General features: G+C 40.9%; 2 protein-coding genes across 2 annotated transcripts; both read right to left on the reverse strand.

Annotated features, from left to right (window-relative positions):
* Positions 1–6,766: 6,766 nt before the first annotated feature.
* On the reverse strand, positions 6,767–46,786 carry STK31 (serine/threonine kinase 31; the record flags this gene model as incomplete). The annotated part of the gene is made up of 24 exons (XM_082044604.1): positions 6,767–6,952; positions 11,502–11,570; positions 12,867–12,992; positions 14,223–14,372; positions 15,224–15,310; positions 15,563–15,688; positions 16,404–16,529; positions 16,885–16,965; positions 17,959–18,060; positions 19,092–19,223; positions 19,669–19,788; positions 20,911–21,027; positions 23,416–23,595; positions 29,093–29,215; positions 34,995–35,154; positions 35,983–36,098; positions 38,074–38,242; positions 39,169–39,284; positions 40,692–40,937; positions 42,582–42,740; positions 43,489–43,563; positions 44,398–44,496; positions 45,908–45,960; positions 46,051–46,786. The coding sequence occupies 24 exons, from the start codon at positions 46,784–46,786 to the stop codon at positions 6,767–6,769; spliced, it is 3,654 nt and encodes a 1,217-aa protein (XP_081900730.1).
* A 5,176-nt stretch (positions 46,787–51,962) lies between these two features.
* Positions 51,963–60,703, reverse strand: FAM221A (family with sequence similarity 221 member A; the record flags this gene model as incomplete). Its single annotated transcript, XM_082044871.1, has 7 exons — positions 51,963–52,025; positions 53,762–53,850; positions 54,486–54,596; positions 55,313–55,519; positions 58,337–58,527; positions 58,973–59,146; positions 60,648–60,703. 7 exons carry the CDS (start codon positions 60,701–60,703, stop codon positions 51,963–51,965), a joined length of 891 nt encoding a protein of 296 aa, XP_081900997.1.
* Positions 60,704–69,173: the final 8,470 nt, after the last annotated feature.

Here is a 69,173-nt window from a genome sequence, read left to right on the forward strand (position 1 = left end):
AATGTATCTAGACACTACAAAATTAAATATGCAAATACAAGAATTGATCATTGCACGAAAAAATTTACACAAAGGTGCAGAGAGAACAGGTAGCCACAGTAGTCCATCCTTGTGCCAATGGAGAAGTTAAAAACAGACAAACAAAAGGTTCTGACAAAGTTTAAGAAAAACATAAAAATAAATAAAACAAACAAACAACTTTACAGAGGAAATGTGACAACTCAAAGAACAAATTAACAACAGCTCCTCCTCTTGCTGGTAAGGACAGAGGATAAAAATGACAGGCAGACTGATGAGCTTATGACAACTGCACACCCCCAACGGAGACAGTAGCAACAACCAGCCTTCAAAATGAGGCTGGCATTGCTTTTGTGGCATCATCATTTTGACAGTGATCCTAAATTAGGAGAAGGAAGAAAAGTTGCTATGGAACAGATCTGCATTTCCCAACAGAAAACTTCAACTTATACAAAGTCCTATGAGGAAAAAAAAAAAAAAGTTTTTCAAATAAAACCAATAAAACCACTTCCAGCAGCCTCCACCTCTACCTCCTGATACAGAGGTCAGCAGGCTTTTGTTTTTGAGTATTCATCCAGCTTTCATCACAGGAGCTGGACCAAAGCATCTTCAATCTATTTGCTCCAAAGGTATTCTCCTGGTTTCTCTCCTGAAGGAGACAGGATAGATTCTGTAAACTGAAAGTGAGATACCTGTACATGAAGAAACCCTCTGCGTTGTGCTGGTTATACACACAGCGTATGTGACTTTCACGCTGCAGAAGGCTTCTTTCATGTTTGTTCAGTGTCTCAGCTGGTAGGGCTTGCACAGCTTGCAATTTACCACAGTTCATGCAAGCACAGCATAAAAATTTGAAGTGTGCTAATTACCGATTAAAATCCTCCTGCTGAACCTCAAGACACTCGAAAGACCATCTACTGGGTACGTAACTCTTACATTCTCATTCGAGGATTGTCCCTATGCCTATTCTACTCCTGCCTTGACAGGTCAAGGTGAGAGAACAGGCAATAACTTAACCCACCACAGGGTACATAAGGCAACAGTATTAGGAATTTGCATTTCACAGATTTTTAGCTCGTGGTAACACCGTAACAGACTGTCTTTGAGAGCTACAGAAAACCCTTATGACCAGAGTGAGGACAGGAACAGAAGTTCTCAAGAAGTTGGTTAGAAAGAGAAGCTGCAGCAATGCATGGAGGACTCAGTAAGTGATAGAGAGGACGTTAATTGTTCCCTCAGCCCTTGGAACTAACCGCATGCAACCACGTACTGCTTGCAAGGCCGTAACACGCACTTTGACAGCACAGGCATCCTAGGCCACATTTGGGAGAGCAGAAAGTCCAAGACACAACTGGTACGGGCAAAACCAGCTGTCGAGTCATTCAGAGGAATAATATCAATATCCTCCACCTCAAAGCCCCAAGGCTCACATGCACCATTTTCCTCCATTTCACATAAAGATTCCTTCTCCAGAGCTATTGAGTCTGCCAGTATCCCGTATACTGAAGCCAGGTGGTACAACTCTTGGTTTGCTGAAACACCAGGCCAGAGATTTGACAAAGATCATAAAGAGGCCAGAGGGCTGCTAAATTGACAGATTAAACTTGTAATACCACATTCAGGATCCCAAAAGCTTCTGGTCCACACTGGGACTGTGTGGCAGTTGCACATCCTCCTGAGATCTGGAGCCTTCAATGGGGCAGTTGATGGCTCCCTGGCACCTTTTGTGCCCCACTGTGCCTGTCCCCATGTACACACCTATGGTGGTGCTGACAGTCATGTCCTCCCCACCTCGGGGCAGGGTGACTCCACCTCCCCCTGGCTGGGGAGCAGGAGGGGTGGGACCCTCAGTGAACTGACAGTGTCATCAACAAAGGAGGTGCCCAGAGAGGCTGAGAAGCTCCCGGACCATGTTGTAATGCCCACAGCCAGATCTGACCAGGCTATCAAACAGGGTCCCTGCCAAAGACCCCCTTTGAGCGGTCTTCTCGGAGCAGCAGGTCTGTGAACTGGAGTGCTCCCCTTAGAGTGCAATGCCATCTAAGGAGACTTACCGAGATTGAGAGCACCTCACTTGTGGTGAGTGGTTAATTACTGGATATATCCTTGAAAGATCCCTCACCTAACACAGGCAAGTGATTATTTCTTCTGGGTACCCTTGAGTGAGGTTTTGTTTCTTGTGAGTGAATGCGTGCACATTGTGGATCCTCATTATTCTTATGTTGTCATCCCCCAATAATCTCAACTGATATCCGAATCTGTATTTTATGTTGTCGGAGTGCTAAATAATTGTATAAACCGTGTTTCTAGTTGGTTCATTGGTTTATTTATACTTTTCCGGCTAGAATAAAGTCTGTTTTAGAACTTGTTGTCCACCTAAAACTGACTTCGGGGTGCCTCCGTGACAGACTGCCGAGACAGAACAGATCCAGTCTGCTTGACCATGCCACCAGGCGCTAAGATTGCAGGAACAGCTGGAAGTTCACAGGTGAAGAACCGCGTGTCAGGGAGTTTTGGCAGCTTTCCCTGCTCTGCCAGACAGCAAGTGGAAGAGGGTCCCAGCCACAGGCCTCAGGCAGCTAAACCAGCTACTGGCAACACAGGGGAGAATAAACACAAACTTACACCCCGTCTTCACACGGCAGGTCGAACCTTGTTTCTGCACACCTATTGGTAACACACCTTCCAGCTGTAGCACACAGATGCCAGGCAAATCAACTGGTTTTAAACTTATGGAGATGCTTCTATATGGTGCCATATTGATGTATGGCAGGCATTGAATCTAAAGCTGCCAAAACCCAATTCCAACACCTGAGCCCATGTGCACTCACCACAGTGCAGGCTGGCACTAACAGAAGAGAAGTCCATGTCGTAACAGCAGATCTGCCCACAACCCTAAAAGACAGGCCAATCTGCCAGTTATTTTCAGTCTATCTAGCCACGGTGTCTGCTGTCAACAAAGTGTGCTTCAAGGCAATCACTGCAGGAGCTGCAGGTGAAGTGTGGCACGGTGTAACATCTCAGTGCCTGTCAGAACACACTCATGTATCTGAGGAAATTTTTCACCAGTGTTTTAAATTACACAAATGAAGATCTGTCTCTCAAACATCGACCATGGTTGAGAAAGCCATCAATGTGCAAGCTATTAGACTCCTGATTTGCTGAATTCATACCAAAATGAAGTGACTGCGGATGAAATAAATCCTTGCCCATTTAGGGGGAGTCCTTGAGGCAGTTGCCTATGAAGGAATATAATTTAACCTTCAGGCTATACAAACCTGCATCCACCATCATGAAAAAAAAAAAAACCTGTTAAAATACTAGTGAGTCCTGTTAAGGAGTACTCTCTATGAGCAAAAACTTATTCCAAAGTACAAAAAACCCTTCTCTAAACTACACAGACAGAGGTGTTAAATATTAATAGAGTGACCAGCAAACTACGTGAAAGAACATAGTAAAGTTATCATGGATGGTAGGGTGGGCACGAAGATTAAGAAGCTATGGACAGAACAGCAAGTCTCCCGAAGTGATGAGAGATGCAACATTGAGAAAGGAGAAGTTTCCATAGCTCCACTCAAACCATGCGGATAAGAAATTATGTTCTCCCAATCTGCTGAAAATACTCCTCTTTCCAAAGGAAATCAGTCCTATCCCAGATCTGCCGGCAAAGTTAGGTAGAGCCAGAGGGAGCAGCTGCTTGCAGGTGCCTGAAGAGCGTTAATTCCTCCTAAGTGACTTTGTTGCCAGATCAACAGCCTAGAAGGCTGCATTAGCAGGAGTGTGGCCAGCAGGACCAGGAAAGGGATCGTCCCCCTGTACTCAGTGCTGGTGAGGCTGCACCTCGAATCCTGAGTTCAGTTTTGGGCCCCTCACTACAGGAAAGACACTGAGGTGCTGGAGAGAGTTCAGAGAAGGGCGATGAAGCTGGTGAGGGGCCTGGAGCACAAGGCTGATGAGAAGCAGCTGAGGGAACTGGGGCTGTTTGGCCTGGAGAAAAGGAGGCTGAGGGAAGACCTTATCGCTGTCTACAACTACCTGAAAGGAGGTTGTAGCAGGAAGGGTGTTGGTTTCTTCTCCCAAGTAGCAAGTGATAGGACAAGAGGAAACGGCTTCAAGTTGCGCCAGGGGAGGTTTAGATTCGTTATCAGGAAAAACTTATTTACTGAAAGGTTGAGTCACCATCCCTGGAGGTGTTTAGAAGATGCATAAGTAAAGTTCTGAGGGTCACAGTTTAGAGGTGGACTTGGCAGTGTTAGGTCAACATTTGGACTCCATGATTTTAAAAGTCTTTTCGAACCAAAACAATTCTATGGCGATTGTAGCAGCTGACTTGAGTATGACATCTTGAGCAAAAGCCGAGACTGATACCGACACACAACTGGTGGACACCAAAGTGAGGAGTGCAGAGAGAACACAAATCTGAGCGTGCTAACAGTCCTCCTGAAAGGGAGTTGTCAGCACCAATACGTGGAACTGCAGGCTGACCATCAGAGGCCATAAGAAGATAAGAATGTGTTGGGCCCATGATGGCAACTGAAATCCTTCCTTCCCAGTGAAGCAATACTCAGCCCTGAAGGTCCCCCACCAAGCCAGTCTGTGCAAGTACACTGCTCAAAACCGCAGAATGCTGATGGCAAGCAAGATTGCACTAAGTTTCATTTGGGCTTCTTAGAAGCAGCAGCGATTAAGGAGACAGACCATTCCTACAGCATCATTTCGGCGTCCCTCCTTTGTCCTCCAAGCACCCATTTCCTAGCCAGAAGAGATGCAGATGAAAAGAGGTGTGTGTCAAACCAAACAGCAGGCAGGCTGCTACTATGGATTAGTATTCAGCTTTGTCAGGGCAGCTGTGCAACACAACCCTCAACCAACCTATTTACTTAAGGCCTCCGGCAAGTAAGAAATGAAAAGAAAGCCAGAGCTACAAAATTACCATAGAAAAGGTCAAAGTGGAAACAAACAGAACCGGTGGTACTAATACTGTAATCAATATTTAACGGAAAGGCTGTCTCGTACCCTGACACTCATATGTACCAAAAGGTTTCAAAACTTTTATTGCATTTTTTTTTAATTAATCTCGTGTGCTAGGTTCCACGTGTAAAATTAGTATTACTTACAGCTGGTGAAGAGATTTTGAAGAGACTGCAGGTTTTTAAATCAAGCATACACAGAGACTTCTGGTTTCAGAAAACTAAGGTGCTCAGCAATTGGGGGATTTAAGAAGTACACTTTAGGTTGCATGGACTCCAGAGCAGAAAAACTTTGCAAAAATTTATTCTAATATACATGACACAGCACAACATAAACCATCAGGTTAGTCTTCTAACCTCAAATCAGTGTTTAACATTAATTCAAGTTAGCCTTTTATTAACAGTGAAAGACTGCAATCAGTATCCGGAAAGCATCCCACAAAACTGCTAAATCGCTTATTTTCATTGACAAAACCCAATATATTATTCTGTGATTTCTGCAACAAAAATATCTATCACACAAAAAATTCTACATAAAAATATTGTTAACAAAGGTTTTGCTATCACTGATTATACACACATTAATCAAAAAAATCATTATTATTTAATGAAAAAAGGATGAAGCATCTTGCATGCTATTCCACATAAAAAACTAATTGGTTTAAGGATGGAAAACCAAGAATAATATCAGAGAAGGTTCTGCCAAGTTGGAATCTTCTGTCCACTGCAGACTGTACCTGAGGGGTCCCCAGTTCCCCTGATGCTGCTTCTTGCCTGTTACATTTTGCATTTTTACACTCTTCATCTGACAACATGCAGCCTCAATAACTCCTCTACAAAACACCAGTCTGCCAACAGCGCTGTCCAAGAGCAACACCCAGAGGCTAAGGATATTGCTACAGCAACCCTGCACATTTTGACCTGTTTCTTTCTGAGAAGAAAGGAGAACTTTCATAAAGTAACATTTTCCTGTAAAAATAAGGAGCTGACAAAATTCTTTCAATGGTAACATTAACAGCGAAGTGTTGCAGGCAAACCTGCTCATGAAAAATCACACCTTTCTAGCTATTGCAAACAACATTTAAGAACAGATGATATATACACAAACTCACATAGAGCAAATAAGCAGTAGTTTTTGCAAATGCCTGTGTACAGTATTTTGGTTACTAGTAGCACTGAAAAGGATCAATTAGGAGGATGCCTGCTCTCTTCTCTAGAAAACCAGTTGCGTTTTTCAAATGCAGAAAGAAAGAAAAGAGGCAGGCTACTCTCCACTTCCTTTACCAGTTGTCCGAGTAGTTTTTTTTTCTTAAATCTTAAAGGCAGTTGCTGCAGGAACAACTTGTCTATGCAATAACAAAAAACCTCCAGCAAAAATGTAATACTCTAGGGCACTTTTAAGAGGAACGTGTTATCTGGAACCACAGCAAGAAGAGGACTAGAAAACTGGATACAAAATTGAAGATCTCTGGCATCTAACCAGCCTATTCGCTGTAAATGTAGAGCCTATGTAACAGGCGAAGAAAAATGCTGATAAACTAAGAACACGATCAGTAAAACCACACTTATACCTCCAAACACTTATTTAAAATAAAATATACTTAAATGAAAACTCAGTGAGGATTGTGTAAGCACAAAACATTAGAGCATCTACCGAACCTTTTATATTTTGAGATTTCAGATCAGAAAAAATATTTGAAAACCAAACAAAACCAGAAGTCTCAATAAAACACTTGATGGAAAAGTTCCTCATCTATCAAGTAGGGTTTGCTCCATTCTCAGTTAATCACATTTTCATCTGTCTTCTCAGAATCGGGTTCTTCACAAGGCTCATGCTCTTCGCCTGGTTGTGGTGAAACTGGAGTCGCACCAACTGTGAGGAAGCAATCATCCCTCAGCACCTGCTCAGCTGTCAGTCTGTTACAGCAGAACAAATTCACGAGAAGAGATTTAACTTTATCATCCTACAAAACAGAGGGAGAAGGATTTCATCGGTAAGCAAAACAAACTCGATTACAAATAACAACCAAGTATCTGAAGAACACATCTTCCAAGTGCTATGGGCCAAAAGCCCTTCACAAAAGGTTGTGCCACAGCATTCCCAATGGTCAGCAACACTTGACAGCAATAACACTCATTAACAACAAAACCAAGCACTCAGCATCCACTCTGTCAACCTGGTGCCAGCAGATTTCACAGAAGAGCATGAGTTATTAGATTTTAAAATATCAATTCACTGAACTACTATAAATTAGAGAAATATTCAAGTTGGTCTTTCTACTGAGAAGGAACAGAACAGGTGCCATAACAGAACAGGTGCCATCTACAACTTCTTTTAGGTTTTGTCACATTGGTTTCTCTCTCTACAAGAGTACAGGACCAAAAAAAAAAGAACAAAGTAATGGGCTCTAAATCACAAGCAGCTATTTTGCTATTAACGCATCACTTACACTTAGGCTCTTTGGGTTTATCAGAAGGGATTACGTGCCTAAATGCTCAGCACGTGAACAGTGCCGGACCCCATATACAAAACATAAAACCACAGCTGCTACACTTGTGCATCAACATCAGCTGTCAAGGAAGAGGATTTGCACAAGAAGACTGCATGACAATCTTAAACACTGATCTAGAGATCTAGATCACCGAAATTCGATGGGAACAGAACCCTTCCATAGGAAGGCTTGCTTATTCAGCCTCCAAGCCAGCAAACCTCTGAGCAGGGTGAAGGGAACAGCAAAGCACAAGGTACCTGCACACTGCTCACCTATCCCCATTTCACCCAGACAGAGAATCACTGTGATGCAAAGGAATGTACGCAAGTAGTCCAAAACTTGAAGACAGAAACAAGCAGACAATTTCCAGCTCTTCTATGCATTATCAGAGTGGCTCTGCAGAACTGGCCACTCCCCAAATAATCTGAAATCTGGGTGAAAATATGAGATCTGAAAAGTGTTGATCTTACAGGTGCAAAGGACTGTTAAACATTTACAAAACATTTCAAATGCTCCAGGGAAAATCTCTAGTTAAGATCCAAACATGTGCAATGAAATATAGGAGTGAACCATGACTACACAACTTCCTCTGCAAAATTAAAACTGAAGAACATCCGAGCATTTAAAGAGCTTGAAAATCTTTATGCCTGTATATTTCCATTTCATGACACTGTCAAATATCTGTCAACAACAAATATCCCCTTCTCACCATCTTCTCGCACCAAGGAAACTGAAAATTGATTCCACAAGGAATATTGCTGTGGGACAATAACACTGCATCATGTTTACTCCATTTCATTGTGTTCGTTCTTTTTTTTTAAATACGCAAAACTGGATGCTAAAACACACTGAACACTGAAGCTTGGCATGGCTAAATGAATGGGTACAAGATCTTAGCTCTGAACTTTGCTTTTCCTCGACAGTTAGCTAGCATTCATATCCCCGTTTTAAAGCTTAACATTATTTTCCTGGGGCAATTTTACATTTGCTGAAAACCACAAAAATTTTACTAGTTACAAGTGCACAATTCCTTTGAGCACGAGACTGAGATGGAAGAGAAATTACCAGCCTGTCAAGAGCCTGCAGATGGGCATGGAGATTAATTCTGAATAAGCTGATTATAGATAAAGCACTTAAAAGCAAAATAGATTTTCCTCAAGAACTGGGACAAGGATTAACAGCCAGAGGTCTAAAAGATTCCCCAAGAAACAGCTGAAAGATATTTATTAACATTACATTTCTCAGTAAAACCCTGTTGTGTGTTCATGTGCACTGCAGGCAGCACAAGTTGCTTTCCAGCAGATTTTGGGGGCTGGGGCACGTGCACACATGCATCCAGGATGAATCCTTAAAAACTGCCACCAATGATAAGAGTCATTAGGACTGTGTACCTGACACAGTCAAAATCAAGCGCTGCTCCTTTTCATCAGGGAAAAAAAGTTAAAGCAACTTGCTCTTAATAAAAGCTATAGAATTCATTAATTCCTGCTAAGAACAATAATGGTTAAATGCATTAATTGTCATTGAGATACAGGCAGCTGTTTGCACTTCAGAAGATACCTGCTGCAGCAGAACACAGAAGTATGAAACTCTGAAACTGGCCATTTAAACTTTGATTTGCATACCTCAGACCTTATTTGTAAAACATTATCACAGCAGAAGTTTTATGGAAAACAGGAGTGAACTAACTCCTATTTTTCATGTCCCAGGAAATCTTTTCTACTTCCTTGAACGAGTTTCCTTTATGCATAAAAGTCCTTTTTTTCAGTATTATGCATAAACCTGAATGACACACCAGGCAGGGGGTTCTGTACAAGTTTTGTGGAAGAAATTTAAAAACCCCTAGTTAGCCCTAACGGTGAATCATGAAGTAGTGAATCTTCTTTCCTATAGTACTGTGTGTTTCATTATATTAATTTAGTTTTTAATAAGAAATGAAGCAACTATAATGAGTGATAAGAGAAACTATTTACAGGATCACCTCCCTGCTCAAATGCTACATGTTTGATTCTTTTATTTTCCATCATAGTGGCACACTGGAAATAATTTTGCAGAGGGATTTGGTAGACAGTCCTGTGCTTTACCAGTGATGCTTTCATCACTGGAGAACATAGTTGAAATGAAGTTATTAAAAGACATACTGTTGAGGATAAGAGTCATGTAATAAAACAAGATCATTTACAGTACTGTGTTTATACAGTGATACACAAGATACCCTGCCTAGATGCTGGATCCACTATGGCTGTGTTAGTCTGCTACTGTACCGTGCCAGTTTCTTAAGCTAAACACAGTAAACAGGCTACTCTAAGCTCATAATGAACACAGCTCTAGTAATGTAGCCCTATGCTTTAATAGTTATCTCCACAAAGCAGGCAATACACTAGTGTAACCAACAAAAAGGGATTTTTTTTTTAATCTGGGTTTCTTCTTCCCTTGACAAAACAAACCAAATTTATCTGATCAACAGCAACTCCACTGCTTTGTTTTCTACCTTTCCATCTACTTTTCCATTTACTTTTTTGGAAAACAGGAGGATTAACTTCTTCCCTATAATCCTTAGAAAATTCTATCCACAATCCAAGACTTCACTTAAAAGCTAAACAAAGTCACCTGCTTGCAGGTATTTTAATAATAGTATAAGGCTTGATTTAAGGAGTTCCATGGCCTCCTCAAATTTAGGTAAAACAGTAAGCTCTCACTTAAAGTAAAATCAACAGAATAAGTATGGTATGAGAAGTAGTCCATACAGATTTAAAAAGAAAACACAACACAATGGCAATCCCTTGAGTGGGATCCCTTGATGGGAAAGACACAGGACAAGAACAAAGCCATCAGTAGCTACACAGGCAGAAGCACAGCAAAAAGTATGAAGCAGAAACTAGTCTGGGAAGGCTAATTATTTGAAAAAGGTCCATAACCCTCCCAGTGAATTTCATTAAACTATATGGTGGCATGTCTTTCATTATACCAACTTTTACAAGGAGGAAAAGGAACTGCCTGTAGCAAGGGCAGAAGAGGTTGACAGCAGGCAATAAAAATGGTCTTAACTCTTGGCCAGAAGGCCAAAAGCTTATGGGAAAGAGAGTTTCAGAAGAAAATAAACCCAAGGAAAGACAAGTTTTCAAGTAACTAAGGCACACAGAAAGAAGGCCAAAAAATTATCTGTTTATGATCAACATCCAAGAGATGTGTAAGTTAGCAAAGGATTGACTTCAAAGTTGGAGACCTACATTGAATAAAATGAAGGCACACAGGTCTACTTCTTATTCTCAAAGAGATACTGAGACACTGAGCAAGGATACGCTTCAAAAAAGGGACTGAAAATAGAGTTCAGGGTGACAACAGTTGGTAGCATACAGTACATGGAGAAGAACAGTTGAAAGTAGAAAGAATGAAAGCAGCAACACAAGTTCATATCATGCAGGGTCCACTTTCATCTGTGCATTTGTTTCAGAGGCATAGGAAAGTTTGTTCCACACACAAAAACAAAATGAACAAAAAAACACCACCTCCACAAAGAATAAAAGGCGCGATGCACTTATACAACTGCATTTAGGTGATTAAAATGGAATTTGGCTGTTTTATTAATGCTCAAGCACTGCGCAATCATTACGTAGGAAAACAGATGTACAAAGTCAACTCCTCTGACTACAGTAAAGGTAGGTTCCTAATTCAAATATTTCCTTTGAGGCTGAATCTCACTGACTTATTCCCCAAGTCTGTAACTTGGTGTCATTCCATGAATAGTTAACTGTGAAGGAGCTGCTCCTCCTGAGGTTGGAGTTAAATATTAAGAAACTCTGGGGTTTTCTACCTTCTCAAACATCATTCAATTTGTACATACTATTTAGAATTATTGAAACAGTCAATTAAGAGCATTTTCTCAACCCAGCACTTACAATGAAGGGAGGAAGGGGAGGAAGGAAGGGGAGGAAGGAAGGGGAGGAAGGAAGGGGAGGAAATCAATTCAATACCCCTAAACAAGAGCAGTCTAATCTTCCTCATCTGACAACTGACGTACCATGACAACCACATCCACCTCAGGTGTTCCATCTTCTTTTAAGCCAAACTCCTGGTTTTGAACGCAAAGCTGTAAATGAAAAGATACATAATGTGTAACACTGGTGGGTTTTTCCCTTTAGTTTAACAAAACCAAATATCAGTCAAGGAGATTCCAGGTTTCAAGTGATAATGGATTGTTATGGGAAAATGGGAGGGAAAGGCTTTTTTCCTAATTTCACAGTAGGGTGAAACATGCACGGGGCTAAGTTCCCCTTACACAAAAACAAGTGGAAAAATAGTATCAAAAGAAACTTTTAAAGGTGAAAAGAAAGAGACTTTTAAAAATACAACTCAAAGTCCATGCCCAAGCTGTACATTTCATTATATAATTCTCTTTAAGAAATGCTGAGGGATAAGTGCATTCTAACAGACAAATGTGAACCCTGTACCCATAAACAAAGTAAAATTTCCGCAGCCTTTACTATTGCCTAGAACTGTGCCCAAGTACAGCATTTTTCAAAACCCTGCCTGCAGGTTAAGCTGAAAATGCCTCTATTCTGAACAATTACACAGACAGCAAAAGGAAGCGTCTGTTGAGTCAGCGCTGGGCTCTTGTGCCACAGATCAGCAGAGAACTCTCCAAACCACTGCCTCAATTTTGAAGGTGGCACTGCTGCTTAATAAGGGAGAACACAATTTCAGTTGCCCAACATGAAACTGGCAACTGTTGAACCTAACAGTAACACTTGAGCCAGAATTTTCCATCAAATGATCAATACACCACCAAGTCTGAGCTGAAGATCAGGTACATGTGGGTTAATCTGAAATTCAGCTGGTACACTTGGATGAGGTTTCAGAAGAATGCCCATCTTGCTGCATCTCAGATGTTCTTTTCAAGCCATTTGTAAAACTGTCTTTTTTTTCCTTTTTTTTAAATTTTTACTGTTTGTGGGGTTTTTGGTGGGATTTTGGGGTTTGTTTCTTTTTGTTGGGGTTTTTTTGTTTGTTTACTCACTTCTACTTGCAAAGACCTTTTTTCTAGAACAGATTAAGATAAGAATAGTGGTACTAAAAGTGTACTAGCTAAACCGTACCACATTAATAAATAGTAAGAACTGAAAATCCACAGCATGAGGAAAAAAAGCATAATTTTTCTTCATATTACTATACAAATTACATTGTATATATGTTACAGAAAAATGCGCTGTCTTCTGCCCATGATCATAACTTTCATTTGTTCCACACTTACTACTCAGTTAAAATATTAACACTTATTTTGCCAAAATAGTTCAAAGCAGAAGCTGGAGACAACATTTTTTGCTCTTTATAGGCCTGCTACAGTTCCATTATGTTACTAGAAGCTCTTCCATGAGTCATAACATACCCAGAAGAGGAGGCAGCCATAAGCATACATGTCAGAGGCTGGAGAAGCTGGCTGTCCCATCTTCAGTTCAGGAGAAACTAAGCTCAGGGTACTGACCACCATGGTGTTTGCAGCAGCACGTTCCTCCTACGGGGAAAAATACTGCAGTTGTAATTTCAAGCAAGACCAACAGCACATTGAAGCAGATGTATCTCCTTCTGGTTTTTAATGTGTCACACAACTTCACTATAGAGTTCTGTGCTGACCCAGACTGAAATGTAAAAACCTCCTTTAATGATAAAAAGGGGTGTGCAAAATGAGATACAGATGACAGATGTATCAAACTAACTGTAATAGAAGAACAGGAATGGCAGATTTTACTCCATACTAGAACTATTACAGCTGATAAGGTGGTAAAGAACACAAATTGCAAAACTTCTCAAATTAGAAAAAAAAATCACAAATATTAAAAGACATTTGGCAATATTTTGGAAAACTTTAGTTCTGAAGTTCAGTTCTGTCAGCTTTCCTATTTTTATTTCTCTGACTTTCTGGTGTTTACCTGAAACTAGCTGCTTCCTCCCTCCTGCTTTCCAGCATATTTTTAGGACTGCCTACTCTCAAAATAAAAGCTAGACTCTGAGCTTCTATCCCCCTCCATAACAGCAGCCAGCACCAGCTATAGCCAGACTGGAGAAGACTTGTCTCCAGGTTGCCAAGAGTACTCGGAGACACATTAGTTACCAGCTCCACTCAAGCATGAGGGTGCCAGAGCACTGGAACAAGCTGCCCGGAGAGGTTGTGGAGCCTCCTTCTCTGGAGACATTCAAACCCACCTGGACACATTCCTGTGCCATCTCCTCAAGACGAACCTGCTTTAGCAGGTGGGTTGGACTAGGTGATCTCCAGAGGTCATATAAATGCAAGTAAATATAGGCAACATGTAAAACCCTGTTAATTTACCAAACAATGCCACAGATTAAAACATATACTAGAACCCCATAACCTATCAAACACAAAGGCAAAGACTTCCCATGAGCTTGGCCAGCCCTTCATCAAACATGAGTTCCTACTCCCACCTCTGATGATGCTGATTACCACTAACTACACAAGACAGAGAGCCAACAAAAAGTACTGCAACTTCTTTTTTTGTTCCTCTGTTTTGCTTAACCAGAGCCCATGCTCAGTAATTGTTTCCCCCCCTGCCAAGATCAGATTGTGTTTACAAAAACTTCGATAAAACTCAAACTGTTCAACCCTATTCACAATGTAAGAGCCCCACCACTGAGCAAATGTTTATCAATAAGTATTTCAAACTGCAAACACAGTTGTGTTTTGATATATAATTCTGACTAAAAGTCACTAAGGATTTTTTACCTCTGATTTCGTGAAATCGAAGTCTCCAACAATTCCCTGTTTTCGATTCACAACAAACACGTTATTTCCATGCAGAGATCCGTGGACTATATTAGCTCCATGCAACGTTTGCAGACCTTGGGCCACTCCTTTCATCACTTTTAATGTCTCCTGATGATTCAAGTGTTTATTGCAAAGATTGATATGGAAAAAACAAAGCACAGTATCAAGTAAATTTCTATTCAGAACCAAGACTTCTTTTTTTTTTTAAGGTTTGTACAAACTGAAACCTCATGCTAATTCCATATTATGAACTATGGGTTAATTCCCAGTAAGATTATTATGACTTCCACAGCCAGGTAGGAAAAAAAATGCAGTCACTGATTAACAAATCACTAACACAAAAAATATGGAGAGAAAAAAAAAAAAAACACAAAAAACCCATGCAACTTGGACCTTTACAAGTAGCTCCAAGTCAGCAAAAAGAAGCTTCAAGTCAGCAAAAAGAAGCTTCAAGTCATCAAACAGAATTAGAGAAAAGACTGTATTAGCTTCCAACTACTGCTTCTTTGAGAAGGGATGATGATCCAAACTGCCCATACGCTGTGTGGGCAGGAGGGAGACGAAAGGCGGGGGGTGAAGTGAGGGAGGAGAGGAAAAAAATATAAAATTACACACACAAGAGTCCTCTGAAACTTCAATACAGAAATGTGTGTCCCTGAATATTTAACATGTTCACCTCCAGTACTTTTAAAACGTACCGGTAATACAGCTGAGGCATTAATTTCAATAGAAAAGTGTATCCAAGTAAAATCTCTTTGAGAAAGTTATAAACTACTGCCTGACCAAATGCTAAGAATGCCAGTCAAGCTATTCTGCGCAACTCTGTACAGGCACTGTCAGCCTCCAAAGGAAGTACACTGGTGAAACACCATCAGCACCGCAAGATATAGCAAAGCAATAAGAGTTCAGTTCAAAAACATGCAAAATAAAATGCTGATAGTCTAAGTAGTTATACTTACTTCCAAAGTTAAAGGTGTATCAGCCTGTAAAGCTCCTAGACTTGCTCCTGGGTAGTACGGGACCATTAAATATATCAAAGGATCAGACTTCAACAACAATTACAAAAAAAAAAAAAAAAGAAAAAGAAAAGAAACATTGTTTCAAATATCAGGAATATTGGGAAGTGTAACATGCACCAGATGTGTGATAAACAAATTCACTATGTTTACTAAGTAGACAGTTTAGACAAAACTCAGAAAATATTTTTCTGATTCCAGCTTAAAATGTTAGAGCTTTAAGGTCCAACTGCAAGTCTTTCAGCTTAAACCAGAAATTAAGATCATCAATTTGAATCTTGCCTTGCAGAAAAGAAGGAACAACAGTTGTAATAATCCAGATTTCTCCTTCTGATGATCCCAAGCTCTGTGATACTTGGCAACTCTTTCTACGACCTTGGCTTCTGAGCTTACATCTACAGAGTATCCCTTAAAAACAAAACAGATACCCAAGCTATTACTTTTAATGTCTGTAATATTATTGCATTAAACTTTTTTTTTTTAATTGAAGAAATGCATATTATTAGATGCCATGAGATAAACTTCTCTCCTACTTAACACAAAACTCAAATTCCAACTGCGTAGACTATATTTTTTATTCAATCTTAGAAAGACTATAGCAACAAAAGAGGGAACTTGTCTCTAATTTGAGATTTCAATAAGCCCAATCAAAAGCAAGAAGAATATTTATAACTGTGCCTCTCAGACTACTACATCCCTGGTTCCCCAATTACTGGCACACTGGTAAAGAAAAAGAGTAAGGGAAAAGGAGCAGTTCCTGAAATTTCTCAGTGAAATAATCAGGAAGACAAACCAGCATCTGCAAAAAGAAACAGAAGTAATGAACAAAATAAAAGGTCTATCAGATACCAGAAAGAACAGACAGTAGAGAGGAAGGACTGTGCACAACAGCAGTCCTCAGAAGTTGTGGGGAAAAAAAAAAAAAATCAGTAAGCAACACAGAAGCAATCCAGAAGGAAAACAGTGCTTCATGTTCTACAGACCCCGACAAAAAAATCTGCCACCAGAAAAGGGCTGTTAAACACAGAGATATGAAAGGAACACTGGAGCTCATTCAGAATCAGCAGGTTAATAAGTTAAGGCCTCACCTGCAGCACTAACTGAAAGCCAGTGCCAACATTACCTTTAAAAGAACCTTCTGGCCCTGAATTTCTGAACACACTAAAGGGCGCTTCGTGCTCAGTTCCTTCATGGGCTCAGCATCCAAAAGATCTCGCTCCAGGCTGCAGGCCAGAAGTCCTCCAGAGTTCTGAAGCACATGTACAGGCAGATACCCAGGGTAAGCACAGGGCATTTCACAGCTGGCAGGATTCAGAGGCTTCAACTACCTCTCCTCTCCCTCAGTCAACTTAGCAAAGCACAAAACCAGATGGGACAACTTAAAAAGTTACAGCATTTCTTCCCAAGAGATTTATCATGATGATTCAGCTAATGAAATGCACTCCTTGAACACCTTCCAGAAGAGGAGGACAAGGAGGAAGACCACAACAAACAATGCTCAGGGTATATGTCACCTCAATGGACAGAGGTGCATTGTCGGTGCAGAGCCTTGATAGTGCGTGAAACAATAACTGGCAGTGCAAGCAAACACAGTCTCTGCTTACCATATAGTTTAGAATTCCTGCTTCTGGATAAAGAAGTGGTAACTCAGGGAACCATTTCTGTACCAAATATGTAAGCTTCTCCTAAAGGAAGGAAACAAGGCCCACAGCTTCAGGTCACTAGTTTCTGACACGTATGTACACACACACTGATATTCGCTATGTATATCCAGGACATTCAAATGTACACTGACCATGACTGCACCTTCTTCAACAACACTACTCAGAACAACACTGTCATTTGCTTTTAGAGACACACACAAAAACACACCCATCAGCACCACACACTCACACAAAAAATGAAACAACCAATGGCACACAACACTAATACAGCCAACTTGATATGCACAGATTTTTGAAAGCACAGAGGGTGGGTAACGTGAAGAACCCAAACAGCTCATGCGCTATCATGGAAAACATCTCGTCTTTTCTACAGGTGGGTCTAAAGAAAGGAAAACAACTTCACTAGGAGTAAGTGGAGGAAGACTGAAATTAAGAAGTACCACAGACTGGGACAGCATCTCAAGTGACCCCAGATCCTGCACAGCTGTAATGCTGCACGGTAACTATCACACACAAAACTGCTGGAGGGGTAGGAACATCAGCATCACAAATCCTGGTGCCCTTCTACTCACTCACAAGGCAATGATTTCCAATTCTTCCCTCCATATAGAGGACTTAGAAAAATGGTGATCTCCTTCGCGACAGTATAAAAGGCTGTTTAACCTAGTCATAAGGAAACAGTTCCCCTTCTTGCAAGAAATGCAGTTTTTCTTCAGCGACTGAGCTTACATTTTCACCTGCAGCTCTTCTGGATTGGGAACTACAGCTCACTTTTTTTTTCTCCCCTCACCCCCTTATAGAGGGAGGAAGGAGAGGAAGGTCTGAAGAATCAGTGTTCAAATAGATATAAAACTGATGAGCTTCCATGCCTTCTCCCGTCAGTCTCACTGGGCCATCTTAACATTCAACATTACAAAAATCACTTTTTTTAATTACCCAGAAAAGACATTAAAGCAACAGAAACACAGATGTGCCTCATACAGGTTTTAGTTCCCTAAGTAGTTTAATATTTACATATTCTTCTTGCTCCTTGGATATTTCCTGAAGAACCCTGTTTCGCAGATCGGCAATTTCCTCTTTTATTCTCGTCATTTCACACTCACTGTAATCATCAGACTGCATCAGGAATAACAAAGTTAGTGTATAATTCTCATTCTGCTATTATACCAAACAATGGTAATCTACTATATCGAGATTAAAAAACAGCTTCCACATCACCATTCTAGAGTTGAATATATTCTCAAATGTGTATTTTAGTCAGTTTCCTTCCTGGAAACCCAAGAGAATCTCTTAAAACCTGATCACTGAGAAAGGCGTTCCAATTATTTATGTGACAGACCAAGTGTTCTAGCCCTTTGTGTACTTGGTTCCTAAGTCAAAGAGCATTTTTCTTTTAATTAGCTGATCACATATATTCATAACAGCAACATCATTCATCTACAAGCAATGTCTGGTTGTATAAATCATTCACTTTTTTCTCTCACAAGCAGGTTTTTCCCTCGTGTCACCTCATTATTCAGGAACCCTTTTCCCAATGGATTTCATTAGCGTGTCTCATTTTAAATCCCTCTTGGAAGCTTACTGCCCCTTTACAATGCTTACAGAGAGGCACATGCAGGTTCTTTTTTTCCTTAAGCATCATCAGAATAATTAACGTGCGATCAAGCAAACAGCACTGAAACTGGGGTAATATTTACATTCTTTTTATTTCTCTGAGGGGTAGTGGGGAACCCTGAAAACTAGAACAAACATTGACCTCTGTCACTGAAGCGGAGATGCAGTTACTATTAATGAAGTCGAAACTTGCAGTAATCACACAGCCAGCACAGTAAAAAGAGCTGGACAAAACTGTGCGTGCTGTGAGCAGCAACCACCACCAGAGGGACCTGGTTAAAAGCACAGTGGCATTGATGGGGACTGAAACAGAAAGATGGCTATGGACCCATTTTTTTGGTTGTTTTTTTTTTAAAGCCATTCAGACTTGGTCTCAGGGGACTGTAAAACTTCCACAATTAAAGGCAAAATTCAAGTCAGAAAACGAACTGTTCTATATAGCTACCACTTACTTGGAACGGACAAAATTCATGTTTCTAAACCAATTTTAAAAACAATAGACAAAGCCACCAACACTGTAAATATTTTCATACCTCCTCCAAATTGTTCTTCTCAACCAGCTTCCACCTTAACTGGGCCTTTAAGCTTTTCACAGTTTTCTTAACTGATGATAAGTTGTTAATATCAGGTCTTCTATTCAGCCATTCCTCAACCTGTTTTTTGAACTAGGAGGAAAAGAAGGAAAAAAAAAAATCTGAAAGTATCCAAGCATTCTATTTTTACATGTTTTAGTCCAACACATTAGAGGAACTGCCTGAAGCCTATTTGACTTCAGCTTTTCCAGGTTTTTCCCCACAGAAGAAGGTTTTATTGTGTTTCACTTTAATTACATCAACCACCTTCTGGAAAACCAACATTCCACTTAAAGCTCAATCCCTCTAAGTTATATACTACTGATTTGTAATGAATTCAGAGACTCGAGCTTCCACTGCTCTGTTTTTTAAAAAAGTATCTTTGTATTTAACCGAAATGAAGCATTGGTTGAGGTAATGCACAACTGCAATTCTCAAGCTATAAATACATAAGACAACAACTTTCAAAAAGAAATTATGTCACAAAGGGCTACTCATATAGATTAGTGTGACAGAAATCAATAAGGCACAAACTCACCTCAACACTGGCCAAGTATCTGTTCTGTATGGCAGCAATCAGACTTTGCTCCTCACGAATGTTATGTACAACTTTATTGTAAGCGCTCATAATTATTCTCTTCTCTGCTTCATCATGTTCCTGGATTGAATTACACAGAGGGAGACTAAAGACTTGAGAGTTGCTCTTAATTTATACACATCAGTGTTTAACATGTAAAACCTTTACTGAGAAATTCCATCGTTAATGGAAAAAATTGTTTATCAGATTTTTCTCTCTCTTCTTAAGGAGATTCTATAAAAGGGAGTTAGCAAGTCTAAGAGTTCATTGAATAGTTTCAATAGAATAAAACTCATTGGCACTTCTATGCAAAAGTCCAATTTAATATTCCATATGGTGTGCAAGAATTGTTTTTTAAGGACAGCATGGTTAAATAGATAGGAAGCATTAAAGCATGCAACCACTCTTCTAAAATAGTCACCGGTTCTATCAGAGAGCAGTCACAAGCAGACTAAACTACTGGTTTGTTGTTAGTATGATGCTACACTAGAGGACAGGTTCAGCTTTTGCTGATGCAACCATTCCCTGGCACAGCAGGGACTCTCATTGCAAAGGCGATGCAAGTATTGTAACTCAAAGAGTCAGCAAAAGAGAATGGAGGAAATGCTCATCAGAAAAGGTAAATAACTGGGAAAAAAGGTTAACACAAGCACAGAAAAAGATTACCAATAAGGCAAGAACATTTGACCCACGCAAAATGAGAATGATGAAAACCTATTCATGTCTTAAAACTGGAAAAAGTAAATTTATCCATACTCATTCACCCAGAGAGGCAATTCTGTTATTTTATACAGAAACTTTTCATCACCTGTATTCTCAACACAAGCAGTGAAACTCAGCAGACCTCAAAGAAAGCTTATCTGCTCATAGAGAGGGAAGAACCAGTTTTTCTAGTATTTCTTAGTTAAGCTAATACACAGCTAAGCCTGAGCTTAGTTAAGCTTACATACAGCTAAGTTCCTGTAATACAAAGCTATACTCTCCCTGTTGCCTGGAAAACACACTCTCTTCTCTCCAGGGAGCAACTTGAGTGATTTTATCACATTTCTTAAAAAAAAAAAAAAAAAAAAAAAAAAAAAAGGGAAAAAAAGCTGCCTTGTAGTTAATAAACTCACCAGATGCATTAAGAAAAGCATTACACTGAAATCAAAGGTGTATCAAATATATAGAAGTCATGACACAATAGGCATGATTAGAACGCACATTTAAGTCAGTATCCAGTTCTTCACAAATGGCCAACTCAACCTTTTTGAGAATTTCATCCGCAGTGCTGACCGCTTCCTCTAAATCTGAAGATGCTTCTGCCATCAGGTCAAAACACTTCAAAGAGAAAAGAAACAAAATCAGCCTTGGAATTGAGAGAAAGAATTCAGCAAGCAGACCGCAAAAACATGCAAGAAGTTCTGCAAATACTGTAAATCTAATCATGATTTGCATCAGATCTCATCTTTAACTGCCTCACCACTTGAGTGATAAAACTAACAGAGTTAAGATTCACCAGGCAAGAAGGAAGTTGATTCCCTAATCACATTTTGATTTTTATCAAAAATGAAACAATAGAATAATCTAAATCCTTCTCCTCCTGCGTTTCATGTCAAAAATCCATGTGTGCTGCCCACTCAGTCATACAAAAGATGCTCAGTATGTCAGTTTCACTACGGAGTGAAATAAAAGTTAAAGATTTCACCAGGAAACCCGAAGAGTTTTCACATAAGTCAGAAATAATTTACCTTCGAGATATAAAGATACAGAAGATGCCAGAGGGGGAAAAAAAAAAAATCAGTAAGATCAACTTGTAATTACATTGAATGTTGTTTTCAGCAAAATTTTTTAGTCATATCTGCAGAAGAAGAGATATTACACTGGCAACAAGAACTAAAATGAAAATATGGACCTGTATTTAACATGCAAGATACACAGTCATAATAGTAACCTGCAAACCTCACCTTGTTCATTTACCTATCAAGCATGTGTACTTCCCTAAAGGTTGTGAAAATATTTTATTGCCTTAACGTAACTAAAACCAAAAAACTTCAACAGATCCAAATTCAAACAACCTGTTGCTCCTCAAAGCCTGGAGTTGCGCACTGGAAAGGAGCTGCCAAGTCTCTGAAAATTTCCTTGTCTGCAACTGACCTGTTTCCTATTGCAGCTTCTGACTGATGCTACATGACATTAACTTGGATTCAGAAAGGGAGGAAGACAAGTATCTATTTAAAATATGGGGAGGGGAAACACTTCAAAGAAACATTTGCTGTAAGTGAGTGCTCACACTTTTTTTTAACAGAGGAGCTAGAACTTAAGTTGCAACAGAATAATCGCATATCAAAAGCTGAAATTATTAAGAAGGATAAATGAAAAGTTCTTCCTTGGTCTACCTAGCAGTGCTTTACCAAACCATGCCAAAAGTCTGTATTTCCTGTGTTTCTGAAATGTTTGTGGAAAAGTTCAGATTTGAAACAGCTGAATTAAAGTCAGCACTACACTAATGAACTTCAGTCACTTTCACACATGCACAACAGCACCCTGAGTTGCATCCAGCAACCACAGGAACCCAACTGCAGGTTTGTTTGCCCCTTTAGTAACTGATATGATTATAAATATCTGCAGGTAATTATATTCATTAACATTATACTGCACATGACATGTATCAAGTCTACACTGCTGCTGTACAGCATTTACTGTCAAGTCAAGGAACATGGTTATTTGTAACAGCGTCTCTGGGTACAATGAAATGCAAAGGCAGAAAACCTGTTCACCATGAAAAGGCACGAGCCTGGTGGACTCTGTATAATTCACATGGGCAGGAAGGTTACGCTGACACGAACTGAGAACTTGTACACACAAGTGCAACAAGACACAGAGCAAGGAAGCTGGGGCTGCAGGAATGGAGGGAGAGCAGCTTTACAGTCTTCCCAGGAAGATTAGGAGTCCATAACTGAGCAAGAACATAGATATTAAGCACGGAGAAGGGAAAGCCACAAAGTTACCTCCCTACTTTGCATTCTCTTTACAAGCAGAACCAAGTCGATGGCAACCTACTTCCACCATCCATCTGCTTTTAAGACAAGTAACACACACTCAACTTCAATGCTCCAAACCTCCCACAACTCAGAGACACAGGATCACAATGGTATTCCAGAAAATACTGCAGGACATGGAAACAGAAATGGACAATTTATTCGCATAAATTCTTCACACTCAGCATTTCAATTAGGAAAAAAATTCTATTATATATTTGTCTGCATCCTGTACATAGCTCATGTCAAGTCAGCCTGGCTTGTTCTTTGCAGTGATTTTTCATCACCTCTTTCAGCAGCATTTATGAACCAGAACCTTTTAAAATCTGAAGTCTTTCTATCCAAAGGCCACTTGAAATGACCACTTGAAGAACTTCCGTCACAAAACTAAAAAATAGAGAACATCCATATAAAAGTTATACTTGCATAAAAGTACTGATCTTTATACAAAAGATGACCTTTCATAAAAAAGCATAAACTCTGGCTCACTGCAAAGGTCCACTAAGAATAAATTTACACTCCATTCTTCAATGTGTTACCTTTCCCTCTGTATTGGGGTGCTGCTCATATGCACAATCTCCCTGCCGTAGGTAGTTGTCCCTACTAAAGCCTGCTCCTCACAAGCTCAGTTAGACAGCATCATTCTTCATCTTTTTCACCAACAAGAAATATTTAGGGTTAGCCTTACCTTTAAGATGCCACCGAACCAGTCAGCAAGAATTTGCAGAGCTGTGTCTGTATCATTTCTGACGCAAACTAATTTCTTCATTTTACCACTCTTCCACTCTAAGAACTGTTGAAATACCTCCTCAGAGTCATCTGCTTCAGAACCCTGGCCATACACCATCTCCAGAGAAGCAGACAGTTCCTGTGCATCAAGTGAATCGAATGAAAACAGGTTTGCAAACCAGAACAATTTTGTGACAGTACACTATCTATAAAAATCAAGACATTTAATGCAGAAGAAGTTAGCACTACTTTCTGGTATAGAATTATTTCTACTTTAAAGGCCACTTTCTATATCCAGGGAAGTATATTTTATATTCTACTTTCCTCTCAGATCTAGTGGCAGTATGTCTACTCGAAAATACAATGCAGAAAAGGATCTCGTACAGAGATCATAGTCTGATTTTTCCCTTCAAAACATGGAAGGAAAAGACGCCACAAAAAGCTTAACAGCTCATAAGAAGTCATTTTTAGTCTAGTTTCTTCTTCCTTATGGATTGGACTTCAAAGTCTTGTCCATTAGGAGAAAGATCAAAATGGGGTTCAATTTATAATGCTCCTCATAGAACTACTCAAATTCAGAAAACCAAGTGAACTTGTACTAAGAAATAAGGTGAGCAGCCAGATACCCAAGGAATGCTTCTGGGCTGGTCCCTCCCTTCAAAAGTCACTCTTCTGATGCACCTTCACTGTCACACTGATTCCCAGATGGAACAGGCATTACCTACGTGCCTGACACTTGAAAGCACTCTGAAACGAGTTTCACAGTCTGGAAACTTCTATTTCCATCTAAAAGCCAGGTATTCTGCAAGTATATGAAGCACGGGGTCCACCTTCTTTTCACTTGTATTGGAAAACAAGCCGAGTGCTACACATAAGGGAAAGGCATCCAGGCTAAAGCTCAGGGCAAACAGAAACCACTTTTAAACAAAGGGCAGTCTGTCAAATGACCTGGGTCAGAGAGGAATTTATCAGTCAATTATCAGTGGAGACAATGTCCTGACGGAAAGCAGTCTTCCTTGCACCTGAGTGAAAAGTCCCATGCTGGAAAATACTTGAGACCTACATTGGTGTTTGCAGGCAATTTTCTGTATTTCACAAGAGAAAATCCTCCCTGAACAGTGGGATCTGACTGAATGAACCTGTGCTTTTGTAACAAATAGCCTCCTTCAGATTTCAGAATACACCATTTTACTAATCCACTTCATTCCAGACAAGACGACTAAAGAAACCCTGAGAAAGGCTGCTGACAGGTTGCTTATATATGGTGTTTCACTATTTTTTCTTTTCTCAGATCCTAGTACATCTGAATTAAATATCACAGACCTTCCCAAACAACATCTAGGTCACGCAGATGGAAAAAAAAAATAAAAACAAAACCAACAACAACAAACCATACCACACCAACTCTGTCTCTCCTTCTCTTGAGAGAGGTTTTCATCTTTGCATCCCTTGAGACTCAACAGCCAATACTATAAAAAAAGCAAGATGACAGAACTTGATGCCACTTGTCAGGAGCCCTTCAAACTCTTAAAACACAGAAGTTATATGAGAAACCGAGCGTAACTCAAAGGCAAACACACCACCCGACAGTACCACCACACGCCAGAACGCAGCCGCAATGAACTCCCCTGGCTGGGGCCTGCAGGTGCTGTGGGGTAAGGATGGGAGCTTGTCCAATTTTACAGAACTACACGATGACACCACAACCAGGCCCACCTCCACAGACACACTGTGGCAGAAGCTGCAAAAGTTCCAATTGAGGCCAGTGGCCACAAAAAAAAAAATCAAAACTGTTTTATAAAATTCTAAAACTAGTTTAATAGCAATAGTTACTGTAATGAACAGCATTCATTTAGTACAACAGATCATTTGAAACAGCGATTTTCAACTGAGCCAGGTGACATGAGCTTTGTAAAAATACACTTGTCTATAAGCAACTACAAAAAGTAGGTATGTGCTAAATTCATGGAGGCTACCTAAATGACTCAAGCGCACAACAGATTTTTCTCACATTGTTTTTTGAACAGCTGGATTTTAATACACCAGAGTACACATGGGTAGAAAATGGCATGGCAAGGGAGAAGCCAGATTCAAATGGACCAATCTAAAGGAGGGAGAAAAAAAAAACTGGCCCATTTAGCAGCAGCCAAAGGTGAGTGACAGAACTGAGAAAAGTGTCCAGTAACAGCTCCACATCCAGGATCACATCCTGCTTATAAAAACAGCAGCACTACCTATACCAGAAGAGCATCTGCATGCATTCCAACAGACTGCCCTCATGGAAAGAATCCAGTAAGTTACACCCTATTTCTACCTGTTTATTTTTCATACTATAAACACTCTTACCTAAAACACAAGCAACTTCACCAGCAAATGGATGCAGAAACAGGCTCCAGAAGAATAGCAAGCTGCCATATGAAGGTGGCTCAGCAGCCTACATGCACTTGTCCTGGGCACTTTCTCCAAGTGTGGTAAGTCAAAACACAGAATGTCCTGAGTCAGAAGGGACCCACAAGGATCATTGAGTGAAACTCCTGTACCTGCACATGACAGCCCCACAGTTCACACCATGTGTCTGAGGGTGTTGTCCAGTCTCTTCTTGAACACTGCCAGGCTTGGGGCTGTGACACCTCCCTGGGGAGCCTGTTTCAATGCTCCACCACCCTCTGGGAGAAGAACCTTTTCCTAATGTCCAACCTAAACCTCCCCTGGCACATCTACCTGACGTTCCTTCAGGTTCTGTCATTGGTCACCAGACAGAAGAGTTCGACTCCTACCCCTCCTCCCCTCCCCTCATGAGGAAGCTGTAGCCACCATGAGGTCTCCCCTCAGTCTCCTCCAGGCTGAACAAACCAAGTGACTTTAGCAGTTTCTCATACAGCTTCCCCTCCAAACCCTTCACCAACTTCTTGGCCCTCTTCTGGACACTCTCCAGTAGCTTTATATCCTCTTTATCCCATGGCACCCAGAACTGCACACAGTGCTCTGGGTGAGGCCGCACCAGTGCAGAGCAGAGCGAGACAATCCCCTCCCTCACCTGGCTGGCAATGCTGTGCTGGATGCACCCAGGACACCGTTGACCTCTTGGCTGCCAGGACACACTGTTGCCTCATGTTCAACTTGCCATTGACAGGAACCCCCAGAACCATCTCCGTGGAGCTGCTTTCCAGTCTGTCGTTCCCCAGTCTGTATGTACAGCCAGGGTTGCCGTGTCCCAGGTGCAAAATCCGGCACTTGCCCTTGTTGAACTTCACGTGGTTGGTGATTGTCCAGTTCTCCAATTTGTCCAGATCCCTCTCCAGGGCCTCTCTGCCCTCAAGACTGTCAGCAGCTCCTCTAATTGTGTGTCATCAGCAAACTTACTAAGCAATCCCTCACATCCTGATTCTAAGTCATTTATGAAGATACTAAAGAGTGCTGGCCTTAAGATGGATCCTTGCAGAATCCTGCTAGTGACTGGTTGCCAGACCAACATAGCCCCATTTACTAGAACCCTTTAAGCCCGGCCCGCCAGCCAATTGCTCACCCACTGTACTGTGTGTTTATCCAGCTGTATGCTGGACCTCTTGTCCAGGAGGATTCTGTGAGAGACAGTATCGAAGACCTCACTGAAATCCAAAAAGATTCCCTTGGTCAACTAGGTGGGTAACCTTGTCATAGAAAGAAATTGGGTTTGTTAAGCAGGACTTTCCGCTCATGAACCCATGCTGGCTGGGACCAATGACTGTGCTGTCGTTCAGGTGGTTTTCACCTGAAAAGTAAGCACAGAACAAGCTGCTACAGGCTGTGCCTGGGGCAGAAGAAACATGCTTACAGACACTTAACACAGAGCAGTTGGCAGCTGTCCAGATCACACCCTCGCTTGCTTTAGAGTAATTTAGGTGCATGCCCACACTCTTCGCCTTCCTCTTCACCAACGCAGTATTATTGCTTGGAAAATATGGAGCCCAGCAATTGTTTATTCCAATTCTAGTGAGTCAGACCCAGCTGTGGCTGAAGGTGTTTGAATTTGTCTGTGGCTCATGCCAACAGCAGTTCTCACTGGAAGGTATAAAACAGAAGTCAGAAGAGATGTGTGATGTAATAGAGTTTTGCAGTACACAACTCAGGGAGAGGGGCGTTAGTTCCCACACTCCTGTTCTTCTGAGAGACACGGGAAAAATACTTGTTTATCTAGGACGGCATAGCACAACCTCTTCAGCTCTATAAAATTGCAATCAAGGTTCTCACTGATATTTGGTAAAAATTTCTGTTTTGCTGCTTGGGAAAACTACTTTTATCTTCTAGCTCCTAAGGCAAGAGAGGATGACCAACACAATCAAGCTAGAGCCCAAAATACTTAACACACCTAGCAGCATTTCAGTTCCCCCTCAAGTATTTTCAAAAAACTATTAAAATGTCACTTCAGTACAATTACCCAGAAGATGCTTAATGCCTACCACCTAGTGGATTAGCACAGCACAACCTTTGAACACACACCAAAAAAAAAAAAAAAAAAAAAAAACACAAAACACAACAAAACAAAACACCACAAAACAAAACAACACTACAACTTTCCTCTGTCTGAAGAAGGAGGATCCACGCAGGGCCTCAAGTGCTAGAAAGCCATGAAATCCTACCCATCCAATATATCTTCTAATTAGACACTAATCTACATATCAGACTATAACCAAAAAATAAGTGTATCAAAACATTTTTTGAATGACATTGAAAAATAATTCCATTAGAAACTAAGTAATTCCACGAAAATCTGAATGCTTCCATTTATTAGTGCAGTTCCAACCTTATACAAACCTATGTGCAGCCTGTAATCTCTTTCATTTTTCATAAGAACCCAATCTCATACAAGTGTGAATGAATACATCTCTGGAATTTGTACAGGCAAATGTCAAACTATTGCCAACCTTTTTCCCCTCTCCACACACTTGCACAATCAAAATAAAAGCAAGTAACATATCTGAAGTTATAAAGAAGAAAAGAACCTATTTCTAATAGCAAAGGCCAGAAACACCAGCATGGTAATATTTCTACTAATAAAGTCCTCTTCAAAAGTTCTTACTGCCTCTACAGAGCCTATTTCCCTGCCTACTTCCCCACTTCCTGTTGTTGGCTTGGCTGGGTGCGAAAGAGAGCTTGATATAAACATGTGTTTCTACACTGTTTATTTCTCACCCTTCCAGAAAACAAAACAAAACAAAAACAGCTTTAAACATTTTACACTTTGCTACACTAGTCCACAGTGTACCTTAACAAGGAAAGTCTATAATTCAACCATAAAACCCACTGCCACAATCTGCAGGACAACTGCACAGACTTTTTAATTGTAGGTTCTTTTGTTAACACCTGCCTTCTACTAAATATTGTGTGCTTTGTGAAGCCTTGGCAGTCACCAAACACAGAACCATAAGAGAAAAGCTGCTTTCAAATCCATGAGCTAGATAATAATTTGCCTCTAGTAACAAAACATACAGGAGACAGGATCACAAGTAACATGGAGAACTACAGATGCACAATTTAACTCAGAGGCGTTACCTAAAGCTTCATCTACTGCTCTCGAGATCTCAAACTATAAAACATTTAAGAAACACCCTCCACAGGTGTCTCAGAATCAATACTGATAAAAGCAACCTCCTCACCTGTAATGTTCTTGAGCGCTCAGTGAGGGGCAGTTGATCTACTTCCAAAATTAGTTCTTCCACTGCTGAATACAAGCTCCGCTGCACTTCATCTCTCTTGGTAATCAGTTCATCTCTTTCATCCTATGCACAAGGAAAAGCAAATCAGCAGCCCACACCCAAATGCCACATACACAATGTGTAAGTGATACAAAAAAGCATTAATCCCTGAAAAGTAGGAATAGTACAATACATCCCTGACTAGGAACGAGTGAAAAAGCAGATTTTGTTTTTAACCTCTGCCCCTATGACATGACCACCTTGCACAAATGCAGCATCCTTCACAGTGTAAAAACTATGACGTTATCAGACAACTAAAGAAACAGTTTCTGCATGACTGTTAATAACACTGGGAGTCCTAACTGCCACTGTAAACTTAAAATGTCCTAGTTGTCTTGCAGTTTTTTATACTATTACAAAAATTAGAATTTGGATTATCCACACTTGAGTACAAGCCAAATTACAATCATCAAGTCAGACTGCAAGAGATTTATTGCTTGAGAAGGATACTCTAGAATAAAAAAAAAAAAAAAAAAACAAACCACAACCTTTTTCCATTTTTTTTCCTTGTCTTCTAGCAGGAAAGACACGTGATCTGTAAACTCCCTATTGATTATCTGCATTAAGTTCATTAAACTAAAGATAATTTTCTAGAAAATAAAATGGTTTCCTTTGGATGACTGGCAGGACTAGTCCTGCTAATTGGAGAGGAACCCTGCATTCATATCAGATGATGTACTTAACAGACTCACCAAAACCAAACCTTTCAAAATGGATGAAGCAAGTTATTCAGAAGCATGTTTGCAGTGTTCTTTTCACAGTGATTTAACCCAATATGCTCACAGAAATATGAAAGTATATATGAACATAGAAGACCAAACTACAGTTTTACAGATCTGCTGTAAAATTTGCTATTCCATTCTACATCCATCTCCAAAAATATAAGAAGCAATATGACTCAAGTAGCTAAGACATCCTGTCCTGACACTCATTCACTTCCCCACCTCCCCCCCCCAAAAAAAAAATTAGAAAGTCTAGTGTGGAAGGCAGTCAAGAAACAGAAAACAACAGAAGAGTTAACCATGGCACTAATACCAGTTTTATATGGAGCCAAACAGTGCAATGCTTCTTACTAACAAGCAATATTTAATATAAATATATCTGTAATATAAATATGTATACACAAATACAGGTTCTCAGAGTCTTTAAATTTAGTTTATCCAGTGAATGCTTAGAAGCTGACTTAATCAGGAGTTGATCAGTATCCATGGAAGACAGACTAGAAACCTTCTGCCTGTAACAGACAGAATGAGATCCAATGGTTGGAAACTGAAAGATGGACAAACTCTAACTAAAACCCCAAACTCCGCTATACACTGCTTTCAAACTTGGATTATCAATTGGACTGATGTTGTAATTCAGCCAGACAATGGTGGGTTGGATAATAAAAATCAGTGGATTGAGCTCTACTACAGAAGGTGGGCACAACGTATCACTTCAGCACTTAAAAATACGGAACAACAACAAAAAAATTAATAGGCACTTTTGCACCTTTTGGGCATCTCTGGTGACCAAAAGCACACACAATTTTTACAGACTTCCTGCTGGTTTTCCTGCATAAGACAGGAGCTAGTTTGCAAAAGAATACTGTATCACACTACACAAAAAGTACTATTTATGACACAGGGTCCTCTTTCCTTTATAAGACAAGATTTCTGCAGAATATTACTTCAAAACCTAGAGCAATAAGACTTGATGTAGCAGAAGATTTAGCCAGGCAACCAAACTCCAATTAATAACAGTTCAAACACTAGAGTACATTTAACATTCTACACCTGACTAAACGACAATCCAGGAACTCCAGACAGCTCAGGAGCCACAGGACAAGTCTCCTTCCAACATCACAGCTCAGCTAATGCCTGTTAAATAACAATAACTTCGGAGAGCATTTAGTACACAGGCAGTATTTTAAGTCTGCTTTACAAAGGTATAAGCTCATCACAACAGCAAACAGTAAACTTAAACTCCTTTAGAACAGGCTAAAGGCTTCTCAAACTACAAAATTCAGTTTATTTTGTGTCTGGTCCATCTTATACCTCTCTCTCAAAAACAAACAAACAAACAAACAACTCCAAGAACAACCACAGACTCTGTCGTACCAAATGCTACACTAGCTTACTATCTTGTTTCCGGTAACTATGGCAAAGCTTACGAAAGTCCACAAGAGCAGGTTATGTACAATGCAGTCACCTCATAAACACATTCTTGCTTTAGTGTGATTTAGTGACCTCATAAGCAAGACAAAAAACATTAATCCCCTCCATGGACAAGTTCTAATCAATTTTTAGAGTCTATTTCTACTTCTGGCCCCAGGTTTTGGCTCCTTTCAGTCCAAATTACTACTTTGCAGTATATGGAATAGCTAAAACTAGCTCGGGTATCAGCATCCTCATTAAACAGCTCTATTTATCCCACCCTCGCTCACCTTTTTAAAATAAGAAACTGAATAGTTCCCCTTTTTTAAATACCGGCGTGATTATTTTTTCATTCTTCCCACAAAAAATGCTGAATATATACCCTACAGTCTCCAATAAGTTTCTAAATCAAAACCACAAATTATGCAACACATCCATGAAACACTGTCTATAATGTCTGAAAAGTGAGAATTTGTATTACACCCTACTACTATGGGTATCTGCCTACACTGCAATCAGGGGAAATCCTAATTATTCCTGTTTTTTCATCTGTAAAGCTGCCATCCTCTCCATAACATTTCAGAGGAGAGCTGGTTAAGTTATCAGGACCACTACCTTCCTATTTGGACACACAATTTACATCAAATTCTATAATTAGTTTTGAATATATTTTTAAGCATTTCCACTCCAGAATAACCATCTTTGTTATTTTCATACACACCATGCCCCAGTACTACCTCAGTTCACTGATGATTTTCCTATGTTTCCAAGACATATTTACATAAATACCTTACTTACAACAAATGCTCTAGTTGCTCATCTTCATTTTCGGGACAGTATGCAGGAGAGACCCAGTTAAACCAGTATAAACCAACTACAAAAGCATAAACAATGAAAACTGAAATAATGTGATTTCCTCTGCACTCGAACTTCGTTTGGTTTACTCATATCTGTGGTATTTGTTTAAGATGGATTCGGTTCTCCAAAAGCAAGACAAGACGTTCACACCCAAGAGTTTACAAACAGATGAGGCTTGTGACAGTGAGAGAGGGCATCAGCGCTCCAGGGAGGTTAATGAAAGAGCACCTTGCTTAGGCAATGTTCTGAATAGCAAGATTTAACTTAGTGAAACCCCTTTTGACAGCCAGGTTGAGAGACTAAGCAGCGTTCAACAGACTGCTATAGCTTAACAGCCAGCTACCTCATTCACCTGTTTGGGTTCACTGGGCTTCCTGTGCACTGGATTTACATGTACCTAGTTTTAACTCAGCAAGAAACAAAGTTAGTGACAGCAACATAGTCAGTTGCACTATCAAAAATATTTGCCAGCCTACCTACAGTCAGTATAACTTAAGTACGGATGACAGACAGAATAACAAGCGCACCCTTCTACTGTGTGCCTCCTGGACATTTTTGTATTTGAAAATAGAAGAGCCAAGATTCTGTGGCATGTTACAGCACATAAAATAGATCTTTAAAAATCAAAATTATTCTCAGGGAAAAATGTTAGGTCACTACACTGCACGTTGAAACAGGACAACCTTTACAGCAGTGTAGCTCTAGCACAATGCAACCAAAACTCTTGTTCTGTACCCTTCACCTACTGAAGTCTTCAAAATGCTTGAGACAAATTCCACAAAAGCCTTGAGATGCCCTGCTTCCAGCTGCTACCAATTCATTTTGAAAATGAAATTAATTCTTCCTACCTGCATACCCTTTGCAGCTCTCAGGCACTCTGGAAGATGCCTGACATCCAGCACAACTCATGTCTTCTTCATTTTTCCCCCTTTAAAATACTGGTGACACTATGACACAACTTCCCCTCTTCAGATAGCAAGATTTCTCTTTCTTCTATTTTTTTTTTTTTAAAACAACAGCATGCTCTTGAAAAGTGGTAAGATTTCATGCCACCATTCACATACACCTTAGCTTAGGCAACCAAGAGCAAAGTCAGAATGTGCAGGGAGGCAACCAGGGGTGTGTTGTGGATTTCTGAACAAAACTAGTTTTCAAGCCATGCGTGAGGACACACCTTGTAAACACAAAAGAGAGCTACACCAGCACATGGGGAGCTACCAGAAGCAGCACAGCACTGTGAGCTCATTTCAGCAGTATTTCAAATATTTTGGCAGTGTAACACACTACAAGACAACATGCAGATGTGACATCATTAGTGATTCACAACTGAAACAGGGGACAATGCCCAGACTGTCTTAACATATTCCAACAACTCAGTCCATCAGAAAAATCTCTAGCGCTCTCCAAGAATGAAACCTCTTTTCATGATGCTTCTCATGAAAGAATGCTGCCTGCTCAGGTTGGCAACTCAAAAAAAAAAAAAAGCCAAAAACAAAACAACCCATAAACACTGTCACCTGAATGACATCAAAGCAACCATCTCCTCTACTGAATGAATATTTTGAAACTCCCCAGCCACACCACTGTATCTGTATCTGTCCTGATTCATGCCCACATTAAGAGGTTTTTTTCCCCCTCTATCCCCAGCCCTAACTGAGTCAAAGCAAAACTGGATGAGGGGGGTAAAAACAAATTCTAAGACAGCTTTGCTTTACTGTTGTTCAACAAGGCTTACGGACCCGCTTGAGCTCAGCCAGCCCACGTAATCTCCAGAAAATTGCAACTGCTGCTATTCCACGTGGGATGAGGAATTCACCCAAGAAATGCTCGTGCCAGTGAATCCCTGGCTCCCGGGCACCTCGCAGTTTAGCTGTTCTTCTACACATTGCTCCCCCATACAAGCTGCAACACTAAAATGTCACCTGCTTATTAATGCTTATCCTATCATTGTCAAGTTTAAACATTTGAGTTTCCTTTCACCTACCGCAATCAAATGCATGCCATGCCATACATGTTTTAATACATTCCCCCACAAAAGCAACACCAGAACTGACTTGGGTTCTCCTCATGGTTCATTATTTTCTAGTCCATTTCACGAGCTGTTAAATTCCATGTAATACGGCAATACTTCTTAAGTAAACACGTTCAAAAAGTTTTATGTTATATTTGAAAACAGTCACAACACATTTGCTGGCATCCTCCCTGTGGCACAGCTGCCATCCCTTCCCTGCCTCACACAGGAGAACCTGCCCGTTCCCAAAAGCAGCATCACCCCACACAAGAGACACAGTACGTAATCATCTTTATCGACACAGCCTTGCCCACCCAGCCAGGCAGGCTTTTCCAGATCTGTGGTTGCTGAGAAGTTGCACTAGATGGCAGCTTTCCCCTATACAAGTCCATCCTCCTATACAACTGTATTTGCGTACAACTCTCCTTATGCCACCACTATAAGGGATCCACCCACTAAGTAGTGACAGACTGCTTTAACAAAAGGATTTAAAGACAGATATTGCAGCTGCACAGATAAAGTAGTTTCTAATTATTACAGAACAGAAACCTATTAGCTACCATGTTCTGATTTCCACATACTTCTTTACAAAATGATGGCATCAAAAGTCTGGGTTTAACACAAAAAATAACGCTCCACAAACGCATCAGTTGTAGTAAAGGCAGCAAAGCCTCTGACATTATCAAGCACAGGGCAGACATTTCCAGGCTGTGCTCATGCTGTCCAGCTACAAAGGCTAAAACACTCTGTAAACAGCTGTTAAATTATAGCTCTTGAGAAAAAAATAATTCCATCGTACCACGTTTCTGCATAACTGAATCCTGTCCTGGGCCAAGTCATACTCTGTCCAAATCTTCTGCAGTTTTTCCAAGGAACACGGAGCAGTGAGACATCCTTCTGTAACTGCTTTTATGGCTTTTGAGAGCTGCTCTCCAGAATGAGTGTTCTTATTCATGTGCCTGAGTTGTAAGGAGGAAACAACATTTTACCAGATTTTTTCCAAACTTCAAACAGTTTAAAAATGCTATTCAAGCCCCTTGAACATATTAATTGAGACAGCACCTGCCATGTTAATAGCCTGGTTTCTTTCAAAAGGTAGCAGCAGCAGCAATTTGTCTCATTCAGCTGTTAAACCTTTTTTGAGGAAGAAGGACCAAGAATACATTCATTGTACCTCAGTATTGACAAGCCTGTACATGGAAAAATCTCCCCTGATTTTAATTTCTCTTTTTTTCCTATTTCCTCTCTTGGTATTGTTTTTTTAAACTCATCTCCCACAAATACATACAGCAATTTATATATTCCTTCTTAAAGGAGCTGATGGTCATTTCTGTTTCAAGTCTTCCCACTACAGTTTTGTCTCTTCTTTTAAAACTAGAAGAGTCATTCGAACTACCCAAAGATATACAGGTCTCACAGCAATACAGATACCCAAGGAACTCTGACTACACTGCAACTTTGAACAACTAGCTGCATTTACTAATTGGCATCATCCTTGAAGATGGAGTTGAAAGCTCTTCTTGCAACAGCTGCAGTGAAGAAGAAGTGAACCGAAGCCATCTGATAAATACTGTGAAACAGGCAATGCAAATTCCAATGTGAGCTTCCAAAAACCTTAGGTTTCAGCCTTGCTTTTGGAGAATACTCCTCTCTGTATAGAACACTACATTTTTCTTCGAAAATAAACAAAACTAAACTTTTGGGAAACAAACACGCACTCGTGAATTCAAGAGATAAACAGGGCAATGATAAATAGTACTATTTTAGAAAAAAAAAACAACACATACCTAACTTCTTTCAATGACTTCACCTTAGCAGCCAAACTTCTCATTTTTGTTCCAATGTAAGTACGTAGGGTTTCCTCAAAACTTTCAGCAGTTTTCCTGGATGCTTCCTTCTCTTTCTGAATTATTAATCATTTTTGGACCAGTGATTCAACAGAGAAAGGTAAAGACAGATCAACAGTCACAACGCTCATCCAGGGTTACTAACATGCAGACCATAATTTAGACTTTTGAAAATTAGAGAGAAACATAAATACGTGCATACATGCACGGAGCTGACCCTCTTTAAAACACTAACAAAATGTCTAGAAAGATATACAAACCAATGAGAACAATTTTATTTTCTCTAATAGTTTCTTAAAGATTAATGTTTCTTCTTTTTTTCCTCTCATTCCAGTAGTGATGTGTTCAAGTATATTTCTTCAATCACTCCCCCGTTGCTAGCAAGTCTTCAGACAACATGGAAATTTTTCTTTCCTTGCTGGAAACTTCCAGCCCCTTAGTTCAGGGAAATCAAGTCCATGACCTCATTAAACTCTTTATTCTCATCACTATCACACCACAAAATGGTGCAGCAAAACAACAACTCTCACTGTATGGACAACCATCCTGACCTTCCTACAAGGAATATTCTTGACCCAAAAAAAGCCCACACATCAGGCTACACTCAAGGGGCAACCTAAATTTAAAAGCTCTTGCTCTCATACCACAGAGATGCTTTTATAAACTTCACTTTAGGTAATGAAACACAGTCTTTAAAAGTTGTTAGCCTTTCAGACTTGCTACATATTAAAAAAAATACACCCACAAATTAAAACCACAAACATAGAAGGATTTAAATAGTTTTCTATTTACAAATGACCACCCAAAGTCTCACAACTGCAAGGTGTTTTTTTAAGTACCCCTCAAAGTCACCACCACACATCACCCTTCTAGAATAAAACACTGACTCCTATAGTGTTTTTTGCAAAGAGCAATTATTTTCTTGCATAAAAGAACATACACAACCTTGTCTTTTAAAGCAGTTTACTTGCATTCAACGTTTTTGAAAAGTAACTAACATTTCCAGAAAACAGCTTTTAAAAAAAACACCAGACTATAGACAAGGAACGCTTCTAATAACCCCTTGCATTGAAGTACTTTTTCTTAGCTGCAGACATGTATTCTGTTGCTTATTAATTTACTTTGCATAGAAGAGCACAAACATCACACCCTCAGCTAATGGAGAATCTGTGCAATGACAGGTTAGTATATGTTCCAGCAGAGGTGTTCTAGGTAGAGGTAACTGAAGAGGAAAGCTGGTTATGAAGAGTTGTATTCCGCAAGAAAGAAAAAGGAAATCGCTGTGAGCAAGTTCAGGTTTGGGGGTGTCAAAGGGATTTACACGATGGCAGATTTTCCTTTGGTATCTATAGAGATAAGAGTTTGCCCAACATTTTTCTGAATTTGTGCAAACACAACATCCTTTCACACAAGCTCTACTTACTACTGCTGTTTATCACACTTCAAACTATTCACAGCATTTTTAAGCCTATCAGTAACTAAGTACTGTGCGTCACAGTATAAGCTTCTCCTGGAAAGAAACATAAGCATTTTTTCTATGAAGCAGCAATTAAGGAAATAAGCATTTTTATCCAGTTCTAAAATTCCGCAGCTGCTATGATTCTGTGATGCTTACGAGTTTTCAGCCCAGCACACAGAAAGCTGTTTTTTTTCCTCTAAGCGAGTGAAAAAAAGGCAAGGATAACAGCCTTATACACAAAGCGTGTTTTTAATCCCAAAGTGCAAAACTCCACCTTCAAACTGAACGCCTACACCCAAAGCAGCAGTTGCACCAAGCGTGGCAGAAGCCAGCACACACACCAAAGGGAGCCCGGGTCCAACCTGGGCTGCAGAACCTGTGAGGACACACACTGACACCATCTCCCCACACCAGGGCAGGACAAGTCTCCACTCCACCAGTTTAATCATTCTGTACTCCAAACAACAGGACACAGATGAACTGCAGTATGATGAAACCATGAAGACAGGAACACTGACAGAAACACAACAAGGAGAGAAGCATCTAAGCATCTGCTTTGCTTTTCCACATACCTGAAGTTCACATTTCAGCTCTTGAACCTTCAGTTCAAGTTCCTTCTGCCTCTGCATGAGATTAAGATTCTCCTTTCTGAGAATTTCTTTCTCGTCAGACAGCTTCTGACCTGATCTTGTTTGGGCCAAGCTGGTATCTGGCACCGAGGTACAAGCAAGTGTTTTTTCCCTTTTAAAAATGAATGAAGAGGAATTAATTACAAAATAAAAACAAACGCACCAAACTACAATATGCATTCTTTCATGTTACTGTAATTTCAGTAATGACTACAGAACACCACATCAAAAATACTATAGAAGTACCTACAAAATCACACTTCACTTCTTCAGAATTTGTCTTCCTCTCCACACCAGTCTTTACAAAGACTGTTACACAAAACCGAGGAAAAAAAAAATACACCATGTGAAGACAACCCTTTATATGTTTACATAGTCACTAGCTCAAAAGTCTTTCCTGAAACTGAGAAATAAGCTTAACAGCAGAGTCAATTATACTGTTAAGCGGCATTCTTTATTTTATCAGCACTGGGGAACACTGGGGATCATCCTCCGTTAGTGTTCCAAAGACTGGATGCTTTTGTTTGCTTATATTCACATAATTATTACATATGCATTACAATTTTTGAAAATTCTGACATACATCTATACTAAGAAATAATTGATGATGTTAGTTTTAATTGTCTGGTTTCTTACTTACACCTCTTAATTATTAGTTAAATATAAACTAAGCGCTCTACTTCTAAACAATGTATTACTTTATCTTCTGTCTCCCTCCTGTCATGCAGAAGGATCTGAAACTTGAAAAATATCCCCTCGTTTTGCAGGTGGTCAGAAAGCATTTATCATGTCAATTGGTTAATGATGGGTACATATTTTGTAACTTAATCACAGTATACATTAATTTAGCAGCTTCTCTTAATTCCCATCCAAAAAACACCTTAGAATGACCCAGAAAAGTCAGGGTGCATTGTAATTCACATCTTCTATCTCCTAAACAAGCCAAAGTTGATGTTTTGGATCTATACCCTAAAAATTATTTTTATAAAGAAAAAGAGTGATGTGAAGCCATCTCAGTGTAGCACGACAGTACCGTACGGTATCAAAGCTCCACTGGACCCCACATCACCTTCATCTGCACCCGCATGGTTTTGGTTACCTCCCAACTTCTTTCCTTCTGTTTCCTTCGCGGGCATACTATATCCCAGAAATGCCTGCGACATGCAAAAAGTTAAAGGACACCAGAACATACAGAAATGGCAGAGAGAATCTGCTGGCTGCTCAGGCCAGTCAGGATAGCTTGGTATACAAAAGTATGTCAACACTGAGCACAAGGAAAAAAAAAAGCAGCTTGCTTTTTAAAAATCAGATTCAGAGCATATCTATAACTCAGAAAACAAAGCATATCAGAATATCAAAATAATTCCGGATGAGGCACTTTGCTATAGACTTTTTGAAGAACACTTCGTTTTATATTCTAATAGTATTTGTTAACAGCATAGACTTGCCTAAATGATTTAACTGTAAAACAGATTTGGCATCTTTCTGGTATGTGGAAAGGGGTGCCTTCAGGTAATTCATTAAAATGTTTTGAGAAAGTTCAAATTATGGAACATTAGCAAATTCTAAACCTGAGAACATTACTTCTTACACCATCTCAACTTTCTGATCGCAAAGTACCATCTTTCCCGCCCACAAACATTTCTCTCAGCAGCCCGTTGCCATGGCAACCCCAGCAACTGTAGGACAAGTCTCTTTAAAAAGATTTCTGACAACAACTGTTGTAACTGCCAACTTACCACCACCTCTTGTCAATGTAATTACAAGCTGCAAAGACATCGTTATCCCTCCTAAAGCTTACTTCAAACTGTGATTGCTGGCTTTATTTCTTATAAGCATACATGGTTACATTCCAACACAAATAAATCACCAAAATACGTGTGTCCTGCTAGGCAAGTGTACTTTTACATTTCACATTTGTGTCCAGTGAGTTGTTAATAGAGGTAAATAGACAATAGCTACAAAAAGTCTCAAGGGCCAGTCTCTGGAAATATCACAGGTACTAAAACAAACATCATTGCATCATCTATCACTGCCAAATCTTCTAGAGGCCTGATGTCCTGCAGCCTTCACTCTCAACTAAGCTTCCTGGTACCTTCTCCTCTGCTGACTACATGCTACCCTCCCCTCTTTTTCAAAATCTTGTAATTGAGGTACCTAAAACCAGTCTGTATCTGGAAATCAGATGAGAAACAACAAGCAATCCAACCAGCAACAATACTAATGAACAGTTTTCTACAGATTAGTGTCTGAAGTCATGCACACACACATGGACTCACATGTACTTCCCTTCCATTGAGTACTAGCATGACTTGATGCTGGAATGACAGGAACTGAACTTTGTAGTTTAGATACTCCCTTCCCTTTCCACCTTCTCATGTACCCACATCCCAGCAACCAAGCTACTCAGATCACTCTGACAAAGTTTCCTATGACATCCCACTGCCTTACTTCGGGCCAAACATAAGGTTTCCGGTAATATTGTGATTCCTTGCGCTGGCAGCTACTTGGTCAAGGCGTCCTCTGGGGATGCTGTACAGTGCATGATCAGACCTGTTTACCCACAGGGGAACTGGAACTTTTATCTTCCGATGTTGGTTTTGCACAACATCTACGTTTCTGTCTTGCGCATCTTTTGTGTTTCCTGGAGATGTGCATTTTTCAGCAAACCCTGCCTTGGCCACCTCTTCTCCAATATCTGTTTTTTCAAATTCTGCCTGGGCTATAATGGTACCATCTTCATGCTTGGCTTTGTGGCGTACTCTTATTTCTTTTTCAAAAACCAGGCTGCTCAAGAACTTCTTCCCCTATAAAATAAAAATACAATGAAGTTGTGTACTGGACACTCTGAATGCTTTTAGTTGCAATCAGTCATCTTTCTTCTAAGAGGACATGTTTAAGATCAAAACCCAAAGAACTGCACAGGTAAAGTTTACATTTAACGTATTTATTCTGAAACAGTGCTGTATCTGTACAACTATACCCGATCTAATCACTGTCAATGCCAGACTGGACCTCAGCACCAAGAGTTTTCCCCCAGTGTTCAGTTTTGAATAATTCGGTGTTACTGGTAAGTGACAGAAGTCCAAAGTCCCATCAACTCTCAACAGAAGCTGGCAAACAGGTTATGCAAGCCCTCTAAAGAATACTAGACCAACAACTTAACATTATTATACAAAATAAAATGAAAAACATATTTTAATTATTACATTGTTTAACAGTCTTTGAATAAGTGGTCCAGAAGTTGAAACAGATCAGTGACAAATGAATCATTATGTGTATTCACCCTGCGGAAATCTGCCTTACTGAAACTACTCATTTAGAAATCAGGAAATGCCAGAATTGGCAGCTATCCGTTTTATCAGTAATATCAAAGAATAACAGCTTTGGAAGACTGGGGAATGCACTCAAGACCTTCACAAGACATCTGGGAGAAAGATATCTTTTACTAGCAGGGTTTTTTTTTCTTTTTGCCCCACCACTTCTAAAAACAAGCTGGTTTTGCTGAAAATTAAGAAAGGAAGGGTTGGGGGCAGGAAAGCTACACCGAGCAAGCAAATAAAGCTTTACCTCAAGCAACAAGAACTGTTTAAAACAACACCCACACCACTACACAAAATCAAACCCCAGGGAACTGAGAACAGAGATTTTCCCCTGTCTGAAGTAATGACATTAAGAAATGTCAACAGGACCACAGGGACGAGACCAAACACCAGGGGTGTGCAGATCTCTGGATGACAGAGGGACAGGACAGCAGCGTCCTGCGTCCTCCTTGGCAACTACTGCTCCCGAGCCACCGGCAGGTGAAGCAGGGGCAGTGCCAGCGACAAGCCTTGAAGCAGCATTCCATTAACACCGTGGTGTCTCAGAAACGCAGACTGCCACGAGTAAAACTTGACCAACAGCCACCAGTGCCACTCAAGAGGGCTTAAAGCTTTTACCAGCACTGTTGGCTTCAGATGCTGAGCCTGTCACGTTCATTGCTGGCGAGGGATGACAGGGTTCCTGCTGCCACTCACATTCACCCACTCTTCTCTGTCCTGAACAGAGACAAAGGGCATTCAAGCATGTCACAGACGTCAGTCAATTTATCACAGGTCCTGTGACCAAGTAGAGGTATTTTTCCCTCTGAAGGGAAAGAAACAGAGGTATTTTTTTTCCCCAGTGCCAGAAAGAATTCAGGAAAGTCAGAAATAGACCTGAAGCTCTGAAGATGGTAGAAGTACATTCCAAAAATCACATCCCAGCACAACCTGAATGTTTTTTGACAAAACCATTTTAGTTTCTAGAATATGTTCAGGACAACAGACCAGACAGTCGTTCCCAGCATGCCCTGCCTTCACAGTTAAACATCCAGCTCTTCAAAGACTCCTCTTGGTGACACTGTGCTGATACATGACAGTATCTGTTACAGATTGCAGCATCTAAATGCTTCAAAATGTGTTACTCACCTGATCAAACATATTTAAGTTCTGATCAGTTGGTATCTGCAGTCCCCAAAGTCTGTACTTCTTGGCAACACTTGGAGATTGCAAGTTTGGTGGAATTTCAACTATGTCTGATCTATTCAGAACCTCAGAATTTCCATAGTCAATGTACAAGACCTGACACTGCAACAATAATATAAAATCTAATCAGTAGAGGCTACACAAACCTCCTACAGAAATATGCACTGACAACTACTAGAATATAAGCATTTTAACACACGTGCATGTTGCAGAGATCAGGATCTTCTGGACAAAACATACACATCCTTCAGAGCAAGGAACCAGGTCAGTGAAATCTCTTCTATTGGCACCTGCCTAAAAGCTTAGCAACAAAACTTTAAATAACAAAATAGATCTTTGCAGATTTTTTTTCATCTAAGGGCTACAATTGAGAAGCACTATAGAAGACTTATTTCAATTGACAGATATGCAATCTAATGTTTCCATGCCAACCAGCCTGTCTAGAAATTATCACTTTAAATAGGAACTACTAGCCTTCTGTATCAGTCACTACATGCTGATTAACAGCTGTCTCAGGTCATTTGCATCAGTGCTAACAAGTCACACGAACGCTGCCATTTTCCCCACTCAGATGTTTTGAAATTAAATTACATTGCTTAACAGCAACTACCACTTGTGAGTCTCTTTATCAAGAGATACAAACCACACTTCCCAAGTATGCCACGTATGCCAGTCTTTTTATCAGCATTTTTCAAAATTACAGGCCACCTGAATTCGCATCCCACATGTATATTCACTGTTCTTAAATGCATTTACACAGCAAGCTTCAAAAAGAGGAGTTGCATTTATTCCTATCATCCTGCACATAGAACTGATATACAATCAAAGACTTTAAAAAAATGGTTCCTGCCTTTTCATTGTTGATCACTTGCTGTACCATACATCTGTACCAACATCTATCTTCTGAAAAACAGCCACCATAAATCTGGAAATTGGGGAAAAATATCAATAATAGCATTCTGAAAATATAAGTATACCTCAAAATATTTGTAATACATTACAAACCCTATTTTCACATTCTTCTACAATTATCCCAACATCAGTATGAAAAAAAAGTAATGCATTTTATATTTTATCTCTCAAAATAATATATGCTAATGCTTAAAAAACATAATCCTTTACTCCAAAAACAACAGCTCAAAGAAGATTTTGCAACTAGAAAAACACCAGCATTTTACACAGCAGGCTCCTGTGGCTTTTCTGTTAATGTGCTGCTACATTTTATTGACACTGACAGCTTAGTAAGCCCGACAAAGGAACAGGCCAGTCACACCACAAACATGCTGGGTTTGCTGTTGGTGCTTTTTCTTCCTTTTCAACAGGAGCGTAGAAGGTCATTTACCTGTATACACAAATAGTTCAGATAAGTCATTTTATTTAAGCCTTACTTTGCCATCAGCAGTTCACACACAAACACCAAAGCTGCCATTGCTCTTTGTATGCTTGTCACAGAACTGCTATTAAATACACCCTTGTTATCTTCTTAAGAACATTCTAATGTTACCCTCTTGTAGTATTTCCTGAGTGTTAAAAAAACTATGGTTGCATAATTTAAATTAAGTCTGAAGAAAGATTTAAACTTGCTCACAAAATGTAAGTGTTATATTTAGGAAAGCCAGCAGTTCTTAAACAGATCTTAAGAGACTACAACCAACAGCATCATCAAATACCAAGAAAATACCTAAGAAAATGGTTGCATAGAATTAAGGCTTTTACATCCGGGTGAAAAACAAACTCCACATATACACAATCTACTTACCTTACTAAAATCAGGTTTGCCAAAAACTGCATTAGCCCGAGGGCAAGCTTCTGCCAGCGCACAACTTAATTTCACGAGGTCACTACATCTATCAACATTCTGAGAAGTGTGGAGAGAGGGTGCAAGTTATTAATTGTCACTTTTAATAGATGATGGCTTACAACAGCCCCAAATTAAATCAAAACTGTTGCACTGCTGTTGAGACAAGCGATGCCCCACCTTAAGCTTTCAATCTTCATTATTTTAGTTGTATTTGTAAGCCTGCTCTCATTTTCTTCCCCAAATTAATGAAACAGATCAGGGGCAGGTAATATATCCCAGATAAATCATTAGCAATGAATTTTTTAACAGTTTCATTACCAGCTTCTGCTAGTAGTATGCAGATCTTACTTATCAATCTATCCTCACAAATTTTAGTATGTATTTGGTGGTGTTCTTCTTTCTCTCCTTAATACAAGAAAGGAACAGCTCTGGCACGCCCCTCGTTCTCTTTATATGCAAGACTTGGGTTTGGGTTTAGCTGAGAAGCAGTCTTTCCAGTTATAACTTGGTATCTGAACCACTGTAAAACTGTGTAAATTCCAGTAACATGACATTTGTTAGATAACATTCTACTCGTAATTCAAAGGAAAGGATCCGGAGCTCAGAGTAGGAAAGAAAACACTAATGCAACTAAACTTTGTGTTAACCTTAGAAGTACACTCCTAACCTTACAATATTAAAACCACTGTGACTGACACTCAGAATGTCAGGGCAAGAACCTAAAGGAGAACTACCTATGACTATTACATCTAAAAATCCCTTTTAGAAGAAGCTGCTCCATACACAGAATGAGTGAAGTTTGGTCCCCCTCCCCAAATTCCCTATTGGGACATGACAAGCAGCATTACCTTCTCTAATTGTCTCAAAGCTACACAGGTGCTGATTAACATGCACACACCAACTAGCCAGCAGACCAAATAGAAAAGACAAGTTTTGGTACTTCTTCTGGATTTTCCCCTCTCCCTGCTGCACCCCTCCCACATTAATGTAAACCACTCATTGTTTGGGGTTTTTTACTTTTCCTCACTCCCCTCTTCCAACATCCTCCTGCAGATCTACACAAAAAAGGACCAAGCATCTCTGAACCACCTCCATGTCAAGCTTCATGGACACTGCTCCACATGCTCAACTGATTGAGGACAGGGGATCCACCCCTGGCAGGGCTCCGACTGCCTCCTACGGCATTTTTCACTCAGCAAGTATTTTAACCCTCAATTTATTTTCTTTTTTTTTCAAGAAAACCCAGCTACAATTCAAATGGATGGAAGAACAGTTCTTTCTGACGCTTCAGAAAAGAATAACAGATTTCAGTCTAAAACGACACAATAAACTTACCATTCTGAAATGAAAAGTAACTTTTCCCCCCCCAACATCATATGCTGTAATTTATTCTGACTTTTACAGAAACTCGGCAGGGGGGAAATAAGATGAAACACCTCAGTTACAATCAAATATTCTCTTAATTCACCTGTGCCCAAAATGTCACAGCATCTTCAACGTGGCAGCCCACGACATCTTCAACTTGAGTGAGGGGAAAGGAAAAAAAAAAATTATTCTCAAGTGTAAGACTATGTGTGTGTTTTATTTGGTTTGAAAACCACCTCGAATTACCTTTGTCATACTCTGTGTCTCCATCCATGACAACTGGCTCTGAAACATCACAAGATAAAAGAGAAATTAGGGCGTTTTTCCCCAGGCCCGTGGCGTGGGGAGGCACCGGCAGGGCCCACACCGCCCGGCCCCGAAGGCCCCGGGGTGCGCTGCTCAGCGGGTTCCGCTCTCCTACCGCCGCCCCCGCGCTGCTCCTCGGTCCTTCCCCTGACAACCCAGAGCCACCCGCTTCTTTACTGAAATACACTTCTTCACGCCAGGAAGCAACCGGACCGGATCGGACCGACCGCCCCTTCCCGCCAGCAGCACAGAGCCCACTCCTCACCGTGCCCCCCCGGGGAGCCCGGGAGCGAGGTCCGGTGAGGCTTCCCGCCCACCGAGCGGCCCCGCCGCTGTCTCCGGCGGCCGGGCCGGCTCGGGGCGATGGGCTCCGCCGCGCCCGCACGTGCTCCCGCTGCCGCCCGCAACTCCCGCCACCCGCCCTGCGCATGCGGCCCCGGGCGGGGCCCGGCGGTGCCTCCGCTCCCCTGAAGCCGCAGCAGCGGGGAGGTGCCTGCGCCGTGCCCCGGCCGCCGCTCCCGCCTGCGGGCAGCCCCTGACCTCGGCCCGAGCGACCCCGCTCGGGACAGCTCGCAGGCACCAGGCTGTTGCTACAACCCCGTGATCCTGTGCCGTTCAGTGGCGGTCGGTGCGTGCTCGTCCTGGGTGTGAAGCACAAACCCGGGGACTCTGACATCCTCTCCACCAGCCTCGACACACCCTTTGAAGGTTCTGATCCGATTCCGCCTGTGCCATGTGCCAGTGCTCGCCTCTTGGTTTCACGTGCTGTGATTTGCAATTTTCTTGCCTTACTTGGTACGAGAACAAAAACTGACAGAGCCGTGCCAGTGTTCCACAAGTGAGGTGTTATGGTTGAGTCTGGGACTTCCCCAAGGAGGTGACTGCAGGAGCACATGGGCTTAGTGCCCAGCCAGGGGCTGACCTGCACAGGGATGGTGAATGTAAATTTAGAGCTAAATCAGTGTAAAGCAAATAACAATTTACGAGAAGGCAAATGGTAAGGGATCCAAAGCAAGTGTAGGCTTCTAGACAAAAGCACGGTCTTTTGTGATTAAAAAAAAAAAAAAACACAAACAGGTACACCTGTGTAAGGCCTTTTAGACTGGAAAGCCTTTGTTGGTTTTTAAAATTATATTTGTACTAAGAAAAAATACTATCACTAACTGCAAAGTTCTCTCTTTCCTTAGGCTACATGGCTACAACTAAACTACCACTAAAGACTTTTTTTACTTTGAGGGTGCCAGAGCACTGGAACAGGCTGCCCAGGGAGCTTGTGGAGTCTCCTTCTCTGGAGACCTTTGAAACCCACCTGGACGCATTCCTGTGTGATCTGCTCTGGGAGAACCTGATTTAGCAGGTGGGTTGGACTAGATGATCTCCAGAGGTCCCTTCCAACCCCAACCATTCTGTGATTCTGTGACTCCAGGGACATACAGACACCACACCTACAAACCATTGAATACACACAACCCGCTGCAAAGACACTGACAACTTGACAAAGTTGCACAAATCCCACACTGGCAGTGTATTCACACATTACATTCCCCTTCCTCCCAAACCTCAGACAGACACATCTCATATTTAGTATCAGAGACACACAGAAGGGGAAGGAGCCCTTTGCCCTCCACTTGGGATCACTGACCACTCTCTCCTATCATAAATAAGCAAAGTACATGTAAACCTTTTCATAGGGTGATTAAAAGTAGTGAAAAAATGCTGTTCTACACTCTAAGAGTGTTATAGTAATGGGAAAAAAAATATTTGAAAGCCAGATATTTTTAGAAAATGGGAAGTACTGAAGTTTCACCTAAGACCTACGCATCAGCCCAGAGTCCTCAGTGTGTGACAACAAACCATTTCCCCCGTGCCAGACTCCTTGGATTAGAGTCAGAAACAGATCATGCATCCAGCTGAATGGCAGATGTATGCCCAGAAATAAATCATACAGATGAACTGATAACTTATCTGTTCCATGATATCATGGCCAAAGTTCTCGACTGCTCTCAGGAAAACAAACCATCAACGAGTACATGTTAAACCAACCTCCTTATTTAATGACCACTGGTAATGGCAAACTTACTAGCATTTGGTCTCTGCTTCTACCTTTACAAAAATTTTCTTAATAGAATTATGAAGAGATTTTTCTATAGCATTGGAGGCTGCAATTTTGATCATACAAAATGATGATTTTTTTTTTTAAACTATAAAAATGAGTCATTTCAGTTAGGTGAAAATTTCACTTAAGACATGACATCTGTGTCCAGTTTTCACAGCCAGCAGTATTATGAGATAAATCATACCTCTTTTTTTCATGTATAGATATGAATAAAAAATCTGCAAAGTACTACATGAGTACCAAGAAGTGAAAAGTAAGCCTCCTAGTAAGAAACACTAGTTTGTTTTACTTTGATGTTATCAAAAAGGGCCAAAAATGATCAGAATTCCTAAGTAATACTTAATACAGCTGATATTTTAATGATCCCACCTGTTTTCCAGCTAAAAAGAAATAACCATGAAATAAATGTAATAACTTTGGTATAATTTAAGTGGAAATTTTAGGTAACCTTAAGCATAGAATACAATTTTTTTTAAATCGACTTTGATAAAACCAGTTCATGATGATCAAAGTAAAGTTTAATAAGACTGAATTTGTCTAACTTTTAAAACCGACAAATATTTTTAACTCAAAATGTCAATAAAAGCACAATACACTGTTTCCTAAAAGTAAAAAAGGAACGTTATCATTATAAAACAAACACTAACTACAAGTTTTCTGTAACTATTAAAACCTCTATCTGTAACATTATTTTTCTGTGAGAAACCTCATCTTTGAAATACACACATGCATTTCTGGAACTGCATCCCCTAATGGATAGAGCTATGGGGATAAATAGGAGAGTAGAATAAACTTCAACTATTAAGCTTGTAATGATCTCTCTGAAGACTGATTTTTTAATATATATTTTTATTTACCATTTTTTCGCTAATGGAATTTACATTTGTTTGTTTCTTGTAATTCTGTTGTGAAATCCCCATTTACTTATGAGGTCAAGTATCTGTAGAAACTATTACGTATTAGGACCAGGAGAGGGAGCTCAAATTAATGTTTTTATTTAAGTTAAAGCAGTATGTCACAGTGTAGAATTTAAAGGTGAGGTACTTTTAAAGCATTGATTACACATTTTGATATTTTCTGCATTTTAATTAAAGTAATAGATTAATCTCTCTGACTGGCATCTGTAGTGATGGCAGCATAGCTCAGAGTTAAGGTAAATGGCCTTTTTTAATCCCTGCTCTTGATATAAAGTCTCAGTCCATATATACCACCTGAAAAGTCTTCAGGACATGAGCCATCTTCAAGTATGTTTAAGGACAAACTGACTTACACCTCCCTGCTTTCCAGAGAGACTAAAAAAGTTAGGCCTTAACCATAGAATCATGGAATTGTTTTCACTGGAAGAGACCCTCAGGATCATTGAGTCCAACCATAACCTAACCTAACTCTAGCATTAAACCATGTCCCTAAGAACCTTATCTCTATAGCTTTGAAACACCTCCAGGGATGGTGACTCCACCACTTCCTGGGCAGCCTGTTCCAATGCCTGACAACCCTTTATCTGAAGAAATGTTACCTAATATCCAATCTAAAGCTCCCCTGGTGCAACTTGAGGCCATTTCTTCTCATCCTATCACTTGCTACTTAGGAGAAGAGACCAACACCCTCCATGCTACAACCTCCTTTCAGGTGGTTATAGACAGCGATAAGGTCTCCCCTCAGCCTCCTTTTCTCCAGGCTGAACAGCCCCAGTTCCCTCAGCCGCTCCTCATCAGACTTATGCTCCAGACCCCTCATCAGCCTGGGCACCCTCCTCTGAACTCTTTCTAGTACTTAAATGTCTTTCTTGTAGTGAGGGGCCAAAAACTGAACACAGGATTCAAGGTGCAGCCTCACCAGCACCGAGTACAGTGGCACAATCACTTGTCTAGTCCTCCTGGCCACACTGTTTCTGATACAAGCCAGGATGCTGTTGGCCTTTTTGGCCACCTGGTCACCCTGCTGGCTTATGTTCAGCCGGCTGTTGACCAAAATCCCCACATCCCTCTCTGCCAGGCACTTTACAGCCACTCTTCCCTGAGCCTGTAGCACTGCCTGGGGCTGTTGTGACCCAAGTGCAGGACCCAGCACTTCTTGGCCTTGTTGAAACCTCATACAATTGGCCTCAGCCCAATGATGCAGCTGGTCTGGATCCCTCTGTATGGCCTTCCTACCCTCCAGCAGATCAACACTCCCACCCAACTGGGTGTTGTCTGCAAACTTGCTAAGGGTCACCCAATATCCTCATCCAGATAAAGAGATTAAACTGAACTGGCCCCAATACTGAGCCCTGGGGAACACCACTCATGACTGGCCACCAACTGGATTTGGCTGCGTTCACCACAACACTTGGGGCCTGGCCATCCAGCCAGTTCTTTATCCATCACAGAGTACACCCATCCAGGCCATGAGCTGCCAGCTTCTCCAGGAGAATGCTGTGGGATACGGTGCCAAAGGCTTCAAATTAAAGGAGGGCAGATTCAGGCTGGACACGAGGAAGAAATTTTTTACAATGAGAGTTATAGAATACTGGAACAGGTTGCCCAGAAAGGTGGTAGATGCCTCATCCCTGGAAATATTCAAGGCTGGACAGGGTTCTGAGCAACCTGGTCTAGTTGAAGATATCCCTGCTCAGTGCATGGGGGTTGGACTAGATGACCTTTGAAGATCCCTTCTCACACAAACTGTTCTGTGATTCTAAGTTAGGTCAGGCTCTGCTTTCGCTTCCTAAACTGCTGCCTCTGCCAGTTATTCTGTACCGAGTTCCTGCTGTGCTGCTTTGCAGATTTAAACCACCACACAAAGTTACCAAATTTTAAATTTTCCTGACCCCTGCTTTTAACACAACATATACTGCCACAGCTGTGAATATGGCCAAAGAATACAAAAGCACATCTCCCTTCTTGAGGGGCTCAGTCTGTGTTGGATTAAACGTGATGAAAGAGTATAATGTGTTGGTTAAATAAGTTTATACCAAACACTATATTATTATTTGTTTGCATGTAATAAATAGCATATCCATTTCCACTCAATGTTTTCAGAGGTTTAGTGTATTAGAATAATTGTTATGGACAGTATCAGACAAACAGAACTGGTAGAACAGTACTGCTAGAGAAATTTGGGAGAAGGTATACCAGCAGGATCCTTTCAAGTAGCTAAGAATTATGTATGGAAGTGGGTTTACCTGTGTACAGAATTTGACATGTAAAAAATATTTATACATTGGCAAGAACAGAGCCCAGAGAAGGGTGAGAGAAGAAGGCTGTGTTTGAATTTTACGTAAAGGCAATGAAACCAAGAGAAAGAAAAAATACATTTAAAAGAAAATATTAAAATGTCAATATTAACAGAACAAATCCCACTAAGTAAAAATCTATGAACAAGATGAGTTCTAAGGACTCTACAAATAAAGTGTGTCATAGAAGTCTAAGAACAGGACATATATTTTCTTTGCCCTACTACAATGTAATATTTAAATACATGGTTATTCTCTCAGACCTTAAATAGTAGCTCTGTCGATCTCTACGTATGATTTCCCATTCTTAAAGGAATATCTATGTGACAATTCTGGAGATTAGAAACAAATTGATTAAAGCACCAATTTTATTACAAGAAGATAATTAAAAATTAATTTCAGCAATAGACTGAAACAGTAGAATAAATAAATTAAGAAATACAAGTATGCAGGTAGGCACAGCAAAAAATACTCTTCAATACAACACTTAACGTTGTGCCATGGAATAAATATTTATTAATCTCATGGCTTCTTTGACGGCACTGGACTTTTCTCTTTCCGTTTAGCAGCCTTCTCCTTTTGCAGCTGTAACAAAGACACCAACAGTGGCTCAAGCATACATTTGCAAGTCAGCTAGTAATGCAATATTAAAGCTCTACATCCAGTCATCAATTTATGAGAGTGATATATGCAATGGAGAGAGCTACAGATCATTATTAGTCCAACCTAGCATTGCCGTGTTTTGCATCATAGGACAAAGGAGTTCCCGAGCTCTGCAGCTCCTCCCCTATTCAAACCAGGGCTGCCTCTATCTCTGATAATGGCCATCTAGGTATTTACCTATCCCTCAAGGCCGAAGTGCCTCACGTGTTCACAGTTTTATCTTTATGGCAACGAAAGGTAAAGAAGTTTTATTACAGACGTGGAACAGACACAGACTAACCAGCATGCACAAAATCACATAGGAGGTTTGTTGCTGAGGTACATGCTAAACCACCACAGTGTCTCCTCACTGACCCACAAGGTCAAGTCTTCCTCTCATAAGACTATTCTGCACAGTAGGCTCTTACAGCGTGGTATGATTTACCAACACACGTACATTTAACTCTCCTATTTTGCAGTAAGACTGTTAATCCAAACAAATATATCTGTTGTTTTTAGAAGCAACAGTCAGTTGTACATGAGTATTGTTACATTAGTGAATGAAATTCTGTTTAGAGCTATTCTATGAAAGGGATGCATGTACTTTTGCATCTCATCTAATATATCACATTGCTTTCAAAAACACAAGAAAAAATAAAATAATATTTTTAAAACTTTTTCCCCCATAAAATAGTGTCATAGGAAGCAAGGTCCCAGTCCTTATTTGGATGTCTACAAATGAACTCACTGCAAGCAATCCTGTTGATCTACACAGGAACCAATTTTAAAACATTTTTCAATATTTGGAGGCTTGAGGTTTGTTATCTGAAATTCCTACTACCTTTTGCAAAGAAAATAAAATCTTGGGGGGGGGAAGAAATGTAGCAATTTGGATTTGATAGAAAAAAGGTTTTCTTCTATAAACTGATACTGTATTTGTAATATATTACCATATTTTGTGATCATTTCCAAAATAAATACAATTATTTAAATTTCCACAAAGCTCAAAGAGCTACCTCATTAACAAACACCTTGTTGCAAGCAGCGGGCATAACAGCAGTTAAGATATTAAAAGTTAATTACGCAACATTGCCTTGGAAAAGCATTCAAAAACAGTCAAGACATTCCTCCAGTGGAGCTAAGGAGCGAATGTGGGGAAAGAACAGGTATTTAAGCATCTAAGTAACCTATATTCCAGGGCATTTAAATTTAAGATAGTCAGTGGGGTGGAGGAGGCACCACTAGGGGAGTGATTCAGGTCATCTAAGAAAGACAAACCAGATTTAGCTTAACTACACAGACATTGGTAAGAAAAAGAACATCATAAATTTTTATAAATGAGGTAGCAAACACACATTCCTAAATGTTACTGGGGACTTTCTGTGAGTCTGCTTTGTTGTGGTTTTTTTGTCAGATAGGAAAATATTTTGATTTTCTCTAATGGAGTTACTTCAGTGAAAATCTGCCAAGTAAAGGTCAATATAATCCCAGACATGAGTGACCTCTGAAATCCTGCAATAGCTCATAATTGTATTTAAAACTTTAAGAAGCTAGTGTTTTCTTGGGAAGAGAACAAATGATATAATGCATTTATATGCCACTTAAATCATACATTCATCTTTTTGAGACATCCTCTTCTGAAAATCTATTTGAATTAAGCAATAAATGTAGTAACTTGCCCGTTCTTGATAACGTTTTTCAAAGTAAGCCATGTCATCATCTTCTGAATGCTTTCCATGAGAAACTTGTCCCGTGGCACTAGAGCTCCCTGAAAAACAACCAACCAACCACACCACCTTTTTCATTAATGATACTTGCTATTCCATTTGTTATGTTTTACATCTGGCAAAACACATTTAACATGAGAACTCATCTTTACAGGCAAGTAACAAACTCCAGCAACTGAGACCAAAGAGTAACCTCTTCAGTCTAGGCTAGCACCTGTATAAATAGTCTGGGAGGAGTTCAACAGTTACACTAATTGCTAAATTCACATATGAAATAAGGGACCTAAAATAAGCATAACCAATCCATAATTCCATAAAAGACTTTCTGGCAGAAGGCAGTTTCACAGGACTGTGCTGAATACATAGGATCCATTCAGATATGATGAGCTTACCAATGCATAGATTACACCATTAATGGAGAAGATACCAAATCCTAGAAAAAGATCATTAAAGTTAAAAAAGCATATCATGAGCAAAAATAACAAGCAGTAACGAAACAGTCTAAGCACTTCAAGTACCTGAGTGTTGTACTAACTTTTCACATAACAAGGCTTCAATACTAATTTTAATTTTTAACTTTGATTTTAGCACTAAGCATCCTTAAAGTCACAAATAAAACCAATTAATTTGATATTAAATACTTATTGTAAACAGCATTACCCTACTAATATAGTACCTGCTATCTGTGAGACAGTTTGAGCAGAACTAGAAGGTCCCTGAAATGCTTTTAGAAATGGATGATCCATGCTGGTAATAGGGAATTCTAAAAGTTCAGCAGAAGGAGCCCCTGTTAGAAAATAAGTTGAATTAATACAAAAATTAACTTCACAAGATATATTAAGAACATACATAATGGGGTCAAAACAAGGCTACAAATTAATATCTACAACACTCAGTGCTTTATTTTCTAAAGTTCAGACAAACTCGGGAAACCGGATCAGAATTTAATAAAGAAATAATGAGTACATGGCAACAATTAAAAAAACAGTATCTCAGGACAAAATGTGTCAATTACTAAATGACACAAAATCACAGAGCAGCAGAGGTATCAAGGCCAACTAACATGCCTGTCAAAATAAAGTTCTACAAGTGACCTCTTTTTTTTTTTTTTTATACTGAGGAGCTATTAAACTTTAAGTTTGAAAAAGAAAATGCTGTAACTGTATAACCATGAGATACCTGGGCAGTATTAGGGTAAAGGATTAATATAAATATAATATGAAAGTATTAAGAGAAAAACAGAAATTACAGAGTTCTTTCTAAAAGATATGCTCCACTTCAGTCAGAAGCTACTGGGCTGAACACGAGAATTATTGATAAAGTGGTTTTTTATCAATTCACTACAGGAATTTGGACAAGATGGTCATAGTTTTTTTTTCACGCCTAAAGACTGCTTGGAAAAACAAACAAACAAACAACTGTCTTAAGTCTATGTTGAATTACCACTTTTCAAAACTACTTAGTTGGAGAATTAAAATTTAATCTCAGGTCAGCCACACTTACCTATTCCACTGTCATCGAGCCTCATGTAGCCTTCTGCCAGTGAACTGAACCCCGTCAGCCCCCCCATGGCAGCGTAAGGAACGTCCTGCCCCACCGGCTTCCCCTGGGCCAAGCGCTCTTGTTTGGTTTCCACCACTGTTTCGTGAGCGTACGTTGGCTGACCACAGGCACAGGTAAAGCAACTATGAAAGCCCGAACACTTGGAACCTAATAAACAAATAAATAAGTGTAATGAGTGAGGCCATAATGGAATTTCTACTTTGTTGCAGACAAAGTGGTGTTTCCCTAAATCGATCCTGTCAATAACTGGTATTCCTTCACTGCAAAAGCATCCAGCTCTGCTTTCTATTTGGAAGCACATACATGATTTGGGGCGAAACAATCAGCTGTCTTTGCTGCAACCATTTACAGCCTCTTTTCATCATGGTATGAAAATGCTGTATAAAACGGGAGAAAGGACAAATGTGGGGATTAGATCACAGAGGTTATCCCAGTCTCAGGGTCTCATTCAGTTAAGTTTTGAGTACCTCTGAGGATGGAGATTCCACCTCTCTGAAGAGACTGGACCAATGCTGGTCTTCCCTTGGAGCAGACGTTTCTTTCGTAATATCTAATTGGAATTCCTATGTTGCAATTTGTGCCCACTGGCATTAGTAACACCCTTATCTGTCCCTCCCCTGACAAAAAATAAAAGAGAAAAAATTCTGTCACTGGGTAAAGAAGACAACGTGCCAGCATTTTGGTAGTATTATCTCCAAAGGTGTACAGCACGTGTCAATGTTGCATGGCCAGAAAACTTCAAATCGCATTTATGAGACAAATCACAATTTAAATGTATTTTAAAAATAGCAAAATTAGTAGTAAACAGAGGCTGTAGCAACAGCAAAGTAGGTTCTACGTAAGAGTACCATTAGATGGACTTTCAGGGGTTTTTTTTTTAAGGTTACATAGCCACAGGATGTAACTGACATAGTTATACAAATGACATGTGACATTCAGAAACAGAGTGAAGTGATCTGTCTGCCCTTGGTACAGCTAAGACGGCCATCAAAGCCCTGCTGGAGCAATGATGTGAGCAAGAAACTGAGGAACTGATTTTGCAAATGTTTCATTATACAAATTACTCTGCTTCCAACTGCCAGTTACAATTCATCTTGCAGAGCACCGAGAAAGATGTTTTTTAAGTCTTGTGTAATAAGTTCAAGGGTCACATTCTTGGAAACGTTAAAGGTTTTTTCATATAATTTTGGGCACTCTTCAGTAAGAAAGCTCTTACTCTGTGTTTGGATACAAAATAAAGCATATATATAATACATAAAGTGCAACAGCAATATTTTTTCAAATAGAATTTATCTGTCACATTAGATTTATACAACACCAGGCCAGACTAATACCAGCACGTTCAAACACCAGAAGTCCAAAACAGAAGCAAGTCTTGGCACCTTTCTGTGTAATCTTTGAAGCCCTACCAAGTGTTAGATATGTTTGAGAAACACTAGAAAAAGTGTGTAATGTAAATGATTATTAGAAACCCTGTGTTCTAAGGATTCAGTCTGAATCATCCAATTGCACATTTAATACTTTCACATTACTTAAAGCAAGTTCTTGAAAAGATGTCATATAAATATTTTCTGTTTTGTTCTGTGGGACATGATTCTCATCCAGCAAAAACTGTTCGTGATTTTTCCTGTACAAATTAGACAGACTTCATGACAGAAATTTACGGAACAAAAATATCTTTAGCTTATGTAATTTGAGGTTTCAAACTAAAACATCTTTATGCATTGTTTAGTTTCTATGGTTAATAATTACTGCTGTATCATTACCATAACCTCAAACGACTGAATCAGAAAGCTTCCTCTTAATGCCTTATCAAACCTTTTGCTTGAAACTCCATTCCCATTTTCATTTCTGGACCCTTGATCTGTATGCTTGGGAACTGCTTTGTTAGAGTGCTAACAATAGTACTATCGGGGAACAGAGCGCTACTTCCTAGTGAGTTGAGAAAAGATGTAAAAATACTTTAATGTTATATTCAACCAGGCAATAGAGGAACAGAGATCAACACTTCTGTCCCTCAAACTACAAGGGGGGTGGTTAGTAGATCGAGAGAGGTCCTCCTTCCCCTCTACTCCGCCCTGGTGAGACCACATCTGGAATATTGTGTCCAGTTCTGGGCCCCTCAGTTCCAGAAGGACAGGGAACTGCTGGAGAGAGTCCAGCGCAGGGCAACGAAGATGATTAAGGGAGTGGAGCATCTCCCTTATGAAGAAAGGCTGAGGGAGCTGGGTCTCTTTAGTTTGGAGAAGAGGAGACTGAGGGGTGACCTTATTAATGTTTATAAATATATAAAGGGTGAGTGCCATGAGGATGGAGCCAGGCTCTTCTTGGTGGCAAACAGTGATAGGACAAGGGGTAATGGGATCAAGCTGGAACACAAGAGGTTCCACTTAAATTTGAGAAAAAACTTCTTCTCAGTAAGGGTGACAGAGCACTGGAACAGGCTGCCCAGGGAGGTTGTGGAGTCTCCTTCTCTGGAGACATTCAAAACCTACCTGGACATGTTCCTGTGCGACCTCACCTAGGCATTCCTGCTCCAGCAGGGGGATTGGACTAGATGATCTTTTGAGGTCCCTTCCAATCCCAAACATACTGTGATACTGTGAAACTACCAAGTTCAAGAAGAAAAGTCACATGTACATGGTAGCGGAAGTGACAAACTGCCAACAGGGTGCCTTCATACTGCCTAACTTTAGGCAGCTGTCCACATATGTACCTAACCGCATCATTCAGAAACTTGCATTCCTTCACAGGACTTGGGGAAGCTAAGGGTGTTGTTCTGAACCCTCCTGTGCAACAGGCAATGTTTTCTTTCCCACTTGCCATCCTTCTGCAAGGACCAGAACACACATCAGTGACAAGTGCGGCATGTACCTAATGCTCTGGGCAGAATACAGACCCCTAACACGCTGTTCCTGGTGAGCTGCCCCGGCAAGAATGCTGCAAAGCCCTTCAGGAACTTACAGGAGTTACATGAAAATCCAGGTGCTGCGCTGTGCTGGTCTGCAAAGTGTTTGCATCTACAGCGGATGGGCTGCGTGCCATTGAGAGGGACATAGTGGTAGGACTGGCATGGACAACGGCTCACTCTGCACGGCACACAAATGGGACGGTCTTCAGGAATCACTTCATAGTCTGTTTTGTGTTGTTTATACCTAAAACAGACAAAATAATACCTTTTATAACTTTGTTAGTTTTTATCAGAACACTAACTGAAAGGCTTATATTTTATCTTGTAAGTTCTGTTTTGAAACATCTTTATATTAATTACTGCTAATTGTTATCCATCAAATGCATAATATCAGGTGTTTTTACATCCATTCATTACATAAATATCACAGATCCTTATGTTTCATTTTAACAACACTACCAGAATCAATCTGATCTACAACTCATGCCTTGAAGCCAAATGTACTGAAGACCGCAAAATAATTTTGGTCTTAAAAAAAGTATTGAGATTTAGATTCAAGAATAGTTCTTATGATTTAAAACCGAATTTTCTCAAGCCTTAGACCTTAAATTAACTTACCTATTATGTACTGTAGTGTATTTGGAAACATTTTTCATTTTTCTGATCTTAAAAAATGAAAATATTCTTACCGGTGAGTACAAAAGCACAGCGTCTCTGGTCCCACAAGTTTGCAGTCCATGCCACTTGGTGATCTCCAGCTCACATACAACCTGTTCTTTAATCGAATTGGTAATACTTTTCTTTTGTACTCCTCATATTCCTCAGGGGTAAAGAGCTTTCCTCCGTCGTCATCACCTACAATTCTGTAAGCATGTCATTTAAAAAAAAAAAAAAAGAATACAATAAAAGTAGGTTTCTCAAGATATTTTTTCAAATATATATAACAACACCTTTGCTGTAAATGCAAAAGAATTATTCTCTTTTGTAATACTGTTCTAGTGATACACATTTTACAGAACTATAGCAGATCTTCAGAGAAGTTTTGTGAATAATGCTCTTAAAAAATTTGCTCTGGTAGACTGAAAGAAGGAAAAAATTAATAAAGCAAACTACCAAAGTCCTTTCATATGGCAGAAAAAGCAATGAGCATCAATGGCTGTGTAACCAGCCAGCTCTGCCTCGAACTTCTTGAATGACCTCTGGCACTCACTTCACCCATCTACACCACACTGCGCTGCAGACTTGGGTCACATTGTCTGATCTTAGTCTAGTCCAACTAAGATTATTCAGCTGCAAGCAGGGAAGCAAACTGCCATCAAAGTGACAATACATCCAGGCTGGCTTCTGCTTCGCAAGAAAACTACGCTAGTTTCTGCACATGAAGTTGACAGCAGCTGTTTCCCACCCCTCAGCCCCTGCGTTCAAATTCAAGGTCACTGAAGAGCTGCAACTCTGGAGTAGCACCCAAATTCTATATTTATGGAGACAAGTGAAGACAGTTAATATAATCCGTAAAATACAATTTAGACTTAATTGCAGCACTTAACTATACTGAAGGCTAATTTATTAATTTCTGTAAATATTTCAGTTATTATTTGTTGGGTGCGCTAAAACATATGGAATAAGTGATTCTTCGTCAAATATTCTGTGGGTTTGGGCATTGCCAGTACTGCACAGCACCAGAACAATCTGTCAACACATCACTGACATTTGCACATCAGCCCAGCTGACGCTCACTGAATGAGCGCATAGCTACTTCTGTAAGAAACACCACCGTGGCTACGTTTCACTCAAGGTTTTTAAGCTACATTAAGACCACAGTATAGTGACTGGGTTTGTGTTTAATTTTGCTCAACTCTCGAAGAGGAGCGACAACGAGATGAGCAAAGCCACACGGAGTATAAGGGGATGCGTTTGTACACCACACAACTCCATTCGTGGTGCACGAAAGCCTGTTTCCTCAAAGAGCAGTACGGGTGGCAGGTGACCGTCCTGCACCACCCCAGAGAGACAGACAGACTGCGGGAATATCAGAAACGCCTCAGGCAGCCCACATTTACCACATGCCCTCACGCCGGCCAGGCGCACAGGGCGAGAACCGCTCCCGGGCACCGCACGGGGTTAATCAGGGCAATAAACGGCGCGGGGGTGTGCGGTGTGTGACACAACGAAGCCGCCGCGGACCCCGGAGAGGCGGCTTCAGGGGGAGCAGCGCGGCGCCCGGGCCGCCGGGATCTCCGCAGGGGACACGTTGCGGGGGGAACCGCTGCCGCCCCCGCAGCTGAAGGCAACCGGCCCCCGCCCCAGCCACCGCGCCGCCCCTCTTCCCTCCGCAGCGGCGGCGCGGCCCGTCTCTCCGCTCACCGCCGGTACTCCGCGTACTCGTCCAGGGCCGCCGCATCCGCCCGCAGCCGCTCCATGCCCGGCCCCGCCGCCGTTGGGCCGCCGGCGCTCCGGGCGCCTGCAGCGCAGGCAGCGGCCGCAGGGAGAGGCCGGCGGGGCGGCTGCGCGGCCGCGGCTGCTGGAGGGCGCGCAGCAGCGCGTACCGCACCGGTACCGCATCCGTAACGCGTCCGTACCGCGTCTGTACCACATCCGTAACGCGTCTGTACCGCATCCGTACAGCATCGGTACTGCTGAAATTTGATAATGTAAATAATGCTTTACTTAGCAAGGAGAAATCAGACATACAAATACAAAATTTGGGATAACTGCCTAAGCTTAGTACTGTGGAAAAGGATTTGTAGAGAGTAGAGGATAAACGAGTAAACAAAATTCGACAGTGTGATACTACCGAGGTTAAGACAAGAAGAAAACAGTCTGATTCGTAAGAAAGATTATTTGCAGTGGATATTAGGATTTATTTTTTAATTAAAATGCACAGTGAAAGAATTGAGAAACCTTCTTAGAGTATTTTGAGGAAAAAGTAGATAAATATCTGTGAGATGTTCTTGGTCCTGCCCAACTATGTGTTCAATAACTCAGAAAGCCCTTTCTAGCTTTTTCACGGTATGAATTTGTATGATTTCTATTTATTTTTAAATTACTATCAAATATAATCTCATATGAAATTTGATTCATCTGGTGAGGGAAACTCATCTTTTTCATAGAAGTATATATTTTTTTCAGGCAATTTTGATTCTCTCTGATGATGTAACTTTCCCTTCACATACCAGTAATGAATGAATGGACTCCTGTGTGCTGTAAGGTACCACTCTTTGTGAGCAAAGATGGCAGGGTCTGACCTGTGTTTTCCTGGGAGTTTTACCTCTGCCAATTCACTGAGGTGCTGATGATGTCATTCCATACATCCTTCAGCGTCTGTAGTTCGGTTTGTATCACCTTTTGTCCTTCCTCATTGCTGCTTCTAAGTACTTGTTCTCCTCCAACTGTCCTGCCTCTGCCCCTGCACTCACATTGCCCTGAGCTGCTGCTACTATTTACACCTCACCTTGACCACCACGTTTCTGGTGGGTAGGTGAGAGGTATTTTAGATTGGTCACTGATTCCGTGACACTCAGCTGGTATCTAGAACAGTTTCAAAGATTTATTTCATCTAGAACATGCAAGCAGCCCCTTGATATCATAAATCTTACCTCTAATTCACTGATGTTCTTTGAAAGCTATCCCATTATAAAATGTGTATTTTTTTTCATAGTTCAAGACAAAAGGAGGCCAACTTTGGGAAACACTGGGAAAACCTTGGGAATGCTCAAGCTGGAGATGGGGAGGTCTCAGGACCTCCTCTCACAAAGGCAACCCGCGTTGTACCCTTTAGGTACACCTTGAAACCACACCTTCACTGCCCTGCAGTTCTGTGCACAGTACAGAGCATGCAGAAAGGCTGAATTTACACAGGAGGTATGTTGCAGGCATAAGAATGCTTATACAACACCCTGGCGAAGTACAAAGTACAATTGTATTCTTTGCCTACTAAAATTTCCTCCAGCCTGTCTGAACCAAAAAAAGATCCTTACTGCATTTACTCCAGAAGCACAGCTGTGATGAACTCTGCACTGCTGCACTGAGAGAAGACTGTTGTATGGATCCTGTGTAACGATGTGCAGTGCTTCTGCACGATAAGGTGTACGTGAGCCTTGTTTTTCTCTGCAGTGCAAGGCAGTATATACTTGTTCTGCTACTACGTGTTAGCTCAGAGGTGCAGGTTTTCAACAACAGTAACATTAACCATGTTAACACATTGTAGTAGCATGGTGAATTTCCTCCTACAGTACTATGTCCATCTTCCTAGAATGTCAGGGGACTGCCATGACTGCAGTCCCACTAGGAATAATTAGTGTGCGTTGGTAAGACTTACTCAGGGTTGAGTTGCTGCCATAGTCTTGTTTAACCTTTGACTTCCTACTCAAGCTAAATAAACAAACCATGGAAGTTAGTAATTTTCACAAGTTCAGTGCTCCAGACAATACTGATCCCTGTTTGCCTCCCATGGCGCTGTTGTGCACTGGAAACAAATAAAAGATCCTGGGAATGTATTGTGTCAAAGAAATGCTAACAAAATCATGGATGACTTTAGTTTTCGTTCCTTATTCAAGTAATATAATGAAAGTCAATAACATTATTCTGTTAATTAGGGGTAAAGGGACAGGGTGTGGTTTGTAACTGTTGATGAGCTATAACCAAGCTGACTATTGCCAGGCAACAAGTCTTCTCTTTGTTGTGGATTAAATGTTTAGTTTTGCCAACTTCGTTGAGAAGAGGTAACATCTTTTATTAGATCAACTAATACAATGGGAAAAACAGACAAGCTTTATGGCAAACAAGCCTTTCTTCAGTTTTAGTTCTGACAGACAATGGCCTACTGTAGAAGAAAGGTTCTTTGTTTTTTACCAGTTGAGTTGATGTCAAAGATGCTAGCAAAAAGAAAAGCACTAATTCAAATAATCAGCTATTTTCCTGTCTTGAAATTCTAGTGTTCAGTTTGTTAACTAGGAAAAAAATATACGCCAAGAAGTTACAGCCTTTGTATAATGCTTACTTGAAAAGACGTCTCTGAAAACACAATTTTGGCATAACCATGATGATTTCTCCATGTTTTTTCCCTATTCCAAAAGTTTCTGATTTTTAGTTTGAGTAAAATGAGGTTACTGTAAATAAATCCATTGCAAATATATACTTTTCAATAAACAGCTTAATATTCAATATTTAGAGGCAGGTCTAAAGAACATAAACAGCATAAGATAAAATGTATGTTTAATTATTATTTAATAATTATTTAATGCATTATATTACTTGTGCCATAATGTATACATTTAACAAAGAAACCACCTCCCCTGGATTCCTCACCACCATCTGCCAATCCTTCACTTGTTTTTGTTTTGTGGATCTCTGAGTTACCTCAGCGGGTAAGTTTATACCTATGGGGAGTTTCATTCTTAGTGAATGGAGGAATCCACAGAGAATGTGAAAAACATGATCCAATTGCATTATCAAGGAACTCAACTGTAAAAGTCTTCAGAGCAGAAACGGTCCCTATCTTTGTGCTTTAGAGAGAATCTAGAGCTGTTGATTAAACAACAACAACCACCACCACAACCAAAACCCTCCCATTTATCTAGAACAGTTTCAAAGATTTATTTCATCTAGAACATGCAAGCAGCCCCTTGATATCATAAATCTTACCTCTAATTCACTGATGTTCTTTGAAAGCTATCCCATTATAAAATGTGTATTTTTTTTCATAGTTCAAGACAAAAGGAGGCCAACTTTGGGAAACACTGGGAATCAAAGATGGTTCTTAGACCGGCAACCTGCAATTCCTAGTTCCTCTCTATGTGCCACAAACACCACTGTGTTGAAACAACCCCTCCAATGTGTTTGAAGGCTGCAGTAAAGGGACCACAGACTGCTATTTCTGATACTGCACTATCTGTGTAAACTGACTGCTTCCTCTTGGTAAAAACATATTGGTCACATAGTGACTTAATATGTGAGCAAAAGACGTAGTGTGTGTTTTAACTGAGCTTTAGGAAATGGATATTTAAATTGTTCTCTGCGTGTAAGCAAAAGCTACAAGCCCTCAGAGTGTCAAACTAAGACCCAAGAGGGTAGGCTTTTTCCATACAATAAAATGACAGGTGCCTGTTGAAAAAGGTACAGCAATTCAAGGAAATCTCCAGATTGCTTTGCACTGGGCAAGTCACTAGCAATGAAGCAGAAGGTGAAGAGAGATGTCACAAGGACCAAGGCAATGTTTTGCCAAAACAACCCCCAGAGAGAGCTAAAACAACGGGAAGACTCTCAGGTTTCCAGCAGTATCTAAATAAGGTGATAGAGCATATGCTCTGCGCATTTGTCCTGCGGCTGAGCCACATGCATAAGAAATTTCAGCAGAGCAGCCAGCACTGCAACACAGCACGTGTGTTCTGTCACACCGAGATCTGAACACGAACAGGTCCCTCCTAAAGGCAGAAAACAGATGGGAGCAAGTCATCACTGCAGTCAATACATCTTCAGGTGACCACATTAGAAAGTCAGGATTGTTTCTGCAGGGAAAATAAAACTCATCCTCTAACCAAAGCTTTGAAAAAGAAACAGATGGGGAAAAAGGGACCTTGAAGCAGGGCAAGAAGCTCTGCAGACAGGGAATTTCAATGTACTGAGGAACAGACTGCTGCACAGGAGCTGCACAAAACTGAAGACCTTTGAGATGCCTTTTCTGTATGCACATCACTAATGGGGTGCCATAGGGATCCATCTAAGGGCCAGCACTCTTTAGTGTCTTCATAAATTATTGTATGCAGGACTTGATGGAATACTAAGTAAGTTTGCTGATGACACACAATTAGAGGAGCTGCTGACAGTCTCGAGGTCATAGAGGCCCTGGAGAGGGATCTGGACAAACTGGAGAACTGGGCAATCACCAACCACATGAAGTTCAACAAGGGCAAGTGCTGGATTTTGCACCTGGGACACGGCAACCCTGGCTGTACATACAGACTGGGGAACAACAGGCTGGAGAGCAGCTCCACGGGGAGGGACCTGAGGGTTCTGGCTGATGGCAAGTTGAACATGAGCCAACAGTGTGCCCTGGCAGCCAAGAGGGCCAACGGTGTCCTGGGTGCATCCAGCACAGCATTGCCAGTCAGGCGAGGGAGGCAACTGTCCCACTTTGCACTGGTGCGGCCTCACCTGGAGCCCTGTGTGCAGTTCTGGGCACCACAGGAGAAAGAGGATAGAAAGCTACTGTCCAGAAGAGGGCTGCAAAGTTGGTGAAGGGTTTAAAAGCAGGCACCATATAAGGAGCGGCTAAAGTCATTTGGTCTGTTCACCCTGGAGAAGAGGAGGCTGGGGAGACCTCATGGTGGCCAGAGCTTCCTCACAAGGGGAGAGGAGGGGCAGGTGCTGATCTCTTCTCTGGTGACCAATGACAGAACCTGAGGGAATGGCAGGAAGATGTGCTGGGGAGGTTTAGGTTGGACGTTAGGAAAAGGTTCTTCCCCCAGCGGGTGGTGGAGCACTGGAACAGGCTCCCCAGGGAGGTGTCACAGCCCCAAGCCTGACGGTGTTCAAGAAGAGACTGGACAATGCTGGTTTGGTCAGACTGGATACGTCTGGTTCAGCTAATGCAGGTCCTGTAGCATTGAGCCAACATTCAAACCCCAGTCCTGTAGAAACTCCTTCTGGATCTTATGTTTCTGCTGCTGCGGATGATGATGATGAACAACTGGTTTTTGCTGTTGCTTTTTCTGCTGATTCCTCAGTTCTTGATAGATATATTTTTGCTACAGTTATTGCTGCTGGTCCAACTGCATCACGTGAGGAGAATCCACAGAGATACAAACAAGCTCTTTAGCAGCCAAGTGAAGAAAACTGTAATTTTACAAACAGAAAGCCAAATTGCTAGCTATCACCAAGTACACAGGAGGTATAGCATAGCAGGTCACTTTGAGAAAATCCCAGACAAGACCTGGAAGTGGCTCTGTGTCATAATGCTTTAAAGAAACTTGGGGCCCTACGTTTGTTTTGTTTTGTTTCTATGTTTTGGGGTTTGGGTTGTTTGGCTTTTGTTTTATTATTTTGTTTGGTTTTGTTTTTCTACAATTCACTGAAATAGCCATGTATTTGAAAACCAAGCCAAACCAACCAAACAAAACAACAAACCAAACCACCAAAAACACAAAACAAACCACAACCGAGGCAAGATCTTTGCTTTTTTGGTGCCACTAATTCAGACAGTTCAGATGTAGTTGAGGTTAGTAGCACAGATGGTCACTGTCAGAGCCAAATTGCATCATGACCACAAAGGAATTAGGGCTTCTCACTGGAAAAAGGTAGTGGGATCGACAGCCCAGCTGAAGTGCATCCATACAAATATTTTTATCAGTGATTGGGAGAAGGGTATTGGGTGCACCCTCAGTAAGTTTGCAGACAACACCCAGTTGGGTGGGAGTGTTGATCTGCTGGAGGGTAGGAAGGCCATACAGAGGGATCCAGACCAGCTGGATTGATGGGCTGAGGCCAATTATATGAGGTTTCAACAAGGCCAAGAAGTGCTGGGTCCTGCACTTGGGTCACAACAGCCCCAGGCAGTGCTGCAGGCTCAGGGAAGAGTGGCTGTAAAGTGCCTGGCAGAGAGGGATCTGGGGATTTTGGTCAACAGCCGGCTGAACATAAGCCAGCAGGGTGACCAGGTGGCCAAAAAGGCCAACAGCATCCTGGCTTGTATCAGAAACAGTGTGGCCAGCAGGACTAGACAAGTGATTGTGCCACTGTACTCAGCACTCCAATCCTGTGTTCAGTTTTGGGCCCCTCCTTACAAAAAAGACATTGAAGTACTAGAAAGAGTTCAGAGAAGGGCAACGAAGCTGGTGAGGGGCCTGGAGCACAAGTCTGATGAGGAGCAGCTGAGGGAACTGGGGCTGTTTAGCCTGGAAAAAAGGAGGCTGAGGGGAGACCTTATCGCTGTCTACAACTACCTGAAAGGAGGTTGTAGCATGGAGGGTGTTGGTCTCTCCTCCCAAGTAGCAAACGATAGGATGAGAGGAAGTGGCCTCACATTTTGTCAGGGAAGGTTCAGGTTGGATATTAGGAAATATTTATTTATGGAAAGGGTTGTAAAGCACTCAGGCTGCCCAGGAAAGTGGTAGAGGTGTTTAAAAGGCGAATAGATGAGGCCCTTAGGGACATGGTTCAGTGCCAGAGTTAGGTTACGGTTGGACTCGATGATCATCAGGGTCTCTTCCAACCAAAATAATTCTGTGATTCGATGATGTGATGGCCAATGCAATGTGATGGTCGCAGACCCGGAACAGCACAAGAACCGAGTCCAGGGAGCAAATGAACCCGGGGGCGTAGCTACGGGGCTGGGGGCGGGGCCACGGGGGTGAGGGGCGTGCCAGGGGCGGGCCCACGGGGCGATAGCGACGGGCACTGGGCGGTTCCACAGGGCGGAGCCAGGAAACAGGGGCGGGGCGATGGGGCAGCGGAATGATGAGGGCGGAGCCACATGCCAGGGGCGTGGCTATGCGTCACAGGGCAGGGCCACGGGACAGGGGGAGGGGTCACCAGGGGGAGCCCAAGGGGGCGGGAACAGCCCAAGTTTCTCTAGAAGCCACTGAAGGAGTTCCTTCTTTGAAACCTTGGTTGAAAACATGAGAACCAGACTCCAACATGGGCCGCTCCGCTCCCTTTCAGCCCCTCCTGTCGCTGGTGCCAGAGATCCCAGCTCTGCCCGTGAAGTGGGGGGAGAGCTCTGGCAAGCACAGTTCACACAGGATGGGCAGAGCTCCAATGTCATGGGCTGATGTCCCTCATCTGTGCAAGACCTTTGCTAAAAACAGTGCTCTGCAATACAGTTCAGGTTCGGAGAGCAGAGCCGTATTTCTGAACTGGGCAGCTTTGGGCAAGGGCTACACCTGTTGGTCTATATTGTGCATATAGTATCTGATTACCTGTGAAACGTCAGTGAGAAGGTATTGAGAGTAAGAAATCAAAAGTAATTCTTTGTGTAGCACCTGTCCTATGAACTACCTCCTATCTTAAAAACTGAGGATTTGTTCCTGGATTTGATCACAGCAAGAGTTTTCTGTGATAAAGACACCATGTTCACCTTATTAGCACCGCACTGTCTGCTTGGATCCACATTTGAGCTCATAGACTTACTTGGGAACAAATCTAAAGGGTGAAAAACTTCATAATTGATAAATTGATTTCTTAGGTAATAAAGCTATTTCAAGCACCCACTGTTTTATTGTGCTACCATGAGTACTGGAATACCTTTCTGATTCAGAGAACTCTCTCCTGTCTCTCTCCCCTTCTACAAGAATGTTAGTGGACACCCAAACGAAGATTAATGAAAGACTGAATCAACCTAGATTTTCCATGGTAAACAATCAAATAATTTTGAATTGTAGGACAGAAGAAAAAAAAAAAAAAGGCTTTCTGCTACAGTGAAGAGGCCATGCTCCACAGTAACGACAAGGAACAGAAATGCAGATGGCGTGTTTTACCTCCTGTGGCTGTGGTGTAGCATACGGACGATGCTGGCCCAGGATCTCTGAACATATCAAAGTGGGTTGAACATATGGACACTCGCTTACAGAACAGCTCTGTGAGCCCTAAGGTGCTGCCTACACATCAAAGGCAACAGCTTAATGCTGCGTAGGGTGTTGACAGTCGCTCTCAACACCCTCTGTTAACAATAAAATGTGTGACCCTTTAGATTTTTAAAAACCCTTACAAGTTTGACAAGTGCTTTAAAATTTATCTCAGTTAAATACCTATTGTAAATTGAAAATAGCCACTTCGATAATGCAAGAATAAATAATTTAGAAATAACTTTTAAAATATTTTAGACCTCAGGTCATCGTTTTCAAGTAGTTAGTCATTCCATTGCTATGCAATGACTATCTCTAATTAGCTATTCTG

The sequence above is a fragment of the Streptopelia decaocto genome (genome assembly GCF_964273445.1).
Source record: "Streptopelia decaocto genome assembly, chromosome: 2".
NCBI lineage: Eukaryota > Metazoa > Chordata > Aves > Columbiformes > Columbidae > Streptopelia > Streptopelia decaocto.